This window comes from Pleurodeles waltl, chromosome 8 (genome assembly GCF_031143425.1).
Source record: "Pleurodeles waltl isolate 20211129_DDA chromosome 8, aPleWal1.hap1.20221129, whole genome shotgun sequence".
In the NCBI taxonomy this organism is placed as follows: Eukaryota; Metazoa; Chordata; class Amphibia; order Caudata; family Salamandridae; genus Pleurodeles; species Pleurodeles waltl.
Window position 1 is genome coordinate 107,790,956 of NC_090447.1, and position 72,089 is coordinate 107,863,044.

Genomic DNA, 72,089 nt, shown 5'->3' on the forward strand with positions numbered 1-72,089 from the left:
TCATTGTGTAGGTAGTGGAATAAAGCTGCAGAGAGCTTTAATTTGTCTTCTATGTTTATCTCCCAGTACAGCATTCTATCCTGGTCTTTGACCATGAAGTGTCTTTGTGGCAAGTGTAAGAAAAAGTAGAAATTGTTTTATATTAAATACCATTGTGGATTCATGTTGTATATTTTAAATGTAGAATAAATACAATTTAAAGAAGGCATAACACTATTATCTTAAGTTTTAATTTTATATTTAATTAATTTAAATATATTAAATTAAAAGAAAATATTTGGCTATGTATGGCACTTGATTTACACCATCTCTGACCTGGAGCAATTTACTATTGCTTTGGGCCACCTTTATGGTCTGGCTTGACAGTGCAGCTGTTGCTAGATGATTACGGGATAACAACAAGGAGAGTGGCTTTAACTCCACCCACATCTTAGGAGCCAGGAGTGCATGTTTTGGTTGGGCAAAGGCTGTGTGCTTCCACAAAAAAGTACTTGCCTCCACACAACTGTGATCATTTTGTTTATTTATCCATCTGCCTGTGTTTGAACTATCAGAGGCAAACTAACAACAATACAATGCTATTAAAGTGTCTTAGATAGCTCATTTACTGTGCTTTTCTCTACAAGCAGTACTGCTCGGAGGAGGGCAGTCATTAGCCTACATGGATTTATATGGCAGCTATTATAGACTTGATTGTTGTGCAGGGAAACGTATGCCTGATGCCATAAACCTGGCCTGTTTATTATGTGAAGATATTACACAGGCAGCAGACTTGACCTATTCATTTATTGAGAAAAGCTTGTGGTAAAGCCAGTAGGCTTCTAACGGTCGATTGTTGTCACAATTATTTTACATGCCGTATAAAGGTGTTTGGATACATCTGCAGGTAAGGGTTATGGCGTTGGTTACTCCCTCTAACAAACTCTGAGGGTAGTATTTCACTGTGATAATTCTTGTTAACCCGCATTCAGAACAGATGTATATTGTTTGCCAACATTTTGTTCATATTTATAATTTTAGATATGTATGCTTGATGTTTGCCAGTTTATGTGCATTTCAGTAGTCCTGGGTTGTATGTGGTGTCAAGCCATTGGTAAAGGGTGGAGGTCTAATCAGTTTACTTGAAAACATTGTTAGATTCCTTATGTGTGATCTGTTTATAATGTAAAGTTAAGACAAAGAAAGCTGTATTTTTTTCTTATTGTTAAAATTGTGTGTTAAAGGTAAACATCTTTTAAGGGTAGATTTCTATCACACGGTGCTAACGCCTGTAGGCAGACATTTTGTTATATGGAATCTCGCAGATTATTGTGGTAGACAAGGGGTTTGGTGCTGGTCACCCTCCTGAACAAACCATGGGGAAAGCCGATTTGCACATTGGTAATTCTTATTAGGGACTTTGTACTAGTTTGACAACTGTATATTGTACATACCTGATGCCAAAATCAGCAGCGTCTCGCTTCACCAGTTTTGAAATGCAGAGATGCGCCATATTTACAAGAATACCGCGCACCTCTGCATTTCCCCCTGCGCCAGTGCTAAATTTAGCTGCCAACGCAGGAATCCTTGCACTATAGTGCAGAGGTTCCTGTGTTGAGGGGATTGACTGTTTATGTGCATGAAGGTGTCCCTTCCTGCACATAACCAATCTACAATGGCGATATGGAACTTCTATGTGTGCTGTATGATGCAGCAAAGAAAGAAGTACCAAATGCCATTTTTGAATGTATGTTTATGTGCAGGAAGGAACACCTTCCTGTATATAAACAATCATTCATGACGAATTTGCTCATTCTGCAGCACACATAGAAAAAGCAAAGAAAAGGAGAAATAAAAGCATTTCTCCTTGTTGCGCCATTCTAACGCCACCGTATGGATGTGTTAGTTTTTGGAGCTGCCACAGATTTACAGATTCTTGTAAATCTGGGTCAGCGTTGAAATCCTTGAGTGTTGTGGTGGAATGCCCACAGCAACACCCATTGCATGCCCCTCTGCTGCAGAAAGCTGCTTATGTGGTGGAGTGGGCATATTTACAAGTTGGTGTTTAGCCACAAAAAGGATGCTTGGTGCTGCCATGTAAATATGTGTAATGCACAGTGCCACCAGAGCATCACAAAAAGTGTTGCTCTGGTGATGCTATGGAGCTTGTAAATATGCCCCATAGTATTTTGCTTTGTCAACTGTAATTTTGTATACTGTAATTTTATGACTGTATGCCTGAAGGGTGCCTTGTAGGAACGCTTATGCTCAGAAGAGGAGGCCTCAGTTGCTTATGGTGATAAGCCATTGATAACAGCTACAGGGCACTGGGTCCACTTTGTTCGCCATAATACACAAAAACTCCATCAAAATCTCCACCAACACCAAGGACTCCCTAGACAACGCAGAACACCTACACTTTCAAATACACATAAACACTAAGAAAACAAGTTACTTACCTGTAACTACAGTTATCCAGTATTGGTATCTTTCATAAATTCACATGCTTGAATCATCCCCATCGTCGAAGTGGGAGTCCCACGGTACATAAAATAGCAATAATTAACAAATAAACATTTTTGTTGCCATAGGCTATAATGGAGCCAGCAATTGCTCACATAGCCTATCCATGTCCTTTTGTGAAAGGACCCAAACCTGCCTGCTGTCATATCAGGCAACAGCACCCTCTAGAACCAGAGAAGCTCCCTTCCTCAGATTTTCCAGCACAAGAGTGAAAAATTATAACCTGAGAGGAAATGCGAGCATCAAAGGGGAGGAGGGTGGGTCGCATGTGAATTTATGAAAGATACCAATACTGGATAACTGTAGTCACAGGTAAGTAACTTGTTTTCTTATCCAGTATTGGATCTTTCATAAATTCACATGCTTGAATCTGAATAGACAGCAGTATGGTTGATAAACATTGTATCCAACATGGATGGAGGGTGCGAGCATGAAGACCCTCTATCTCCAATATAAATAGTTAACTCATACATTTCTCATCGTGAGCTTCGAAGGAACATAGATACTTTTAAGTACATGTACACATATACTGAACATTCATGCTGTAAATGCCGATATATATATATATGTCTATATATATATATATATATATATATATATATATAAATACATACATACACATTACATATTCATATGGAAGCATAATAGAAAACATGGTCATTTGCATTTCAAACCATTTGTCTATAACTAAGGAAAGGTCTCACCTTAATGAAAGAGATGGCGTAGAACAGCTTGTCCTACTAGAGAGTCGGTTCTTTGTGATGACTCCAAACAATAGTGCTGCATAAAGGAGTGCGTAGTTTTCCATGTCGCAGCCAGGCATATTTTATCAAGGGCAATACCTTGAAACAAAGCAGCCGATGTGGAGACTGCTCTCGTGGAGTGGGCTCTCGGGCGCCTAGTCAACGGTCTTCCTGCCTTGGTGTGACAAAACTGGATTGTCGAAGAAATCCATCGGGCTATATTGGCCTTGGTTACTCCTGTTCCCTGTCGTCCAAGAGACTAAGATACTAGGAGTTGGTCTGATTTTCTGATGTGTTTGGTACTTTGAAGATAACATTTTAGCCATCGTTTGATGTCCAAGGAGTGTAGAGTTTTCTCTGCGATCGTAGTAGGGTTTAGAAAAAAGGTTCGTAGAATAACGGGTTCATTGAGGTGGAACGAAGATGGAACCTTGGGAATGTATTTGGGATTGGTTCGGAGCATAACAAAGTCTTCAGAGAAAACTAAAAAGGGTTCTTTAGTAGTGAATGCCTGTATATCACTGACTCTCCTGGTAGAGGTGAGAGCGAGCAAGGTTGCCACTTTCCAAGTGATGTACTTGAGCTCCGCCCTATTGTCAGGATACTTCAATTCGATTTTCTCAGAAGCAGAAGATAACTCCTCAGTCCCGACCCGAGCTACTCACAACGAATATTAATCCTTCATGCTGAGTACCCCGGAGGGGGAAAGGGGAATGGGATGGTAGAGAGACTGCCACAGAGATGATGAACGCCAGTACTCAGTCTGCCTCTTCACATCTAAGATTGGATACAGCACCTGCAAGAGTCACAGTCGCAATTACTAGGGACATACAACATCAGTTTTTTCACTTTCTACTCTCAACACTTAATTCTCTTTAATTCTATTATTTCTTCACTCACCCTGAGTTCTCTGTAGCCTTGCTTCTCTCTATAAAAGATAGCTCTTCTTAAAAAAATGCTTATTACTGATTCTGGAAGAACTTCTCAACCTTTGTTAGAGATTGGTTTTATGTTGCTATATATAAATATATATAGTTGGTGATAATGCGTCTTCAAATCAGCTGATGTTATTTAATTTCTCCTGTCTTATTGTGACTTCTGTCAATACTTGTATTTGGAAATGCTTGTTTATTAAAGTTCGTTTCTCCTTTCTTACTTCGACATTTGTTGATAACTTGTATTTGTAAATGCTTGTTTATTACAGTTAGTTTCTCCTTCCTTACTTCGACATCTGTTGATAACTTGTAGTTGTAAATGCTTGTTTATTTAAGTTCGTTTCTCTTTTAAACTCTATTTTGGTTTATTACCATTGAATTTGTAAATGCTTATTTGTTAACAGTTCTTTTCTCCTTTAAACTTGGCCTTCGTTTATCACCTCGACATTTGTAAATACTTGCTCTTTTAACCCCTTCGCTGCCAGGCCTTTTCCCCCTCCTGTGCCGAGCCTTTTTTTGGCTATTTGGAGTAGTTCGCGCTTAGGCCCTTATAACTTTTTGTTCACATAAGCTACCCACGCCAAATTTGCGTCTTTTTTTTCCAACATCCTAGGGATTCTAGAGGTACCCAGACATTGTGGGTTCCCCAGAAGGAGGCCAAGAAATGAGCCAAAAAACAGTGAAAATTTCATTTTTTTTAAAAAAATTGGAAAAATGGGCTGCAGAAGAAGGCTTGTGGTTTTTTCCCTGAAAAGGGCATCAACAAAGGGTTTGCAGTGATAAAATCACCAGCTTCCCAGCTTTCAGGAACAGGCAGACTTGAATCAGAAAACCCAATTTTTCAACACAATTTTGGCATTTTACTGGGACATACCCCATTTTTACGATTTTTTTGTGCTTTCAGCCTCCTTCCAGTCAGTGACAGAAATGGGCATGAAACCAACGCTGGATCCCATAAACCGCAACATTTCTGAAAAGTAGACAAAATTCTGAATTCAGCAAGGGGTAATTTGTGTAGATCCTACAAGGGTTTCCTACAGAAAATAACAACTGAAAAAGAAAAATATTGAAATTGAGGTGAAAAAAACATCAATTTTTCTCTAAGTTTTACTCTGTAACTTTTTCCTGCAATGTCAGATTTTCGAAAGCAATATACCGTTACGTCTGCTGGACTCTTCTGGTTGCGGGGATATATAGGGCTTGTAGGTTCATCAAGAACTCTAGGTACCCAGAGCCAATAAATGACCTGCACCCTGCAGTGGGTTTTCATTCTATGCCGGGTATACAGCAATTCATTTGCTGAAATATAAAGAGTAAAAAATAGCTATCAAGAAAACCTTTGTATTTCCAAAATGGGCACAAGATAAGGTGTTGAGAAGCAGTGGTTATTTGCACATCTCTGAATTCCGGGGTGCCCATACTAGCATGTGAATTACAGGGCATTTCTCAAATAGACGTCTTTTTTACACACTGTCTTACATTTGGAAGGGAAAAATGTAGAGAAAGACAAGGGGCAATAACACTTGTTTTGCTATTCTATGTTCCCCCAAGTCTCCCGATAAAAATGATACCTCACTTGTGTGGGTAGGCCTAGCGCCCGCGACAGGAAACGCCCCAAAGCGCAACGTGGACACATCACAGAAAACAGACCTGTTTTTAGCAAAGTGCCTACCTGTAGATTTTGGCCTCTAGCTCAGACGCCACCTAGGGAAACCTACCAAACCTGTGCATTTCTGAAAACTAGAGACCTAGGGGAATCCAAGATGGGGTGATTTGTGTGGCTCGGACCAGGTTCTGTTACCCAGAATCCTTTGCAAACCTCAAAATTTGGCTAAAAAAACACATGTTCCTCACATTTCTGTGGCAGAAAGTTCTGGAATCTGAGAGGAGCCACAAATTTCCTTCTACCCAGCGTTCCCCCACGTCTCCCGATAAAAATGATACCTCACTTGTGTGGGTAGGCCTAGCGCCCGCGACAGGAAACGCCCCAAAGCGCAATGTGGACACATCACAGAAAACAGACCTGTTTTTAGCAAAGTGCATACCTGTAGATTTTGGCCTCTAGCTCAGCCGCCACCTAGGGAAACCTACCAAACCGGTGCATTTCTGAAAACTAGAGACCTAGGGGAATCCAAGAAGGGGTGATTTGTGTGGCTCGGACCAGGTTCTGTTACCCAGAATCCTTTGCAAACCTCAAAATTTGGCTAAAAAAACACATGTTCCTCACATTTCTGTGGCAGAAAGTTCTGGAATCTGAGAGGAGCCACAAATTTCCTTCCACCCAGCGTTCCCCCACGTCTCCCGATAAAAATGATACCTCACTTGTGTGGGTAGGCCTAGCGCCGGCGACAGGAAACGCCCCAAAGCGCAACGTGGACACATCACAGAAAACAGACCTGTTTTTAGCAAAGTGCCTACCTGTAGATTTTGGCCTCTAGCTCAGCCGCCACCTATGGAAACCTACCAAACCTGTGCATTTCTGAAAACTAGAGACCTAGGGGAATCCAAGAGGGGGTGATTTGTGTGGCTCGGACCAGGTTCTGTTACCCAGAATCCTTTGCAAACCTCAAAATTGGCTAAAAAAACACATGTTCCTCACATTTCTGTGGCAGAAAGTTCTGGAATCTGAGAGGAGCCACAAATTTCCTTCCACCCAGCGTTCCCCCACGTCTCCCGATACAAATGATACCTCACTTGTGTGGGTAGGCCTAGCGCCCGCGACAGGAAACGCCCCAAAGCGCAACGTGGACACATCACAGAAAACAGACCTGTTTTTAGCAAAGTGCCTACCTGTAGATTTTGGCCTCTAGCTCAGCCGCCACCTAGGGAAACCTACCAAACCTGTGCATTTCTGAAAACTAGAGACCTAGGGGAATCCAATATGGGGTGATTTGTGTGGCTCGGACCAGGTTCTGTTACCCAGAATCCTTTGCAAACCTCAAAATTTGGCTAAAAAAACACATGTTCCTCACATTTCTGTGGCAGAAAGTTCTGGAATCTGAGAGGAGCCACAAATTTCCTTCCACCCAGCGTTCCCCCACGTCTCCCGATAAAAATGATACCTCACTTGTGTGGGTAGGCCTAGCGCCCGCGACAGGAAACGCCCCAAAGCGCAACGTGGACACATCACAGAAAACAGACCTGTTTTTAGCAAAGTGCCTACCTGTAGATTTTGGCCTCTAGCTCAGCCGCCACCTAGGGAAACCTACCAAACCTGTGCATTTCTGAAAACTAGAGACCTAGGGGAATCCAAGATGGGGTGATTTGTGTGGCTCGGACCAGGTTCTGTTACCCAGAATCCTTTGCAAACCTCCAAATTTGGCTAAAAAAACACATGTTCCTCACATTTCTGTGGCAGAAAGTTCTGGAATCTGAGAGAAGCCACAAATTTCCTTCCACCCAGCGTTCCCCCACGTCTCCCGATAAAAATGATACCTCGCTTGTGTGGGTAGGCCTAGCGCCCGCGACAGGAAACGCCGCAAAGCGCAACGTGGACACATCACAGAAAACAGACCTGTTTTTAGCAAAGTGCCTACCTGTAGATTTTGGCCTCTAGCTCAGCCGCCACCTAGGGAAACCTACCAAACCTGTGCATTTCTGAAAACTAGAGACCTAGGGGAATCCAAGATGGGGTGATTTGTGTGGCTCGGACCAGGTTCTGTTACCCAGAATCCTTTGCAAACCTCAAAATTTGGCTAAAAAAACACATGTTCCTCACATTTCTGTGGCAGAAAGTTCTGGAATCTGAGAGGAGCCACAAATTTCCTTCCACCCAGCGTTCCCCCACGTCTCCCGATAAAAATGATACCTCACTTGTGTGGGTAGGCCTAGCGCCCGCGACAGGAAACGCCCCAAAGCGCAACGTGGACACATCACAGAAAACAGACCTGTTTTTAGCAAAGTGCCTACCTGTATATTTTGGCCTCTAGCTCAGCCGCCACCTAGGGAAACCTACCAAACCTGTGCATTTCTGAAGACTAGAGACCTAGGGGAATCCAAGATGGGGTGATTTGTGTGGCTCGGACCAGGTTCTGTTACCCAGAATCCTTTGCAAACCTCAAAATTTGGCTAAAAAAACACATGTTCCTCACATTTCTGTGGCAGAAAGTTCTGGAATCTGAGAGGAGCCACAAATTTCCTTCCACCCAGCGTTCCCCCACGTCTCCCGATAAAAATGATACCTCACTTGTGTGGGTAGGCCTAGCGCCCGCGACAGGAAACGCCCCAAAGCGCAACGTGGACACATCACAGAAAACAGACCTGTTTTTAGCAAAGTGCCTACCTGTAGATTTTGGCCTCTAGCTCAGCCGCCACCTAGGGAAACCTACCAAACCTGTGCATTTCTGAAAACTAGAGACCTAGGGGAATCCAAGATGGGGTGATTTGTGTGGCTCGGACCAGGTTCTGTTACCCAGAATCCTTTGCAAACCTCAAAATTTGGCTAAAAAACACATGTTCCTCACATTTCTGTGGCAGAAAGTTCTGGAATCTGAGAGGAGCCACAAATTTCCTTCCACCCAGCGTTCCCCCACGTCTCCCGATAAAAATGATACCTCACTTGCGTGGGTAGGCCTAGCGCCCGCGACAGGAAACGCCCCAAAGCGCAACGTGGACACCTCCAAAATTTTGGAAGAAAACAGAGGTGTTTTTTGCGAAGTGACTACCTGTAGATTTTGGCCTCTAGCTCAGCCGGCACCTAGGGAAACCTACCAAACCTGTACATTTCTGAAAACTAGAGACCTAGGGGAATCCAAGGAGGGGTGACTGGCGGGGCTCGGACCAGGTTCTGTTACCCAGAATCCTTTGCAAAGCTCAAAAATTGGCTAAAAAAAACACATGTTCCTCACATTTCTGTGGCAGAAAGTTCTGGAATCTGGGAGGAGCCACAAATTTCCTTCCACCCAGCGTTCCCCCAAGTCTCCCGATAAAAATGATACCTCACTTGCGTGGGTAGGCCTAGCGCCTGCGACAGGAAACGCCCCAAAGCGCAACATGGACACCACCAAAATTTTGGAAGAAAACAGAGGTGTTTTTTGCGAAGTGACTACCTGTAGATTTTGGCCTCTAGCTCAGCCGGCACCTAGGGAAACCTACCAAACCTGTACATTTCTGAAAACTAGAGACCTAGGGGAATCCAAGGAGGGGTGACTGGCGGGGCTCGGACCAGGTTCTGTTACCCAGAATCCTTTGCAAAGCTCAAAAATTGGCTAAAAAACATGTTCCTCACATTTCTGTGGCAGAAAGTTCTGGAATCTGGGAGGAGCCACAAATTTCCTTCCACCCAGCGTTCCCCCAAGTCTCCCGATAAAAATGATACCTCACTTGCGTGGGTAGGCCTAGCGCCCGCGTCAGGAAACGCCCCAAAGCGCAACGTGGACACCACCAAAAATTTGGAAGAAAACAGAGGTGTTTTTTGCGAAGTGACTACCTGTAGATTTTGGCCTCTAGCTCAGCCGGCACCTAGGGAAACCTACCAAACCTGTACATTTCTGAAAACTAGAGACCTAGGGGAATCCAAGGAGGGGTGACTGGCGGGGCTCGGACCAGGTTCTGTTACCCAGAATCCTTTGCAAAGCTCAAAATTTGGCTAAAAAAACACATGTTCCTCACATTTCTGTGGCAGAAAGTTCTGGAATCTGAGAGGAGCCACAAATTTCCTTCCACCCAGCGTTCCCCCATGTCTCCCGATAAAAATGATACCTCACTTGTGTGGGTAGGCCTAACGCCCGCGACAGGAAACGCCCCAAAGCGCAACGTGGACACATCACAGAAAATAGACCTGTTTTTAGCAAAGTGCCTACCTGTAGATTTTGGCCTCTAGCTCAGCCGCCACCTAGGGAAACCTACCAAACCTGTGCATTTCTGAAAACTAGAGACCTAGGGGAATCCAAGATGGGGTGATTTGTGTGGCTCGGACCAGGTTCTGTTACCCAGAATCCTTTGCAAACCTCAAAATTTGGCTAAAAAAACACATGTTCCTCACATTTCTGTGGCAGAAAGTTCTGGAATCTGAGAGGGGCCACAAATTTCCTTCCACCCAGCGTTCCCCCATGTCTCCCGATAAAAATGATACCTCACTTGTGTGGGTAGGCCTAGCGCCCGCGACAGGAAACGCCCCAAAGCGCAGCGTGGACACATCACATTTTTTCATTGAAAACAGTGCCTACCTGTAGTTTTTGGCCTGTAGCTCAGCCAGCACCTAGGGAAACCTACCAAACCTGTGCATTTCTGAAAACTAGAGACCTAGGGGAATCCAAGATGGGGTGACTTGAGGGGCTCTGACCAGGTTCTGTTACCCAGAATCCTTTCCAAACCTCAAATTTTGGCTAAAAAAAACGCATTTTTCACACATTTCGGTGACAGAAAGTTCTGGAATCTGAGTGGAGCCACAAATTTCCTTCCACCCAGCGTTCCCCCAAGTCTCCCGATAAAAATGATACCTCACTTGTGTGGGTGGGCCAGGTGCCTCCAACAGAATAAGGCCCAAAACTTGTAGAGATACAGGGGATACTACAGCGAGTTTATAAGGACATATTCTTTTATACATCTTTAGACTGACTCTGCTTTGGGGACCCACATACGTGAGGTGTCATTTTATTTGGGAGACTGAGGGGAACACTGGGGAGTAGGAATTTTGTGCTGGAGTGGTGATCGTACGAAGAAAAGTCAGGAAAATATGCTTTTTTTAAGCACATTTTGAGGTTTACAGAGGAGTCTGGGTAAGAAAATGTTGGGGGATCCACGCAAGCCACTCCTCCCTGGACTCCATGGGGTGTCTAGTTTTAAAAAATGTCTGGGTTTGGTAGGTTTCCCTAGATGAAGGCCGCACACAGGACCAAAAACATAGGTGCCCTCTCCCCCCCCAAACACAGGTAGTTTTGTAATATATCGTTTTGATGTGCCCACATACGTCCGTGATGTGCCAAACACTAAAATTTTGAAAAGAAACACACTTAGGTTATGTGAAAAAGACCCCTCACCCACCAACCAAGTTGGTGGCATGCTTCATCATCGGGGTCCCACCTGAGGCACCTAGCGTGTCATAGGTGTGCTGCGACGCCTGATTACAGCGGAGCAGGTTTGGTCATTTTTACCACACATACTGGTTGGATTTGGCACGAGGGTGAGTGATGGTTCAGTGGATCAAATTTTACTAACAAGAGCTTTCACAAAAATGAAAAGCACTGTTAGTAACTGAAAGGCAAAAAACTGAACCAATGACTCACAGCTCGTGAGCTGTAAAGCCGCGACAAGGCACCAACCGCTTTACAGTCCATTCACACAACTTTCATACATGACACACACAAGGCCATTCACACTGCCAGCCACGGGCCCAGCACATTACAACACTCACATCGACAGACAGCGCCACTCAAGGGCCCATCACTTACATACGCCCACATGCCTGATACAACAATCACACCAGCTGATGGGAGTGTGTGGACTGGTGTTTGGCTGGCAGTGTGTTGCAGTAGCCAACATCAAGTCAATATGTACAGTCTCAGCCAAGCCCCACTCCACACACAATGGCATCATATATTTTTTTTTTTTTTAAACAGAGGAACCCCTAACTAAGTAGAAAGAATTACAAAACAACAAACACAAAAGCTCTAACTAAGAACATGACAGAAATGCTAACCATGAAACTAAACACATGAAAATACAAAACAGACATGAGTTTACACTCATGGTTGTTCCCAGAAATTCTTCTGGGTGTGGTAATTCTTAAAACAAGCACCGACACACAGCCCAGGCTTTGAAGGACAATCTGGGCAGTACATTCGAGACTCCCTCCGGATACCTCTTCGAAAACACACTCTACATTTCTTAGCTGGAAAGTCTTTTTTGGGTGTGGGAGGAATGTGCTCAGCAAAGTGGCGATCTTTCAATCTAGCCACATCCTCCACCACTGCTTCTCTAGGAACTCTGGCCTGTTCCACCACAATAAGGCTCTCTATCACTGACTCCTGAAATTTCACAAATGTCATCTTTGAGTCTGGAGACCTATCCCTAAACACAATAAAAGCATTGAAGGTTGCTAAGTGGAAGAGGTGAAGTGCTAACTTCTTATACCAAACATAAGACTTACGAATAGCAGTATAAGGTTCCAACCTCTGGTCAACTCTATCTACACCTCCCATGTGCTTATTATAATCTAAAATGCACACAGGTTTGCGCACTTCAGCAACCTGGCCCCAAACAGTCACAGGGGAAGTACTCTCATCATGGATGGTACTTAGCATGTAGACATCCCTCTTGTCTGAAAATTTCAAAGCTAGCAGCTCCTCGTTCCGCAAGGCACAGCACTGTCCCCTCTCAAGTTTTTTACAGACAAGCTCCCTTGGTTAGCCTTTCCGGTTAGAACGGATTGTGCCACAAGCAACTGTGTCCACTCTAAACAATTCCTTGAACAACTGCACACCAGTGTAGAAGTTATCTACATACAAATGGTGACCTTTGTTGAACAGTCGTCTACCAAGATCCCACACAATTTTCTCAGTAACTCCAAAAGTGGGAGGACAACCAGGGGGGCCAATATTGGAATCCCTACCAGTGTACACACGGAAACTATACACATATCCTGTCCTACTTTCAGACAGCATATACAATTTAATTCCATATCGTGCCCTTTTGCTAGGAATGTACTGCCTAAAAACCAAACGACCCTTGAAGAGGACCAAAGACTCGTCCACACTTATCTCTTTGCCTGGAACATAGACCTCCGAAAACCGATCTACAAAATGATCAAGGACAGGCCTAATCTTAAAAAGACGGTCAGAATCTGGGTGATCTCGTGGCAAGGCTAATGCATTGTCAACAAAATGCAGCATCCTAAGAAGAAGCAAATACCGATTACGACTCATGGTAGCTGGAAATATAGCTGTTGCCATCAAGGGAATAGTAGACCAATAAGAAGCCAGTGACGGCTTCCTTATCAACCCCATCAAAAAAGTCAAACCCAAAAACTTTTTTATCTCCTCCAAATTTGTGGGAATCCACTGGGCAGCTCTAGAGTGTGGCCTAAGTCTAGCAGCGTTGTCCCTCAAATGCTGCTCCGCATACAAATTAGTCTGCTCAACAATCTCTTCCAAAAACACATCATCCATGAATAACTCAAAGAAATTGATAGGCATAAAGTTCTCTGTATTGGCGTTACACCCCGGGAGACCAGTAAAGGCAGGCAACTCTGGCTGCTCCATGTTTGGGGCAACCCAGACATCAGGTCTTCTAACGGGAAACCTTTCAGCCCCAGGTTGCTGCACTATTGGCACATCAATGTCCTCCTCTAAAACAGAACCTTCATCTGCACTGAGTGTGGCTTCATCATCAGAAGATTCCCCTCCAACAGAAACATCACTGCCAGAATCTCTGACTTCCTCCTCTGCCTCAGATGCAGAGTCCGTCTCATAGTCATGATCAGACTGTGACTCAAAAAGCATACCAACCACCTGCTGAGCGGTCATCCTGCGGCTAGCCATGATCTCTCCTGCTAAAATTAACTGGACAAATTCACCACCAACAACCAGCACTGTGTAAGACAAGTAACAAAGTGTAGCTTTGTTAGTAAGAGTTACAAACTCAAAAACTATACCGTTCACTTGCCTGAAAAAGCTTGATTCACCAGCAACTACACAGCAATCACCAATGATATCCCACTAAAAAGAAAGAAAGAAAGGCAAATTAGAAATAAGACAAAACAAATATCATTGTGCACAAACCTAAGGACAATTTCACACACAATCCTGCATTTAGTACACCCCCTACAAACATGTCATTCATGCATGGCAACAATACTCCTTTGGAGTAAATTGTTTTTACTTACCTAAAACATGCAACTGTGCAAACTGCAGGTCAACCACCGCCAAAACCGCAAGGAGCCACAGCAAATAAAGCAAAAGCTTTGAACTAGAACAAAAAGGAGGAAAACATTTTTTATCACAAATGCAAAGACTTCTTCAGTTGACAAACACCCCACCATCAAACATTTTAGAAATTGGTGCCTAAGTGGATTCTGCCATAGGGGCAGATGGGCCTACAAAAAAAATAGGCCTGTCTGCCCCAAGGAAGCCAAAAAATACCTTTAGTACTGTGTCCCCATGGAGAGCGACCCTTGCCAAAGGGGACAGCCCTCAAACAAAAAAAAACAAAAAAAACACACACAACACTATCCCTGGTGCCTAAGTGGCTTCTGCCCCCTTGGGTGCAGGTGGGCCTAAGAAAATAGGCCCATCTGCCCCCAGGGGATGTAGAAATGGCCAACAGGTCAATGCCCCCCTTGGGGGGGCGCCCCGTGACCAAGGGGACGCCCCCCCACAAAAATAAACAAATACAAAAAAATCCCTGGCGTTCTTGTGGTTTCTGCCCCCCTTGGGGGCAGATCAGCCTAAAAATAATAGGATGATCTGTCTCCAAGGGGTGCAGAAATGGGCTGGGTACATGTGCCCCCAAAGTGGGGGGCGACCCTTGCCCAAGTCCCCCCCCATCCACTAACACACACACACACACACACTATCCCTGGTGTCTACGTGGCTTCTGCCCCCCTTGGGGGCAGGTGGGTCTAGAAAAATAGGCCCATCTGCCCCCAGGGGGGGCAGAAATGGCCAACAGGTCAATGCCCCCCTTGGGGGGGTGCCCCGTGCCCAAGGGGACGCCCCCCACAAAAATAAACACATAAAAAAAAATCCCTGGCGTTCTAGTGGTTTCTGCCCCCCTTGGGGGCAGATCAGCCTAAAAATAATAGGCTGATCTGTCTCCAAGGGGTGCAGATATGGCTTGGGTACATGTGCCCCCAAAGTTGGGGGCGACCCTTGCCCAAGCCCCCCCCATCCACTAACACACATACACACACACACTATCCCTGGTGTCTACGTGGCTTCTGCCCCCCTTGGGGGCAGGTGGGTCTAGAAAAATAGGCCCATCTGCCCCCAGGGGGGACAGAAATGGCCAACAGGTCAATGCCCCCCTTGGGAGGGCGCCCCGTGCCCAAGGGGACGCCCCCCCACAAAAATAAACACATAAAAAAAAATCCCTGGCGTCCTAGTGGTTTCTGCCCCCCTTGGGGGCAGATCAGCCTAAAAATAATAGGCTGATCTGTCTCCAAGGGGTGCAGAAATGGCCTGGGTACATGTGCCCCCAAAGTGGGGGGCGACCCTTGCCCAAGCCCCCCCCCATCCACTAACACACACACACACACACACTATCCCTGGTGTCTACGTGGCTTCTGCCCCCCTTGGGGGCAGGTGGGTCTAGAAAAATAGGCCCATCTGCCCCCAGGGGGGGCAGAAATGGCCAACAGGTCAATGCCCCCCTTGGGGGGGCGCCCCGTGCCCAAGGGGACGCCCCCCCACAAAAATAAACACATAAAAAAAAATCCCTGGCGTTCTAGTGGTTTCTGCCCCCCTTGGGGGCAGATCAGCCTAAAAATAATAGGCTGATCTGTCTCCAAGGGGTGCAGAAATGGCCTGGGTACATGTGCCCCCAAAGTTGGGGGCGACCCTTGCCCAAGCCCCCCCCCATCCACTAACACACACACACACACACACTATCCCTGGTGTCTACGTGGCTTCTGCCCCCCTTGGGGGCAGGTGGGTCTAGAAAAATAGGCCCATCTGCCCCCAGGGGGGACAGAAATGGCCAACAGGTCAATGCCCCCCTTGGGAGGGCGCCCCGTGCCCAAGGGGACGCCCCCCCACAAAAATAAACACATAAAAAAAAATCCCTGGCGTTCTAGTGGTTTCTGCCCCCCTTGGGGGCAGACCAGCCCAAAAATAATAGGCTGATCTGTCTCCAAGGGGTGCAGAAATGGCCTGGGTACATGTGCCCCCAAAGTGGGGGGCGACCCTTGCCCAAGCCCCCCCCATCCACTAACACACACACACACACTATCCCTGGTGTCTACGTGGCTTCTGCCCCCCTTGGGGGCAGGTGGGTCTAGAAAAATAGGCCCATCTGCCCCCAGGGGGGGCAGAAATGGCCAACAGGTCAATGTCCCCCTTGGGGGGGCGCCCCGTGCCCAAGGGGACGCCCCCCTACAAAAATAAACACATAAAAAAACATCCCTGGCGTTCTAGTGGTTTCTGCCCCCCTTGGGGACAGATCAGCCTAAAAATAATAGGCTGATCTGCCCTCAAGGGGGGCAGAAATGGCCCTAAAAGACATGCCCCCCAAAGGGGAGCGACCCTTGCCCAAGGGGGCGCCCCCCCCATCCACTACACACACAATCCCTGGTGTCTAAGTGGCTTCTGCCCCCCTTGGGGGCAGATGGACCTAAAAAAAATAGGCCGATTTGCCCCCAAGGGGGGCAGAAAAGGCCAACAGTTCTCTGCCCCCTTGGGGGGGGCGCCCCTTGCCCAAGGGGGCACCCCCCCCACATAAATACACATAAAAATAAAAAACCCTGGTGATCTAGTGTTTTCTGCCCCCCTTGGGGGCAGATCTGGCTAAAAAGTAGCCAATCTGCCCTCAAGGGGGGCAGAAATGGCCCTAAAGGACATGCCCCCCACAGGGGAGCGACCCTTGCCCAAGGGGGCGCCCCCCCATTCACTACACACACAATCCCTGGTGCCTAAGTGGCTTCTGCCCCCCTTGGGGGCAGATGGACCTAAAAAAAATAGGCCGATCTGCCCCCAAGGGGGGCAGAAAAGGCCAACAGTTCTCTGCCCCCTTGGGGGGGGCGCCCCTTGCCCAAGGGGGCACCCCCCCCAACATAAATGCACAGAAAATATACATCCCTGGTGATCCAGTGGTTTCTGCCCCCCAGATCCGCCTAAAAAGTAGGCCAATCTGCCCCCAAGGGGGGCAGAAATGGCCGTAACTAATTGCCCCCACAAGGGGAGCGACCCTTGCCCAAGGGGCCGCTCCCCGCAAACAAGAAACAGTGAAGAACAACAAAAAAAAAAAATCCCTGGTGTCTAGTGGGCATTCCTGCTGCCCGATCGCAATGCGATCGTGCAGCAGGAATGCTCAAAGAGACACCGGGGGAAAGGAAAAGCCTTTCCTTTCTCCCGGTGCCTCTTTAGCCCAAACCCCCCACCCACCGGGAAGAGGAACTCACCTCTTCTCCGTTCGCCGCACAGGAAGCAAATGGCTTCCTGTGCGGCGAAATCCCCATAATGAAGTCAGCGCGCGATCGCGCGCTGACGTCATTATGGGGGGGTGGGGGGGTCGGGGGTGGAAGGGGAAGGGCTTACCCTTCCATCCCTGACTTTGGGGGGGTGGGGGGAAGCACACAGAGGGAGCGAGAGCGCTCCCTCTGGGCTGTGTGCCGAGGACGTAGTGGTTACGTCCTCGGCACAGCAGCACTGTGCCGCAGGACGTAACCACTACGTCTGCGGCACAGAAGGGGTTAAAGTTCGTTTTTTCTTTGACTTTAATATCTTAAACAAGAACCTTGTAAACATAAGGTTAATTCATACATTAACTCTGTAGCCTTGCCGACTCCCACAGGAACGGTCTACTATCAAACTCTTCGAATAAACCTTGACAATATTTATCTGTTTTCTGTAATATAATCTTCAAATGTAATTTTACCTCACAGGAGTTTCTGTTCTGAAGCGCGCTCTCTCTCCACAAAGCTGATTCCTGTCAGACCTCAGTTGAAGTGCAAGGCTTCCAGATGGAGAGCTCGTAACCTAGCAACCAACCGATCGCAAGACTAGAACTGTAACTAACCTTCAGGACTCACAGCGGCCATCTTGGATCTTCTCTTCTTGATTCTTCCTTTGAAATAAGCGCAAGATTACTCTGCAAACCTTCTTCCAGTTTGGGCTTTGCTGTCTCCACTGAGGATATCTCTTTGCTTTTCTCATGCACTTCTTTGATTTGACTTGGCAAGTTTGTGTGGTCATGACACCTATGAATGGGCTCAAAAGGAGCTTTCATGAGCTGGGAAAGGACAATGTTAAGATGCCACTCTGGCGGAGGTAACCGCACCGGGGGAAAAGTGCGAGAAAGCCCTTTCATAAACTGTTTCATGACTCTGGATGAGCTGATAGATGGCATGTCAGCCGATCGCCTGTAAGAGGCTATAGCTGCTAGGTGAATCTTGACTGATGCATGGGAAAGACCAGCTTTGGAGAGAGAGAGCAGGTAAGAAAGAATTTGCTCAGGGTTAATTTGAAATGGGTGAAAATTGTTCTGAGAGCACCAAACACAGAAGCTCTTCCACTTGAGTTTGTACGTCTTGTTCGTGCTCGCTGCTCGAGCCTTAGATAATATAAGTCTACATTCTTGATCAATGTTCATATCGTGAAACTCTCTGTACTCAGGAGCCAAGCATGCAATTGTAGTGAAGTTGGGTCGGGATGTAGGATGAGACCCTGATTCTTCGTTAGAAGATTGTGGTTGCAAGGCAGGCGGACTGGATTGGCTACTGACCGGAGTAGGAGCTCCATGTACCAGTACTGCCTGGGCCACTTGGGGGCTATAAGAATAATTCTGCAGCATTCGGCTTTCATTTTCCTGAGGAGCCTGGGAATCAGTGGAATGGGGGGAAAAGCGTATGCAAAGATCCCGGACCATCTCATCAAAAGAGCATTTCCCCACGACCCCGGGAGTGGGTATCGACTGGCGTAAAACTGGCATTTGGCGTTCAGATTGGTGGCAAACAAGTCTAGGATCGGCGACCCCATTGTTGGAAGATGCCCTCGAGTATGTTCTGGTTGAGTTCCCACTCGTGGCAGTTGTCGTCCGTCCTGCTGAGAGAGTCCGCTAGAGCGTTGTTGACCCCAGCCAGGTGCTCCGCCCTGAGGCGGATGTTGTTCAGTGTGAGCCAGTTCCAAAGAGACTGAGCTTCTCTTGAGAGGGAGAGGGATCTTGTTCCTCCCTGCTTGTTGATGTAAAACATACTTGTTGTGTTGTCCGTTCTGACTAACACTGATGATCCTGCGATGCGTGGCAGAAAAGCTTTGAGCGTGAGATGAATCGCCTTCAGCTCTAACAGGTTTATGTGCATCTCTTTTTGGAGCTTGGACCATCTGCCTTGAATGCGCATGCCCTGTAAGTGGCCTCCCCATCCTTCCAAGGAGGCGTCCGTGGTGATGACAAAGTCTGTTATTGGTGCTAGAAAAGTAAGACCTTGGGAGAGGTGGTTGGTGTGAGACCACCATTCTAACGCAAATGTTTGGTGTGATAGTTATTAAGACGTCGAAGGACCCTTGCGACTGGGTCCATTGAAGTTGCAGTTCTTCTTGCAGCGGCATCATCTTGAGTCTTGCTAGCCGTACTAGGACTATGGCTGAGGAAATCATGCCCGGTAGCAATTTGAACAGTCGTACTGAAACAAACGCTTTTGCGGAGATTCTGACAGCTAAGTGGGTCAGCTTCTGCTGCCTTGCTAGAGTGAGATATGCCTTGTTTTGGATAGTGTCTAATTCTGCTCCCAGGAAAACTCTCCTGCATGAGGGAAGCACGACTGACTTCTGTAGGTTCACTGTTAGACCCAAACTGTGGAATACTTTTAGGCAGGCGTTTGTCGCTTTGGAAGCTAGTAGAGATGACAGAGCTTTTATGAGCCAGTCGTCCAGGTATGGGAACACCTGGAAACCCTTGCTTCTGAGGAAGGCTGCGACCGGGGCAAGGCATTTCGTGAAGATTCTTGGAGCTGATCTGAGACCTAATGGTAGGACTTTGAACTGATAATGGGCACCGGCTACTGTAAAGCGGAGATATTTGCGATGTTTTCGGTGTATTGGCATGTGGAAGTAGGCGTCCTGGAGATCTAGAGTTGTCATAAAATCTCCAGGATTGAGGAGGTGCAAGATATCTGACAGTGTGATCATCCGGAAAGATTGCTTCCGAAGGAACTTGTTGAGTTTCCTGAGGTCTAGTATAGGACGTCACTCCCCTGACTTCTTCCTTATGAGGAAAAACGGGGAGTAGAATCCGAGACCCCGTTGTTGTACAGGAACTGCCTCTATAGCTCCTTTGCCAAGAAGGGTGAATACTTCCCCTTGAAGCAGATGAAGATGGAGAGATCTGCCTGATGTTGGTGGATGATGCGGTGGCTTTTGTGTGAATTCCAGGGTATGACCTCTTGTCACTATATCCAGCACCCATCTGTCTGATGTTATTTTCTTCCACTCTTGGATGAAGTTGGAAATATTTGCTCCTATTTGCTGATGTTGCGGGCATTGGGGGAGCATAGCCGGTGCCTGTAGAAGATCATTGTTTTCTGGGTTGATCCCTGGATTGCGAACCCTGTCTTCGTTTACCTCCTTGTCTTGTATAGGAAGCAGTCGATGATTGCCTTTACTGTTGGTGGTAGGAAGGCCTGTACTGGGATTGCTGGTATTGCCTGTGGAAGGAACCTCGAAATGAGGTGAAACCTCTTCCTCTAGCCCCCCGAAAGGGCTGTTTCCGATACTGCAGGGTACCCAAGGACTTGGCAGTGTCCGTGTAAGTCTTGACGGCTTGGAGCGCGTCATCTACATGTTTGCCAAATAGAGATTCGCCATCGTAAGGCATATCTAGGATTCAGGACTGCACTTCTGGCCTAAAAGATGTGGCTTTGAGCCAACCTTGCCGGCGTAAGACCGCAGCACCCGCTAGTTGACGAAAACCAGTAGAGACTATGTCAAGAGCGCAGTCGATAATTTCTTCCGACGTACGCTCACCCTCTTGGAGGATCTTCTATGCCTCTGCTTGCTTACTTTCAGGGATGAGGTCCAAGAAAGGTTGCATGTCGGACCACATTTGGCGGTCATATCGACCTAGAATTGCCAAAGAATTTACTGCTCTGACAGTGATTGCTGACATGGAGGAGAATCTTTTGCCTATATTGTCCAATGACCGTCCTTCCTTGTCTGGAGGAGTAGAGATAGGCGTCAATGGTTTTTTGAAGCGCCTTTGAGCAGCCTGTGAGATCACTGAGTCAGGCTTTGGATGGCCAGTAAGGCATGTCGGAGAATCTTGCGTTGCCTTGTATTTCTTGTCCAGTTTTTGCGGAACTGGAGGAACCGTAGCCGGGTTTTGCATAATCTTTGTACCTTCGCTCCATATGAAATCAATGATCGGAATGGACCGTACAGACTTCCGTGATTGCTCGTTAAAATCATGTAGGAAACATTCCGACTGGGAGACAGAAGTTGGAAGGTGGAAGCGTACCGCAGCTCTGTCCATAAGATTATGGAAACCACCTATGTCTTCAGGTGGAGAATCAGAGGGGCGAGGAGGTGGTGGAGAAGGAGTGGGGGCTAAGTAATCATCCCATTCCTCAGTAGGATGTTGTGGAGTGGAAATTTCTCCTTCCTCTTCTTCCTCTTCCCCTGAAGTGGCACCTTCGTCTCTAGGGGGTGCAGCTAACACCGAGTAGGATGTCAATCTTGGAGTAGATGGAGGAGGAGGGACATTGACTGGTGTCACCGGAGAAACTGGCGCTTGTGGCTGATCTTCTGCTGCCAGTGGGAACCTTCTCCTATAATCCTGTAGCATAGATTGTAACTCCTGGATTAAGAACGAAGGCATCTGTACAGAATCTCTATGCTGAGGCTCTCTTGGGTGGTTATATTGTTCCTGATGAGAGTAGTATGGTTGGTATTGGTCATACTCATCCTCGTCATCCTCATCTTGGTACTTGACATGGAGCTGCGAGGGGATGTGTGCATCTCCGAATGGACCTTCGTCAGATTCCTCCCAGTCAAGAAGATGACTGGGTACTAAAATCAACACTTTGTTTGGAGATGTGTCTATTGGATAAATGTCCGGTGTGGGTAGAGATGTGATCCTGACCATGGCTCGGAGATCTGGAGACCTGGATGAGGCAGGAGTGGCTTCTATCTGTCTAATAGGCACCAGTGCTGTTGATGGCGTGAAAGTTGATGTAGCCGTGGACGGTACAGATTTTTCCATAGACGATGGTCTCGTCTACGGTGGTCTCGTTGACGGTAGTGTCTTCGTCAACAATGACTTCTTTGACGGTGTCTCCGTCGATGGCGAAACCGCCGATGACATTGGCGTCGCTGACGTTATAGTCGATGGGGCAGTCGTCGACGGTGTTATAAACGACGATGTTTTTGTCGTCGATGGTGTACTCGTCAACGGGGGCTTGAGTGAGGGGATAGGATCCCTTACCGTCGATGTTAAAGTAGTCGACGCTGACGACGGTCTCATTGACAATGTAGTGGAGACTGTAGTTGTTGGTACCGTCGTCATCGTCACGGTCGTCGATGGTGTACTCGTCAACGGGGGCTTGAGTGAGGGGATAGGATCCCTTACCGTCGATGTTAAAGTAGTCGACGCTGACGACGGTCTCATTGACAATGTAGTGGAGACTGTAGTTGTTGGTACCGTCGTCATCGTCACGGTCGTCGACGGTGTTGTTGTCGTTGATCTGATTTTTAGAGTCACTTTTCCAGAAGTAGAAGGCTCTGAAGAAGGAGAGAGACGGTAGGACTCCTTCTTCTGAAGAGGAGAGGAAGGCTCAGAGGAGACTGAAGTCTGTAAGCCCTTCCCATGATGTGATTTCTGCCTCTTCCTGGATTTTTCTGTGTGGCCCAGGTCCTCAGATTTGGACCTTTTGTGTGGCCTCTCTGACCCACTCTCCTCACCTGAAGTACAGGATTTAGCCTGTAACCATGTCAGGAACCTGCCCTCACGGTCTCTGAGGGTCTTTGTGGAGAAGGTGCGACATATCTTGCAGTCCTTAACCTGGTGTTGTGGGTAGAGACAATACAAGCAGTCTTTATGTGGGTCATCCACATGGAGCCTTTTCTTTCCACAGGTCTTGCAAGGGCGGAAAAGGCCTTTTCTAGAAGAATCCGACATATTTTCAACTCTTTTGAGAGAAAAAGTTCTGAAGTAGAAGAAAAACTGAGCAGAGCTCAGGGAGACTCCATTCACACGACGTGCGGTAGAAAATCTGAGGAAGGGAGCTTCTCTGGAGAAGGTTCTACAGGGTGCTGGTGCCTAATTGGACAGCAGGCAGGTTTGGGTCCTTTCACAAAAGGACATGGATAGGCTATGTGAGCAATTGCTGGCTCCATTTTAGCCTATGGCAAAAAAAAATTGTATTTGTTAATTATTGCTATTTTATGTACCGTGGGACTCCCACTTCGACGACGGGGATGATTCAAGCATGTGAATTTATGAAAGATCCAATACTGGATAACACAACCCTTAGAGGAACCCTCATCTACAGACCACCAGGACCCCGCCCCTCATTCTGTGACACCATCGCCGAGACCATCAGCTCCCACGCCCTCCCCTCCACTGACTACATACTCCTTGGTGACCTCAACTTTCACCTGGAAAACACCCATGACTGCAACACCACAGCCCTGCTGGACAACCTCACAAACCTCAGCCTCAAGCAACTGGCCACTTCACCCACCCACTCAGCAGGACACACGCTAGACGCCATTTTCACCTCCAGCAACAACATAACCTTCACTCACACCACCGAACTCCACTGGACTGACCACCACTGCGTCCACTTCTCCTTCATGAAACCCACCACCAACAACTCACCACACCCTACCGCAAGTGGAACAAGATCTCCAAGGAACACCTGATCTCCAACCTCTCACAAACTCTACAGCCCATCACCAACGACCCCAACACCGCCACTTACAACCTCACACGATGGCTAGAAACCTGCACAGATTCCCTTGCTCATTGAAATCAAACAACAACACCCACACCACCAAGACCGCCCCCTGATTCACCACAGAACTTCAATCTACCAAACGAGATTGCAGAAAAACTGAGAAAGTCTGGCGCCAAGAACCCCCAATGAGCAACTTCTCCGCCCTCAAAACAGCCATGCCCAAACACCACCAACTCATCCGAACCACCAAAAGATCATTCTACAAAGAACGCATAGACAACAACACACCCAACAGCAAGGAACACTTTGCCATCATCAAAGAACTCACCAAACCCAAATCCTGCAACATCGACCCCCCACACTTCCAAGACCTCTGCAACTCCCTCCCCAACTACTTTGACCACATTTTCAACAAGGCCAGCCAAATCATCGCTCCCCAGCTCCGACCGTCATCAACAGCTCCTTCGACACCGCAACCTTCACAGATGATTGGAAGCACGCCGAAGTCAATGCTCTTCTCAAAAAATCCAAAGCAGACCCGGAAGACCTCACAAACTACCGTCCCATTTCTCTTCTCCCCTTCCCCGCAAAGGTCGCAGAGAAGATAGTCAACGCACAACTATCTCACTTCCTTGAAGGAAACAACATACTCGACACCTCCCAATCTGGATTCCGCAAGAACCACAGTACTGAGACAGCCCTCATCGCCTGCACAGATGACATCAGGACCAGAGTGGACAAGGGCGAGACCGTCGCCCTCATCCACCTAGACCTCTCTGCAGCTTTTGACACCGTATGCCACCAAACCCTCCGCGCACACCTGTTCGACGCCTGAATTCTCCACAAGGCCCTGGACTGGCTCATCTCATTACTCTCTGAAAGAATCCAAAGAGTTTGCCTCCCTCGCTTCTGGTCTACAGCCACCAAGATTATCTGTGGGGTCCCCCAAGGATCCTCCCTCAGCCCCACCCTCTTCAACATCTACATGGCTCCTCTCACCAACATCCTCCGACCCCACGGCATCACCATCATCTCTTACGCTGACAACACCCAGCTCATCATCTCCCTCACCAAGAACCCACCCACCACCAAGATTAACCTGCACACCGGACTCCTCGACACCGCCAAATGGATGACAACAAGCCACCTCAAATTGAACTCAAACAAAACAGAGATCATCATCTTCGGCCCCAACAAGACAGCATGGAACAACTCCTGGTGGCCCACCGCCCTCGGACCACCCCCAACACCCACCACCCATGCATGCAACCTTGGCATCATACTTGACTCATCCCTCTCCATGACCCAGCAAATCAACGCCATATCATCCTCCTGTTTCAACACCCTTCACATGCTACGTAAGACTTTCAAATGGATACCCTTAAAAACAAGAAGAACAGTCACCCACGCCCTCATTAGCAGCAGACTGGACTATGGCAACGCCCTCTATGCTGGGACCACAGCCAAACTTCAAAGAAAACACCAGCGAATTCAGAACGCAGCCGCCCGACTCAGCCTCAACCTCCCTCGCCACGAACACATATCCACCCACCTCCGATCCCTACACTGGTTGCTCAGCAACAAAAGGATAATTTTCAAACTCCTCGTCCATGCTCACAAGGCCCTCCATGACACAGGACCGGCCTACCTCAACGAACGAGTAAACTTCCACATACCTACTCGCCAGCTCCTCTCCACCGACCTCGCCACAGTACCCTGCATCCAACGCACCACCTCCGGTGGCAGATTCTTCTCCCACCTTGCTGCCAAGACCTGGAACTCCATCTCCACCAACCTACGCAAGACCCAAGACCTACTAACATTCAGAAAGCATCTAAAAACATGGCTTTTCGAGCAGTAACCGGCCACTAGCCCTCCAACCCCTCCACCCGTGCCTTGAAACCCTACTGGGTGAGTAGTGTGCTTAAGAAATTATTTGATTGATTGATTGATTGATTCTACAACTGGTCTTTCTGAGTATCATTTACACTCTCCCTCCACCCATCACATCAAACTGCAAATGGTAAGGTTCTGGTTCAGTCTGCCTCAGTCATCGGCTATTTTGCCCTGTGAATGATGGCTTTTTCTGATCACGTGTGTATATCCACCTGAAAATAAGTGCACTTCAGTACAAGGCTGGTGGGTCAGTCCTTTACTTTTGAATTTCCTCAGTTTGTTGTTCCCATTTCATTTCTTTGCCTCTACAATTTTTAATTTAATGTCACGATGGCTCCCTAAGCAAGCTTACTAGCTTGCTGCTCCTTTAATTTTCAGTGTGCCTCATTCCATGTGGATACTTATTCTATGATAGGAGATCATTATGGAATACTGCTGCAATAGTGTATCATTGTTTTACCATTCCAAGATGGCAACGCATTGGTTCTAAATGTGGTTGCTATGCTTTAACTTTTAAGAATGATAGCCTATTAACAATACATTTACAGATGGGCATCCTCAGATAGGTTTAGTTTCCTATTACAAACATATGCTTACCATGTGTAGAAGGCAGCACATTTTACTGTTTCTATTTATAGTCTTAGAATGTATCTTGCATATGTTGTTGAGTTTGTGTGTATTTTATTGCAGCTGTGATAGAAGGTGAATGGAAGGATGAGTCAGTGGATGGATGAATGGATGCATTAGTGCAAGGATGGGTGACAGAGTGAGTGTATGAAGACTTAGTAAGTGTCTACACTCATCAGAGACACAAGAGGCATCCATTCTTAAGCCAGACCCATTGGCATTGCCAATGTGTGTTAGTTGTTGTAACTTTAGAAGTGCAGTTTGTGAATAGGAATGGGTTTATTTTGCCTGAGACATTAGGCTGCTGCATAATTCTTCAAAGCAACAGGCTATAAGCAATGCCTAAAGCACTGGCCATGGGGTTACTTTCAATGGAGGAAATGTACCACAAAGGGAGGCTTAAAAGAAACAAATGAAGTTCACCCTGCAGCATCATGGGGAGTGACATCACTTGAAGTGAACACTTTTTGTCCTACTCTGCCACATCACCTGTTTGGAAACTTCACAGCTTAACCTTGTTTGATAGCTCTGCAGAAGCCCTGCACATTCAGTAGCACAGATGCAGCAGGACAGTAGCACTCCTGGCTGTGCAAAGCATTCAGGGATGGTTCAGTTGTTGGGGCCTTCTCACATCAATAAAGTAAAAAGAAGTAAGAGGGCAACTCTACAGATATTAAGAGCGCTCAGAGGTAGCTGGGACTCAGTGGAGTGTTATATCGTGGGTTGGCTCTGCTTTTCTCGCCACTAAGGGATCTAAGCTTAAAAGCTGAGTATGTCAAGGAACTATTTTTTCCACTTTTCATTCATTGGGGTGTGTGAGCTCCCGTCCATCTAGAAGACTCTGGCACACTTCACCAGTAGATATTATCTCATAATTTCTAATAAAGCAAAAAGAATACCTACAATGTATAAATTCAGGAAAACTAACAACACAGGGGTTGTATGAACATTGGGTACACCAGGAGTAATATCTGCAATTCATATAATCAAACAGGCATACCTCTTAGTTTTACATGCACAAAAGTGTCTCTCACTCAAAGGGTCACTCATAAGGCACTGAAATGTCACACACAATCATACAGCAGACATGGAAATGTCACACATGTGCGAACTGAAAAACATTGGTCCTGGTTGGACCCAAGTATCTCACCTGTGACTCTTTACCAGTTCTTCTGTGAAGCACACAGTAGTGGCTGTGATTGAGGAATGGAAGTGCTTACCAAGCTCCAGGGAGCTCCTTTCGGACGTGGAGTGATTGTGGCCTGTGTTGGCAGTGCTCTGACTCCTATGCTATAGGTTAATCAGGCACAAGTGTCTTGGTTGTGGCACTTCAGAGGGATATAGAGTGCACATGTAGGTCCAACTTCATCTGTAGCCAATCACTTTAGAAGAAGAAACAGAGGGAAGATTCTCTGTTGCCTAGACTGAGGAGCACTTCCCCTGGCCTATCACTTTGGTGATGGACTTTAAAGGCCCCACGAAATAAGGTCATAGAGAGAACCGCACATGCCTCAGTGTAAAGTAAACGAGGCAATGCTGATAGCTTTGCTTGCATGAAGTTCTTGGGTGCTCAGGGTGATGCAGAAATATGTACAACATGTGTTATACTAACAGGAGATGCATGGCACTTGGCAAGGCTGTAGATGAGTGCATACATAAGGACGATATGTAAGCTCCGCTTCTGTGGGTTTGAGTATTACTAGACCTGATAGCCTTAGGGTGGTCATACCCCTAACATTTTGTGAGTTCCCTCTGGGCAATAGGAGCAGCACCAATTTCATCACTGACATCAAGGACTTTGTCATCCCTCTCATCATCCATGCGAGCACTTTCATCCTCCCCGGAGACCTTAATTTCACCTGGAAGACATGGCTGCGAGCATTGTAATCTTTCTACTTGTATACATACATATAAATATACATATATACATTAAAACATATCAAGCAATAATTGCGTTGGAGTTAGAAACAATTACATATTGAATTAAATATGCACATTCAAGTCAAAATCTCACCTCAATGAAATAGGTGACGCAGGACCGCCTGTCCAACAAGTGAATCAGTTCTTTTAGTTGATTCCAAACAGTAATGCTGCTTGACATATCTTTTCCAATGCGATCCCTTGCAATAGAGCAACTGATGTGGAAAATGCTTTTGTAGAATGTGCCTTTGGACAGCTGGATAGTGGTTTTCCAGCCTTCTTGTGGCAAAACTGAATGGTGGATGCAATCCAACGAGCTATTGTTGCTTTGGTAACTCCTGTACCCTGACGACCCTGGCCATCAGAAACTAGTAGCTGGTCTACCTTCAGGAGTTGTTTAGTACGCTGAAGGTAGAACTTCAAGCATTGTTTGATATTCTGTGTGTGGAGAGTCCTTTCCGCCAAAATTGATGGATTCGGAAAGAAGGTTCTTAATATCACTGCAGGTGAAAAGATGAAAATACCTTAGGGATGTATCTTGCGTTTGCTCTAAGAAGAACAAAATCATCTGAGAAAATAAGGTAGGGTTCCTTAGTGGTAAAGGATGTATATTGCTGACTCTCCTTGTGGACATAAGAGCAAGGAGAGTTGCCACCTTCCATGTGAGATATACCTCTTCCATTTGCGCCTGTAAGTCTTGTTTGTACTGTCAGCTTGTGCTCTGGACAAAATTACTTTGCATTGTTCATCAATATTCATGCCCAGGAATTCATGTAATTCAGGAGCCATGCGTGCAATTGGAGAGATGCTGGATCTGTATGAAACATCTGACCTTGACTCTTCGTTAGAAGGTTGTGCTTGCTGCGAAGTCATAAGGGATTGGACAACGACAGAAGGGGTTTTGTGTACCAATACTGTCTGGGCCATGTGGGTACTGTGAGTATGAGCTTGCAACCCTCTGATTTCACCTTCTTGAGAATCCTGGGGATTAATGGGAAGGGGGAAAAGTGTACGCAAAGATCCTGGACCATCGCATCGAACGAGCATTCCCCCACGACCCTGGGAGTATGTATCGACTGGCATAAAATTGGCATTTGGTGTTCTGATTGGTGGCAAATAGATCCAAGGTTGGCCGTCCCCAGCATAGAAAGATGTTGTCCAGGTCCCTCTGATCGAGTTCCCATTCATGGCAGTTGTCGTCCGTCCTGCTGAGAGAGTCCGCCAGGGCATTGTTGATACCTGGAAGGTGTTCCACTCTCAGACGAATCTTGTGAAGAGTGAGCCATTCCCACAGAGATTGAGCTTCTCTTGAGAGGGAAAGAGATCTTGTTCCTCCTTGCTTGTTGACATAGAACATGCTTGTTCTGTTGTCCGTACGGACCAACACTGAGGATCCTGAAATCTGCAGAAGGAACGCTTTGAGTGTAAGAAATATCTCCTTTAACTCTAGCAGATTTATGTGCAGTCTCTTCTGCGAGCTTTACCATTTTCCTTGAATGCACATGTCTTGCAGATGACCTCCCCACCCCACAAATGAAGCGTCCATTGTGATAATGAAGTTTGTCATTGGGGTTAGAAAGGTCAATCCCTGAGGGAGAGGGTCGGTCTGGGACCACCACTGCAGAGCCGCCACCATCCTTGGTGTAAGATTGATTACATCCTCGAAGGATCCTTGAGATTGGGTCCATTGCAGTTGCAATTCCTCCTGTAATGGCCTCATTTTTAACCTTGCTAGGTGGATTAAGGTGATTGATGAGGAAATCATTTCTAGGCGTGACTTGAACATTCGTACTGAAACTGGCTTTCTTTTTGCGACCCTGATAGCCATCTTGGTCAGCTTCTGTTGCCGTGCCTTTGAAGGATAAGCCTTGCTTTTGACATTGTCGAGTTCTGCACCCAAAAAGACTATCTTGCGTGTCAGAAGAGTGAACGATTTTTGGAAGTTTACTGTTAGGCCTAGGCTGTGAAATAGTGCTAGGCAGGCATTGGTAGCTTTGGATGCCAACTGCGACATAGGAGCCTTTATCAGCCAGTCGTCCAGATACGGGAAGACTTGAAAACCTTTGTTGCGAAGGAAAGCTGCTATCGGAGTGAGACATTTTGTGAAGATTCTTGGTGCTGACTTTAAACCGAATGGGAGAACTTTGAATTGATAATAGGCACCGGCAACAGTAAATCGGAGATATTTGCAATGCTTTGCGTGTATTGGTATGTGGAAATAGGCGTCCTGGAGATCCAACGATGTCATGTAATCTCCAGTGCTGAGAACGTGCAGGATATCCGACAGTGTGATGATACGAAAGTCTGGTTTCCTTAGGAACTTGTTCAATTTTCTGAGTTCTAGGATTGATCTCCATTCCCCTGACTTTTTCCTTATTAGAAAGAACCGGAATAGAGTCCTAGTCCCCTCTGGTGCACAGGGACCTCTTCTATCGCCCCCTTGGAAAGCATTAGGAAAACCTGTAGCTGAAGTAAGTGAAGATGAAGTGGGTGCGATTTTCCCGGCGGGTGGTGGGGTGGTTTTTGTACACATGCCAGCGTATGACCATGAGCCACTATATCCAGCACTCATTTGTCCGATGTTATGTTTTTCCAATTCCGTAAATAGTTTGAGAGTTCGCTCTGACTTGATGGAATTGTGGAGCTTATAGAAGCGTAGACGGTGCCAGACAAGGATCATTGCTTGCAAGGTTGATCCCGGGTTTGTGACCTCTGTTTCCTTCTCCCACATTGTCTGATGTAGGAGGTCGTGGATGGTTGTCTATAAGACTGTTGATAGGCCGGTCTTTATTGTGGCTGTTGGTAAAGCCTATGGTGGGAGCCACGAAACGTAGAGAAACCCCTACCTCTGGCTCCCCGAAAGGGCTGCTTCTTGTACTGCAGGGTACCAAGAGAACAAGCAGTGTCGATGTCAGTCTTGCTGGCCTGTAAGGCATCACCTCTATGTATACTGAAGACAGGCTCTCCATCATAGGGCATGTCTAAAATCCTGGACTGGACCTCTGGCCTGGTTGCTTTCAACCATCCCTGACGACGCAGTACAGCTGCTCCCGCAAGCTGCCGGAAGCCCGTGGAGACTATGGCCCTCATTCTGACCCTGGCGGTCGGTGATAAAGCGGCGGCCAACCCGCCAACAGGCCGGCGGTCCAAAATATGCAATTCTGACCCTGGCGGGAACCGCCAACACAGCCCGCCGCATTAACACTCCGCCCGCCACGGCGGAACAAACAAACAGCGCGGCGGTCCCCGCCAACAGCCAGGCGGCAGACAATGTACCGCCCACCCTATCACGACCCACCAATCCGCCACCTTTTCCGGGGCGGGAGCACCGCCGATAAAAACACGGCGGAAACAAACTACGAACGGGAAAACGCTCACCTCCACATACACCACGCGAGATTCCGGCAGTATGGAACCTGAGTTGCAGGTCATCCCCGCACTCCTATACCTGCTCCTGTACCAGGAGCACGCCCGGCGGCGCGGAAGACATCGGTGAGTACTGCACCTACGACACAGGGGAGGGAAAAGATTACCGGCACACACCCACCCACCCACACCCACTACAACACACACATCAATGCATTCCCACAGATCACTGTCACAACCCACAAACCCCCCCCTTCCGAAATAATGCAAAGACCAAAAGAAGAGATCTCAAACGGGCAGATATATTGAAAAATGGACAGCAGTAATCCAAATAAATAAATAAACTATGTACAAAATATATACAGCTACTAAATGTAGTCCAACCACTGTCCGTGGACCACAGGGGTCCTGAGCAAAGGGGCAAGGCCCAGTCCCACGACAAGAACTCCACGGAGAGAACACTGCAGGGGCATCAGAAAGAAAAAAGGACAGGCACCTCAGGGGGAAGGGAAGGGGGGGCACCTCAGCCACTTGAGTACACGACGCCAGATCCACGAGGGGACTCCATGACCACTGGCCCATCCTGGGGAGAGCAAAGCCACAGTCCAAACAGTCCATACAGTGGGTGGCCTGCCCACTGGGCCATCCTGGGGAGAGCCAAGCCACAGTCCAAACAGTCCATACAGTGGGTGGCCTGCCCACTGGGCCATCCAGGGGAGAGCCAAGCCACAGTCCAAACAGTCCATAAAGTGGGTGGCCTGCCCACTGGGCCATCCTGGGGAGAGCAAAGCCACAGTCCAAACAGTCCATACAGTGGGTGGCCTGCCCACTGGGCCATCCTGGGGAGAGCAAAGCCACAGTCCATACAGTGGGTGGCCTGCCCACTGGGCCATCCTGGGGAGAGCAAAGCCACAGTCCAAACAGTCCATACAGTGGGTGGCCTGCCCACTGGGCCATCCTGGGGAGAGCAAAGCCACAGTCCATACAGTCCATACAGTGGGTGGCCTGCCCACTGGGCCATCCTGGGGAGAGCAAAGCCACAGTCCAAACAGTCCATAACAGACTCCACTGCCACTGGAGGAGGCATGTTGGCCAGAGGACATCCTGCAGCCCTGCCCGAGACAGATCCTGCCCTGCCACGTCTGCCAAAGGGCCAGCGGTTCCTGCCTGGAAGGGCCCAGTTCAGCGGTTCTTGCCTTGAAGGGCCCAGTTCAGCGGTTCTTGAGACGGCGGTCCCCAGCAGAGCGGTGCTGGAGATGGCGGGGCCCAGTTCAGCGGTTCTTGAGACGGCGGGCCCCAGCGGAGCGGTGCTGGAGACGGCGGAGCCCAGTTCAGCGGTTCTTGCCTTGAAGGGCCCAATTCAGCGGTTCTTGAGACGGCGGTCCCCAGCGGAGCGGTGCTGGAGACGGCGGGCCCAGTTCAGCGGTTCTTGAGACGGCGGGCCCCAGCGGAGCGGTGCTGGAGACGGCAGGGCCCAGTTCAGCGGTTCTTGCCTTGAAGGGCCCAGTTCAGCGGTTCTTGAAACGGCGGTCCCCAGCGGAGCGGTGCTGGAGACGGCGGGGCCCAGTTCAGCGGTTCTTGCCTTGAAGGGCCCAGTTCAGCGGTTCTTGAGACGGCGGTCCCCAGCGGAGCGGTGCTGGAGACGGCGGCCATTCTATGGCCAACTGCTCATTGCCTGGTGGTGCCCTCCTGGGCAGCGGGGATGGTGCTCCTTCAATGCCCACCTGGGCTGTGGGTGGTAGGGCCCTCCTGGCCAGCTGGGCTGGGTCCTCCTTGGGCAGCGGCTATGGGGGTGGTGGGCTCTCCCGGGGCAGCTGTGCCGGTTCCTCCCTGGGCAGCGGCTATGGGGGTTGCGGGCTCCTCCTGGGCAGCTGTGACGGGTCCTCCATGGGCAGCAGGCCTGCTGCCTGACTTCTCCGCCTTGCTGCCCTTGCCCTCCTTAGTCGGGAGTCTGTGGCCCTTTCCTCCCTTTGGAGTTGTGGCTGTTGACGGTGGCTGGCTAGTGTCCTGGGGGGATATCGAATCCGGGCTCCGGCGGCGGCCCTTCCGCCTTCTGCTCCTCTTCCCAGGGGGTGGGCTGGCTGTCCCCTTGCTGCTGGGCGAAGATCCAGACCTGCGGGCTGGTGGGCTCCAATACCCCTGCACCCTTGTCAAGGGGGCTGCAGGGCTGGTGGTGGCTGAGGTGCTCTTTTTACCCCGACGAGAAGGAGGGGGGGCTCAGGGTCAGGAAAGAAGGTAGCAGTAGAGAGATAGATTTTCTTGGGACAATGGAGAGTGGTAGGTACAGTGGGTATGGGAGTGGAGGGAGAGGATGTGGTTGTAGGCGAGACAAGTTTGCTGTCTTTGGGTGCAGGTGCAGGAGCGGGAGGCTGTCGTGAGGTGGATGGCTGTTGGGTGGGTGGGTGGCTGCGTTTGTGTGGTGTGGAAGAGGGGGTGACAGACACAGTGGGAGAGGACACAGGGGACGTGTAAATGGCAGTGGGGGTGGTGACTGCACGTGTGCGGACTGGAGTGGAGGGTATGCTGGTGATGGAAACACTGGCTGATGGTGAGGTGAATGAAGGTGTGAGTGTAGACGTCACAGGGAGGGAGGAGGGAGACGAGGAGGTGGGGGTCACAGAGGTGGTAGTGACTGTTGGCATGTCTGCATCGGAATGTTGCTTGTGTGAATGTCTGCGTGATCTGTGGTGCTTATGTTTGGATGAGCTGCTCTTGGGTGTTGAGGTGTGTGCAGGCTGGTCTGATGGTGTGGGTGGGACAGGCAGAGGAACAGGAGACTGGGAGGAGGGAGTTAGTAGAGGGAGGCAGGAGACAGGGACAATGGCTGCCGTCAGTGCTGAGGCCAGAGCCTGGAACGATCGCTGATGGGCAGCCTGACCCGAATGAATGCCCTCCAGGTACGCATTGCTGCGATGAACCTCCCTCTCCACCCCCTGGATGGCATTCAAAAGGGTAGTCTGCCCAACAATGAGCGTTCGGAGGAGGTCAATGACCTCCTCACTGAGGGCAGCGGGGGTAACAGGGGCAGGGCCTGAGGTGCCTGGGGCGAAGGAGATGCCCGGCTTCCTGGCAGAGCGGGCACGGGGCGAACGCTGAGGGGCTGCTGGGAGGGCGGAGATGGTGCGCTGGGTGGCGGCTGTACCTGTAATGGCGGGGGGCACGGATGGTGCCACCCCCGCAAGGGAGCTCCCTTCCGAGGACGTGTCCGTGTCGCTGCAGGGTCCAGTCGTCCCCGTTGTGGAGCTCCCCTCGCCCTCCGTCTCACTGGTCCAGTCAGACTCTGTGGCATGGCCCTCCTGGGCCATGTGAGATGCAGCTCCCTCCTGCCCCGATGCCACTTCTCCTCCGCCTGATGATGCTGATGCACACAAGCACAGAAAGACAAACAAAAAGGGGGGGGGGGAGAGAGAAATAAAGAGATTTTGAGTACATGGATCACCGGTACAGTTAGCGGACATGACAGACACAGATGCCCCCTGCACTAAGTTGCGCACTTGGGGTCCGCTACGCATTCCGTGGAACATGCCCTACACGCCTAGAGTTGACAACTGCACCCATGGATGACACGGCCCAGGGATGGCTGTACTGACACACTACTGAGGGTGGTGGCTGGGGACACAGGGGCTTACGGGGGTGCCCAGCCTACAGATATCGCCCTGGCCTAGGGGGACCCACAGCCCTCCTCCCCCACCCAGACACCTCCACTGGGCGACAACAGAGTAGATGATGCTTGTACTCACCCCCTTGTGTCTGCTGTGCTGCCCTCACGCGCCCATCCAAATCAGGGTAGGCCACCGCCAGGATCCGGAACATCAGGGGGGTCAGTTGACGGCAGGCACCCCGCCTACGTTGGGAGGCCATCCCCAGCAGAGACTCGGCGGTCTTCTTGGTCCCGCGGCGGATGTCCTCCCACCTCTTGCGGCAGTGGGTGCCCCGTCGATGGTGGACCCCCAGGGTCCGGACTTCCTTGGCGATGGCACGCCAAATCCCGATCTTCTCATGGGCGCGGACCTATGTGACACGTACAGGGAGGGAGAAATACCACGTTCAAGTTTGTCTGCATTTTCGTTGCCAGTGGCCCAACGCCCCCCATCCCCGCCAGGCCCCCCGCCAGGCCCAACATGCCCCCCATCCCCGCCAGGCCCCCCGCCAGCCCCAACATGCCCCCCATCCCCGCCAGGCCCCCCGCCAGGCCCAACATGCCCCCCATCCCCGCCAGGCCCCCCGCCAGGCCCCCCTCCAGCCCCAACATGCCCCCCATCCCCGCCAGGCCCCCCGCCAGGCCCAACATGCCCCCCATCCCCGCCAGGCCCCCCGCCAGGCCCAACATGCCCCCCATCCCCGCCAGGCCCCCCGCCAGGCCCCCAAGCCAGCCAGTGGCCCCAAATCCATATTGAATTAAACTCACTTGTTGGTCTGGAGGACCGTAGAGTAGCACATACTGGGGGAGGACCCCATCCACAAGTTTCTCCAACTCCTCTCCAGTGAAGGCAGGGGCCCTTTCCCCAGTCGCAGCAGCCATTGTCCCTTCCAGACCGAGGTCACAGCAACACTTGCAGTATAGGTCCTCTCCTGTGAAAGTTCAAGTCGCAAGTGGATAAGTAGATAGGAAATGGCGGTCACGTCCGCGGCGGTGCGTACCGCGGCGGGGCGTACCGCCACCGCCGGCGCCCTTCGCCATTGGCTCCTGAAACCCATAGGCTTCAATGTTAACCAATGCGGCTTCGCGCCGCGGTCTTCGCCCGCCGACCGCCGCGGTGTGCCACGCCAGCGCATTGACCTCACATCCCATTGTCACACTTCACAGGTCAGGCAGCCGCCATTTCGAGGGTCCACATGGCTCCATTTCAACTGCGTCACACAGGCCTAGGCCTTGCATAGCCACTCAGACACGCCATTCACTGCATAGAGAATCGTTTACTGTGCAAGCTGTGAGTACGTACCTGTGGGTTGTTTGACTCTGTGCTCCATGTTGTCCTTCCTAGGCACCGTCCGCTGGGTTTGGCGAGGAGACGGATGAATCCTCGCGTGTACCGACCGCTGGTGGACCTGTCGACAATGGAAGAACGCCACATTATCCTGACCTACCGGCTTGACCGTGCCACTATACATGAACTGTGTGCCCAGTTGGAGCCCGACCTGATGTCCCCCATCCGCCAACCCACAGGGATTCCCCCTCTGGTGCAGGTCCTGTCAGTACTCCATTTCCTGGCAAGTGGGTCATTTCAGACAACAGTGGGAATTGCTTCTGGGATGTCTCAGCCCATGTTTTCGAAGGTGTTATCCAGAGTGTTGTCTGCCCTGATGAAATACGTGAGGAGCTACATCATTTTCCCTGAGGTGGGCGAATTGGCTACAGTGAAGGGTGATTTCTACGCCCTTGGACATATTCCCAACGTCATTGGTGCCATTGATGGGACCCATGTGGCTTTGGTTCCCCCAAGAGACAGGGAGCAGGTGTACAGGAACAGAAAAAGTTACCATTCCATGAACATCCAGGTGGTGTGTTTGGCTGACCAGTACATCTCGCATGTAAATGCCAAGTTCCCTGGGTCAGTGCATGACGCCTACATCCTGAGGAATAGCAGCATCCCTTACGTGATGGAACAGCTAGAGAGACACCGTGTATGGCTATTGGGGGACTCTGGGTACCCCAACCTGTCGTGGCTACTGACCCCAGTAAGGAATCCCCGGACCAGGGCAGAGGAACGGTACAATGAGGCCCATGGGCGTACTAGGAGGGTGATCGAACGCACCTTTGGCCTCCTAAAGGCCAGGTTTAGGTGCCTGCATATGACAGGTGGATCCCTAATGTACTCACCTAAGAAGGTGTGTCACATCATCGTGGCCTGCTGCATGCTTCACAACCTGGCTTTGCGCCGCCAGGTGCCTTTCCTGCAGGAGGATGGTCGAGACGGTGGTGTAGTGGCAGCTGTGGAACCTGTGGAGAGTGACGAGGAGGAAGACGACGGGGCTGAAACAGACAACAGGGACAGAATCATTGAACAGTACTTCCAATAGGACACAGGTAACAATTCAAACATAATTTAGTGAATGTGAACTACTCTCCTGCATCTCTGCTGCCTGTCTATTTGCCCCAGTGTATGATGACTGAGTTGTGGCTTTTCCCTCCCTATTTCAGATCTGGGGTCCCCACTACGAGTCCTGTGCTTCGTTTCCCCATGGACTACAGCTTTGTGGCAGCTGTTTGTTGACTTCACTATGTTCAAGGACATATTTGCACTGTCATGTCAATTACAATATTTTGAAATCACAGCCAGACTCCAGATGGTTTTGTGCAAAATAGGTGTTTATTTCAGTGCTCAAAATGGGATGGGTGGTTTCAAGTGGGTGGGGGCTATGGTGAAGGAATGTCCATGGCAGAGTCCAGAGTAACAGTCACACAGGTGCATTGTCCAGAGGCCTGTGGAGAGATGGAGCATGGGCAGTTCAAGGATGGACAGGGTGACAATGTGGGACAGTGGGATGACATCAGGTGGTATCCTTTGCTGGCGGGGGTCTTGACATCCTACTCTGTCTTCTTGCGAGATCTCAGGGCCCTCTTGCGGGGTGGTTCTTCTCCTGCAGGAGGTGGGGGTCTGGTGGGCTGCTGTTGTGCGGGGGCCTCCTGACCACTAGCGCCGGCGGAGGTGGTTGGCTGTTCTTGGTCCAGGCTAGTGGCAGGGGCCCTTTGTTGTTGTTGAGTGTCCGTCCTGGTGTTGATGAGGTCCTGCAGCAGCCCGACCATGGTAACCAGGGTGGAGGTGAGGGCTCTGATGTCCTCCCTGTACCCCCGATAGTGTTCCTCCTGCAGTACCTGGATCTCCTGGAACCGGGCCAGTATCGTCGCCATCGTCTCCTGGGAGCGGTTGTATGCTCCCATGATGGTGGTGAGGGCCTCGTGGAGAGTGGGTTCCCTGGGCCCGTCCCCCCCCTGTCGCACAGCTGCCCTCCGAGTTGCCCTGTTTCCCTGGGCCTCTGCCCCCTGGCCGGTGTGCCCACTACCACTGCCCCCAGGTCCCTGTTGTTGTTGGGGTGGTGGGTTATCCTGGGTGCCCTGTAGTGGTAGACACACCGCAGATTGACGCGCCCTGGAGACAGAGGCATGGGCCCGCTGGGTGGGAGCTGTGCTGGTGTTCCCAGAGGGGTTTGGGTCTGTAGTGGCCTGTGGCTGTCTGAGGGGAACCGACTGTCCAGAGGTCCCCGATGGTCCGGGCTGGTCATCGGTGTCCAGGTCGACAGAGCTGCTGTCATCGCTGACGGCCTCTTGGGTGGGGGGTGTGGAGAATTCTGGGCCCTCCGTGGTGGTGTGTTGGCGGTCGGGTCCTGCAGGGGTATAGAGGTATGGTTATAGTTTCAATGTGTGCCATATGGGTGTATCTGTGGGTTCCCGTTTCCCCAAGTGCTGGCATTCGTGTGTGGGGGCTTTGGTGAGGGTGGCTTGTGGGGGGGATGTGTATATGCATTGGGCATGCTTTGGTGATGGGTGTCCATGCTCAGTGGACGCATGCAGGCCTAGGTTTTGGGATGTGTGGGTTGTGATGGTGAGACATTGGCAGGGAATAGGTGTGCTGGGGGTGGGGGTGAGGATGGTGGTGGGGGTGAGGATGGTGGTGGGGGTGAGGGTGAGGGTGGGGGTGAGGGTGGGGGTGGGGGTGAGGGTGGGGTTCGAGGATGGGGGTGAGGGTTGGGGTATGATTTGGCATGCAGGTGGGGGGGAAGCAGTAGTGAAGCTTCAACTTACCAGTGTCCATTCCTCCGCCGACTCCTGCGAGGCCGTCAGGATGAAGGATGTTCAAGACTTCCTCCTCCCATGTTGTAAATTGTGGGGGTTGAGGTGGGGGTCCTCCGCCAGTCTTCTGCACGGCGATGTTGTGCCTGGATACCATGGAACGCACCTTCCCCCGTAGGTCGTTCCATCGCTTCCTGATGTCTTCCCGATTTCTGGGGTGCTGTCCCACAGCGTTGACCCTGTCGACAATCCTCTGCCATAGCTCCGTCCTCCGGGCAATGCTGGTGTATTGGACCTGTGTGCCGAAGAGCTGGGGCTCTACCCGAACGATTTCCTCCACCATGACCCTGAGTTCTTCGTCTGAGAAGCGGGGCTGTCTTTGGGGTGCCATGGAGTGGTGTGTATGATGTGTGGGGTGGAGTATGTGTAGTTAAGTGTGTTGAGTGTGGTGGTGTGTGTTGTTTTGTGTGTGGATATTGTGTGGGTGATGGTGTAGTGTGCCTCTGTGTGATGGTATTCTGTGATCGCTGATGTGTCTCTCAGTGCTTCTTTCTGAATTTTTTGTCGTAGGGGTTTGTGGGTGATGTGGGTGTGTGTTTTATATTGTATTGTGTGTGTGGGAGTGGTGTGTGTATGTGTATCAGGTGTGTGGAATTCAAATCGGCCAATGTGGCTGAGTTTTGTTCGTTTGTGTGTATTCTGACCGCGGCGGTGTGTACCGCCAATGGAAAACCGCGTTTGAATGACCGCCGCGTGGATTCGTGGGTCGTAATGGCATGGGCGTATTTCTGTTGGCGTGACGGTGGAGGTTTGGTCACCTCCACTTTTCCGCCGACCGCTGGTCTGGCGGTCTGTTGTGGCTGTCGGATTTTCGGAGGTTTGGCTGCTGCGGGTCAGAATGACCGTGGCGGGTTACCGCGACCGCGGCGGAATTATGGAGGATTTCTGACCGGCGGTAGGCGCCTTTTACCGCCGAGGTCAGAATGACCACCTATATCTAATGCGCAGTCGATGATCTCTTCTGAAGTACGTTCTCCCTCCTGCAGTATTTTACGTGCCTCAGGTTGTTTGTTCTCAGGAACGAGCTCTATGAAGGCGTTCATGTCTGACCACATCTGTCGATCATAGCGACCCAATATCGCCAGAGAGTTGGCTGCACGGACAGTTGTAGCTGACATGGATGAGAATCTCTTGCCTACGTTGTCCAGGCGTCTGCCTTTCTTATCTGGTGGAGTAGATATAGGCATCGACGAATTCTTGGAATGCCTTTAGGCAGCCTGGGAAATGACAGAATCTGGGTTTGGATGCCCTGTCAAACACACTGGAGAGTCCTGTGCAGCCTTGTACTTTTTATCCAGCTTCTGTGGAACTGGTGGAACTGTAGCTGGATTCTCCATAATTTTAATGCCTTCACTCCAAATAAAGTCTATGATTGGAATTGCCCTCACCGACTTTCTTGCGTCATGGTGGAAGCATCCTGACTGTGAGACAGATGTCGGCAAATGAAACTGTGTGGCCGCTCTATCCATTAAATTATGGAAGCCTCCTATATCCTCTGGTGGAGAATCTGATGGATGAGGAGGTGGTGGTGATGGTGTAGGAGCTGAATATTTGTCCCATTCATCATTAGAATGTTGGGGTGTTGAAATCTCCCCTTCCCTTTCACCCTCTGAAGAGGAAACGTCCTCTCTGGGAGGGGTGGCTATTTCAGATTGAGGTGTAAGCCTAAGAGTTGCTGGAAGTGGAGGTATACTTGTTGGAGTAGCATGAGAGGAAGGAAGAGGCGGCTGTGTTTCAGCTGCCGTTGGAAACGTTCTCCTATAATCCTGCAACAGACTGCAAGTCTTGAATTAAAGAGGCAGGCATTTGCACAGTGTCTCTTGCCTAATGTAAAGGATCATAATAACGTATTTGAACAGTTTAATAAGACTGATACTGTTGTTCGTACTCATCCTCATCATCCTCCTCCTGATATTTGACATGTAAATGGGATGGGTTGTGCTTGTTCTGTTGTCCGTACGGACCAACACTGAGGATCCTGAAATCTGCAGAAGGAATGCTTTGAGTGTAAGAAATATCTCCTTTAACTCTAGCAGATTTATGTGCAGTCTCTTCTGCGAGCTTTACCATTTTCCTTGAATGCACATGTCTTGCAGATGACCTCCCCACCCCACAAATGAAGCGTCCATTGTGATAATGAAGTCTGTTATTGGGGTTAGAAAGGTCAATCCCTGAGGGAGAGGGTTGGTCTGGGATCACCACTGCAGAGCCGCCACCATCCTTGGTGTAAGATTGATTACATCCTCGAAGGATCCTTGAGATTGGGTCCATTGCAGTTGCAATTCCTCCTGTAATGGCCTCATTTTTAACCTTGCTAGGTGGATTAAGGTGATTGATGAGGAAATCATTTCTAGGCGTGACTTGAACATTCGTACTGAAACTGGCTTTCTTTTTGCGACCCTGATAGCCATCTTGGTCAGCTTCTGTTGCCGTGCCTTTGAAGGATAAGCCTTGCTTTTGACAATGTCGAGTTCTGCACCCAAAAAGACTATCTTGCGTGTCAGAAGAGTGAACGATTTTTGGAAGTTTACTGTTAGGCCTAGGCTGTGAAATAGTGCTAGGCAGGCGTTGGTAGCTTTGGATGCCAACTGCGACATAGAAGCCTTTATCAGCCAGTCGTCCAGATACGGGAAGACTTGAAAACCTTTGTTGCGAAGGAAAGCTGCTATCGGAGTGAGACATTTTGTGAAGATTCTTGGTGCTAACTTTAAACCGAATGGGAGAACTTTGAATTGATAATAGGCACCGGCAACAGTAAATCGGAGATATTTGCAATGCTTTGCGTGTATTGGTATGTGGAAATAGGCGTCCTGGAGATCCAACGATGTCATGTAATCTCCAGTGCTGAGAACGTGCAGGATATCCGACAGTGTGATGATACGAAAGGATGGTTTCCTTAGGAACTTGTTCAATTTTTTGAGTTCTAGGATTGATCTCCATTCCCCTGACTTTTTCCTTATTAGAAAGAACCGGAATAGAGTCCTAGTCCCCTCTGGTGCACAGGGACCTCTTCTATCGCCCCCTTGGAAAGCATTAGGAAAACCTGTAGCTGAAGTAAGTGAAGATGAAGTGGGTGCGATTTTCCCGGCGGGTGGTGGGGTGGTTTTTGTACACATGCCAGCGTATGACCATGAGCCACTATATCCAGCACCCATTTGTCCGATGTTATGTTTTTCCAATTCCGTAAATAGTTTGAGAGTTCGCTCTGACTTGATGGAATTGTGGAGCTTATAGAAGCGTAGACGGTGCCAGACAAGGATCATTGCTTGCAAGGTTGATCCCGGGTTTGTGACCTCTGTTTCCTTCTCCCACATTGTCTGATGTAGGAGGTCGTGGATGGTTGTCTATAAGACTGTTGATAGGCCGGTCTTTATTGTGGCTGTTGGTAAAGCCTATGGTGGGAGCCACGAAACGTAGAGAAACCCCTACCTCTGGCTCCCCGAAAGGGCTGCTTCTTGTACTGCAGGGTACCAAGAGAACAAGCAGTGTCGATGTCAGTCTTGATGGCCTGTAAGGCATCACCTATATGTATACTGAAGACAGGCTCTCCATCATAGGGCATGTCTAAAATCCTGGACTGGACCTCTGGCCTGGTTGCTTTCAACCATCCCTGACGACGCAGTACAGCTGCTCCTGCAAGCTGCCGGAAGCCCGTGGAGACTATATCTAATGCGCAGTCGATGATCTCTTCTGAAGTACGTTCTCCCTCCTGCAGTATTTTACGTGCCTCAGGTTGTTTGTTCTCAGGAACGAGCTCTATGAAGGCGTTCATGTCTGACCACATCTGTCGATCATAGCGACCCAATATCGCCAGAGAGTTGGCTGCACGGACAGTTGTAGCTGACATGGATGAGAATCTCTTGCCTACGTTGTCCAGGCGTCTGCCTTTCTTATCTGGTGGAGTAGATATAGGCATCGACGAATTCTTGGAATGCCTTTAGGCAGCCTGGGAAATGACAGAATCTGGGTTTGGATGCCCTGTCAAACACACTGGAGAGTCCTGTGCAGCCTTGTACTTTTTATCCAGCTTCTGTGGAACTGGTGGAACTGTAGCTGGATTCTCCATAATTTTAATGCCTTCACTCCAAATAAAGTCTATGATTGGAATTGCCCTCACCGACTTTCTTGCGTCATGGTGGAAGCATCCTGACTGTGAGACAGATGTCGGCAAATGAAACTGTGTGGCCGCTCTATCCATTAAATTATGGAAGCCTCCTATATCCTCTGGTGGAGAATCTGATGGATGAGGAGGTGGTGGTGATGGTGTAGGAGCTGAATATTTGTCCCATTCATCATTAGAATGTTGGGGTGTTGAAATCTCCCCTTCCCTTTCACCCTCTGAAGAGGAAACGTCCTCTCTGGGAGGGGTGGCTATTTCAGATTGAGGTGTAAGCCTAAGAGTTGCTGGAAGTGGAGGTATACTTGTTGGAGTAGCATGAGAGGAAGGAAGAGGCGGCTGTGTTTCAGCTGCCGTTGGAAACGTTCTCCTATAATCCTGCAACAGACTGCAAGTCTTGAATTAAAGAGGCAGGCATTTGCACAGTGTCTCTTGCCTAATGTAAAGGATCATAATAACGTATTTGAACAGTTTAATAAGACTGATACTGTTGTTCGTACTCATCCTCATCATCCTCCTCCTGATATTTGACATGTAAATGGGATGGGTTGTGCTTGTTCTGTTGTCCGTACGGACCAACACTGAGGATCCTGAAATCTGCAGAAGGAATGCTTTGAGTGTAAGAAATATCTCCTTTAACTCTAGCAGATTTATGTGCAGTCTCTTCTGCGAGCTTTACCATTTTCCTTGAATGCACATGTCTTGCAGATGACCTCCCCACCCCACAAATGAAGCGTCCATTGTGATAATGAAGTCTGTTATTGGGGTTAGAAAGGTCAATCCCTGAGGGAGAGGGTTGGTCTGGGACCACCACTGCAGAGCCGCCACCATCCTTGGTGTAAGATTGATTACATCCTCGAAGGATCCTTGAGATTGGGTCCATTGCAGTTGCAATTCCTCCTGTAATGGCCTCATTTTTAACCTTGCTAGGTGGATTAAGGTGATTGATGAGGAAATCATTTCTAGGCGTGACTTGAACATTCGTACTGAAACTGGCTTTCTTTTTGCGACCCTGATAGCCATCTTGGTCAGCTTCTGTTGCCGTGCCTTTGAAGGATAAGCCTTGCTTTTGACAATGTCGAGTTCTGCACCCAAAAAGACTATCTTGCGTGTCAGAAGAGTGAACGATTTTTGGAAGTTTACTGTTAGGCCTAGGCTGTGAAATAGTGCTAGGCAGGCGTTGGTAGCTTTGGATGCCAACTGCGACATAGAAGCCTTTATCAGCCAGTCGTCCAGATACGGGAAGACTTGAAAACCTTTGTTGCGAAGGAAAGCTGCTATCGGAGTGAGACATTTTGTGAAGATTCTTGGTGCTAACTTTAAACCGAATGGGAGAACTTTGAATTGATAATAGGCACCGGCAACAGTAAATCGGAGATATTTGCAATGCTTTGCGTGTATTGGTATGTGGAAATAGGCGTCCTGGAGATCCAACGATGTCATGTAATCTCCAGTGCTGAGAACGTGCAGGATATCCGACAGTGTGATGATACGAAAGGATGGTTTCCTTAGGAACTTGTTCAATTTTTTGAGTTCTAGGATTGATCTCCATTCCCCTGACTTTTTCCTTATTAGAAAGAACCGGAATAGAGTCCTAGTCCCCTCTGGTGCACAGGGACCTCTTCTATCGCCCCCTTGGAAAGCATTAGGAAAACCTGTAGCTGAAGTAAGTGAAGATGAAGTGGGTGCGATTTTCCCGGCGGGTGGTGGGGTGGTTTTTGTACATATGCCAGCGTATGACCATGAGCCACTATATCCAGCACCCATTTGTCCGATGTTATGTTTTTCCAATTCCGTAAATAGTTTGAGAGTTCGCTCTGACTTGATGGAATTGTGGAGCTTATAGAAGCGTAGACGGTGCCAGACAAGGATCATTGCTTGCAAGGTTGATCCCGGGTTTGTGACCTCTGTTTCCTTCTCCCACATTGTCTGATGTAGGAGGTCGTGGATGGTTGTCTATAAGACTGTTGATAGGCCGGTCTTTATTGTGGCTGTTGGTAAAGCCTATGGTGGGAGCCACGAAACGTAGAGAAACCCCTACCTCTGGCTCCCCGAAAGGGCTGCTTCTTGTACTGCAGGGTACCAAGAGAACAAGCAGTGTCGATGTCAGTCTTGATGGCCTGTAAGGCATCACCTATATGTATACTGAAGACAGGCTCTCCATCATAGGGCATGTCTAAAATCCTGGACTGGACCTCTGGCCTGGTTGCTTTCAACCATCCCTGACGACGCAGTACAGCTGCTCCTGCAAGCTGCCGGAAGCCCGTGGAGACTATATCTAATGCGCAGTCGATGATCTCTTCTGAAGTACGTTCTCCCTCCTGCAGTATTTTACGTGCCTCAGGTTGTTTGTTCTCAGGAACGAGCTCTATGAAGGCGTTCATGTCTGACCACATCTGTCGATCATAGCGACCCAATATCGCCAGAGAGTTGGCTGCACGGACAGTTGTAGCTGACATGGATGAGAATCTCTTGCCTACGTTGTCCAGGCGTCTGCCTTTCTTATCTGGTGGAGTAGATATAGGCATCGACGAATTCTTGGAATGCCTTTAGGCAGCCTGGGAAATGACAGAATCTGGGTTTGGATGCCCTGTCAAACACACTGGAGAGTCCTGTGCAGCCTTGTACTTTTTATCCAGCTTCTGTGGAACTGGTGGAACTGTAGCTGGATTCTCCATAATTTTAATGCCTTCACTCCAAATAAAGTCTATGATTGGAATTGCCCTCACCGACTTTCTTGCGTCATGGTGGAAGCATCCTGACTGTGAGACAGATGTCGGCAAATGAAACTGTGTGGCCGCTCTATCCATTAAATTATGGAAGCCTCCTATATCCTCTGGTGGAGAATCTGATGGATGAGGAGGTGGTGGTGATGGTGTAGGAGCTGAATATTTGTCCCATTCATCATTAGAATGTTGGGGTGTTGAAATCTCCCCTTCCCTTTCACCCTCTGAAGAGGAAACGTCCTCTCTGGGAGGGGTGGCTATTTCAGATTGAGGTGTAAGCCTAAGAGTTGCTGGAAGTGGAGGTATACTTGTTGGAGTAGCATGAGAGGAAGGAACAGGCGGCTGTGTTTCAGCTGCCGTTGGAAACGTTCTCCTATAATCCTGCAACAGACTGCAAGTCTTGAATTAAAGAGGCAGGCATTTGCACAGTGTCTCTTGCCTAATGTAAAGGATCATAATAACGTATTTGAACAGTTTAATAAGACTGATACTGTTGTTCGTACTCATCCTCATCATCCTCCTCCTGATATTTGACATGTAAATGGGATGGGTTGTGCGCATCACCAAACGGCCCTTCATCTGACTCCTCCCAGTCTAGTAGGTGACTAGGAAGTAAGGTTGTTACCGTACTTGGTGATATATCTGCCGGATAAACGGTAGATCTAGACATCGTAGTAATTTTCACTGTGGCTTGAAGATCAGGAGATCCAGCAGAAATGGGGATCACACTGCCTTGATTGACAGGAACTAGTGGCATCATCGATGGAGTCGACAACGATGGTCCTGTCGACGGAGTTGGTGTCATCGACGATTTTTCCGCCAGCTATGGTCTGATTGACGGTGATGTCGACGATGGTACTCTCGTCAACGATGTTGTCAACAACAAAGCTCTCGTCGGTGATGGTGTGGACGACGGTGCCCTTGCCGTTGATGTTCTCATCGACGTATGTAGGAGGCTGGCCTGGTTTGTAGTGGGTACCTTGGGTACTTACACCTCATACCAGGTCCAGTTTTCCCTTATTATTGAAGTAGTAGTGTTCTAGCAGCTTAGGCTGATAGAGATAGCTATAGCAGAGCAGCTAAGGCTGTACTAGGAGACATGCAAAGCTCATGCAATACAACTTATAGTTACACATTACTTATACACAAGTAAAGACAATACTCAGTGTTACCTAAAATAAAGGTATTTATTTGGGTGACACAGTACCAAAAATATCTTAGAGACAATACTCCTTCTGGAAGTAAGTATTATACACAATATATACACAAGAGACCAATATTAGACAAGTAAAGAGTCTTAGAACAATGCAAACAGTAGGAAATCCTATAGATTGCAATGGGAGGAAATGGGCCTAGGGGCAACACTAGGGGCAAAAAATGAAGTCACTGGCCTACACTGACAAATTTAAAAGCAGAGAGAGCATAACTACTGAGGTTCTGATTAGCACTACTGACAACACACACATTAGGCCACAAACTATGAGCACTGGGGTCCTGGCTAGCAGGATCCCAGTGAGACAGGCAAAAAACACTGACATATAGGTTTTTATCTATGAGCCCTGGGGTCCTGGCTAGCAGGATCCCAGTGACACAGTAAAAACACACTGACACACACTCACAAAAAGGCCAAAAGTGGGGGTAACCATGCTAGAAAGAGGCTACTTTCTCACAAAGTACCCTTTAACAACAAGGTCTTTTCTGGAGTAGCTTTCGTCGACGGCTCCAACAATGGATGTGACATAACAGATGTCGACGTAGTCGTAGTCGACAACGGTCTTGTCGACGAGACGGTAGAGACAGTAACTGTGGAAACCGTCATCGTCATCACTGTCGTCGACGGCTGTGTCGTCGTCGACTTGAATTTAAGTGAAAACTTTCTGGAAGTGGAAGGATCTAAAGTTAGAATGTTCTAACATAACTGATGACATTCATGTGCACTGGAAAACATATTTTCAAATTAGACCATGTCATCACTTCTACATGATTTAGATTACAAATATCACAATTGAGAAACTCCTTAGACAATACATGTTGAACTGTGGAAAGCACACACAAGCTATCCTTGAAAAACAGTCCCTTCATTGCATTCAAACATTATCTTCAACAGCTGTTCTTTCCGGGAGGAAGGAGCAAGGAGAGGGGGGAACTGTCTGACTCAAAAAGTGCCTTCTGCATCCTTTCTTTATCCATCATCAGGTTGACTCGCTTCAAAGAATACTGCTGCAATTCACATGCTTCTGGCTCTCAATCAAACTCACTAAAATATAGTAAACACAAAATGGATCCCAGAATACCTGTAGCCGCAGGATTCATACATGCTTCAGAATTATTCGTTACACACAACAGGCATTTATACAAATGCAACATGGATAGGTTAAGGACTCAGTTCAGGGTACTGGCATTAATTTAGGAACATGGGTGAGACCAGTAGGTCATGCTTTCAAGCAGATGACATGTAAAAAGGCTAATTGTGCTGCTGAAATCATTTTGTTGCCACCACTGTCAGCCCTCTACAGCCCGTGGAGTGACACTAGCCACGCTCATCCAAAGGAGGGTGCACTTAGTATGCACCTCTGACCATGGAGCTCGTCTCTGGGCCTCAGTTCTGGACACACAAATTACCTCCAGCACACACTTATGATCATTGTATGTACTGAGGTGGGGGTTAAAAAGCTATACCTTTCCATGTAGAATTCAAGACAGGGGTGCTCACTCTCCACAGCAATGCAGGAGATTTCTTTCCATCCAAATACACATCTTTGCCACAGTCCGCCCTGTCCTTCAACTTGGTGGTAGCTTAACTACAAGCCATTTGGCCTGGGGCCTTTAGGAGAGTTCATGCTTTTCGGATTTGGTAAAAAAAGACCCATTATGATATAGGTACGGAGACTCTCCCTTGCCCTTTTGCTCAGTTACAGTGTGACGTTCGAGTGGGGTTTTAGTCATGTTGGTGGCATAGTCCCTTACAAGAAAAACATGTAAATATGTGCATAATCATTAAAGCAAACCTGCACCTCACAGTTGAGAATTAAAGTGGTTTACTGTCTGACAAAGGTGACAATGTTGGACAAAGGCATTGATCTGTCAGTAAAGTGACAGTGATAAGGGTATGCTGTGTGGTGTTATCTAACTGCTCAAAGACAAAAATAAATAGTTGCATTTCAGCACATCGTTTTGTCACATTTTACAATAACTCATATGTATATGTGGATGCTGTCATCTAAGATTGGTGTTTTCTGATGGGTGGCTGTAGTGCTTAATTTGAGCTGGTGGTTTCTAGTGCTCAACACCAACACTTTATTGTCAACAGAGGCTCTTAGACAGCCCCATGGCGGTGCTGTTTGTCTTATTTTTTGATGAGCACAACAGCTGTGTTAAATATGTATTAGAATTACTGATACCTGCTAATTAAAGCTATAAGCATGTATTAGTCATTTTAATGGGTATTTAACGTCTGTATTGTCACAACTGCATGGGTGTGATGGCTAGTAGTGAAAGTACTGTCATTGGCAGTGCTAGTGGGAGCAATGGGTGGTGCAAGCTGCAGTGTCCTCCAGACAACGCACAGGCACTTAGGCCCATATTTATGGACTGTATGGCCCAGGGCAACACAGCAAGGCTCCTTGCTGCGTCACAGGGAAAGGGTAGTAATGCGTGGTATTTAAAAGAATTCTGAACATTCTCTTTGCCCTGCACCAGCGCCCTTTTAGTAATCTAGCACCAACCATACACCCTTGCACCACAGTGCAATTGTTTCTGCATTGTAAGGAGGACTGTTTTTATTCAGGAAGGAAGACCTTGGGTGGTGAAAGAGCGAAGAAAACCAGATCCTAAATATAGCCTTTCATTTTTTATCAGATTAAGCACTGGATGGCAACCACTGCTGCTGCACCGAGTAGCTGGCTGAACCCGGTAAGGCAATAAAACACATATTTTGCTCTAACACAATGATTGTGTGACTCAAGAGGGTTAAGAACATAGAATGATAATTGCCAACAACTTATGCAGAAATTATAGAAATACCTTGCTGGTGTTTTCACATCTGCTGCTCTTGCCACTGCCTCACAAATTCTTCTCAAGTGGAGCCCCAACACCTTCCCTTGACCCACTCTGGTCTCCACCGTCACCACCACGATAGCCAAAAAAGCATCCATAGCAAAAAAATAATACTATTCACATCAGTTGCATTTAATATTAAGATATTGGAAAGTCACTAAACTATAACGGACAAATGACTCATAAAGTAATGACATACAAAATATCCAACTTATCTGTTTTATAACATGTCTTCAAAGAGCCAGCACCTTTTAAAAGATTATCTACAGTAGATTAACAGTATTAAAGCAACATCTCACATTACCACCCTTGCTTAGTAATCACCCCATTCTTTTTGCCTTTTTTTAATCAAACCTTTTCATTATTTTCTATGTAACCAACAGATAACAAAACATCCCAGCTTTTTGTGTGCCACATCCACAAGCCACCTACACTACTATCATTATCACTTACCAGCAGCGCTTGTCCTGAATCACAAAAATTAAACATCAGCTTGTACATTATGGAGTGAGGCCCATATTTTGTGGCCCTTTTCTCACAACTGTGTGACCCCAGGCTGATTTTTCTGCAGCAGCGCAGTAGTCCATGCCATTTAATCAGTACTTGAGAGGGGGGCTACCACATCCATCCAGTGTCAGGGAATGTCTGCTTTTCCACAGTCAGTCCAGTTGCAACAAGGACCAGGGCCCAGAGGTACCTTCCTGCTTCCCACTAAAACCAAGAAGTGTGTATTTGGGATCTGGCTCTACCCTGATGCTGGGTACTTTATCCAAAATAAATTGTATCAGTCACCAGGAGAGGCTCACACATGGGTGGGATCAGGTCATGTGGAAGTAGACCCCTTTGTCAGCTTGTCAGTGTGGGCATCAGAGAGCACACACAGGGTGCTTGACAGGCTGCCCCACATGGGGCTCTCCCAGGAACGGTAGTGGCAAGACTTGAACTATTGAGATCAAGATCACATTCTACAAACCGCGTGTACAAAGGGCGCCTGGTAAGGGAAGAATAGCCCAGTGAGTATATATATACCCAGGCTATACAGGGGAAGTGCAATCCCAGTGCAGCATGTTTATGGCTGTTAAACACCAACTTTGTCAAATGGGACTACAGCATTTCCTGTTGTTCTCGGCCAATCTGCGAGTCCTGGACTTTGGCGCTACCCATTTCTTGGCATCTCCAGCTGAGGCTTGGGAGTGGTTGGAGATGAACGGGGTATCTCTGCCACCCCAAGATATGGCAAACACTGGTGGAAAGTGGCAACAGCTGTCTCCCCACCGCCGCCGGCATACTGGCCCCCAGAAGCATGCCAGTGAAAGAGCAGGCAGTGAAGGTGCAGCTCTGAAGGTGGCAGAACTGGGAGCCCACTATAGATATGAAACCAGCTGCTCCACTCAATCAATGTCTTCACTAGAAGGACCACAGGAGCGATCCTGTCAGCAGTCACAGGAGAGTAAGGGAACAGAGGACTTACCTGATCTCCCATGTTGGTCAGCTTCCCGATTGGGACATGTAAAACAAAACAAAGAAACAAAGGTTAACAGAGAAGAAGGAATACATTCAGAAGAGGAGACAGAGGAAGGACTCTCTTACATGGAAAAGGAGAGGAGGAAAGAGAAGATGGAAAAGAACAGGAAGAGGAACTATAAAGGGCAGAGACAGAGGATAAAAATAGATAGAGAAAGACGTCAAGAGCAAGATGCAGAATAGAGTTACTGAGCATGAGAACATGTGTCTATATGGAGAAAAGTGAGACACTGGTTACAACAGCCAAAAGGGGGATTGAAGAACACTGCTGAGAAAAACCCTGCCATACAGTGGGGAAACAAAGGCCCCCTAGGCCCCAGCGGTGCAGGGGGCCCCCTCCAGGGACTTTGCATGGGGCCACTCTCAAGTTTTGTTATGCCACTGCCACCAGAGCAGAGTCTCGACCCATCACACTCCAGGAGGATTATGTGGCTAAGCCAGGTCCGTTAGAGAGTATCCGGGTGGTGTGGTTTAGGAAGATGGCTTTCTTCTAGCATGGTTCCCCCCATTTTTGGCCTGTTTGTCAGTGTGTTTTTACTGTCTCAGTGGGATCCTGCTAGTCAGGACCCCAGTGCTCATAGTTTGTGGCCTATATGACAGTATGTTTTACTGTTTTGTCAGTATGCTAGACTGTGTCACTGGAGTTCTGCAAACCATAACTCCGGTGCTTATGCTCTCTCTGATTCCAAATTTGTACTTATATACTGGTAACCAAGTATTGGCGGTGACCGCCGCGCTGTTTGTTTGTACCGCCGTGGCGGTCAGAGTGTTAAAGTGGCTGTCTATGTTGGCGGTTTCCGCCACGGTCATAATTCCCTTTTTTTGTCAGCCGGCCTGTTTGCAGTATTACCGCAGCTTTAACACCGTCCGCCAGGGTTGTAATGACCACCTATATATTAGCTTTAACTACTTCTTCTCTAAATACCCTACCTAGCATGTTCTGTTCTTTTAAATGTTGTAAAGTGAGCTATCACCCAGGAGGCTATCTGGTGCTGAGCAGGTGTTTCCTCACCAAGGCCAGTGGAGATTATACAAAAAGCCAGGTCTTCTTGCTGGAATCAAGAGAGGGGAAATCCCTGATGTGCAGTGTGCATTCGTTCCAAACTTTGGGAGTGATGTAAGAGAAAGCCCAGCCTCCAGATCTTTTTCTTTGTATGCATGAGATGAATGAAAGTAGGAGACCGGCAGAGCTGTGGTCTCTGGATGATTGGTGGAAAAAGATGTGACTGTTGATGTGGGCGAGGCCTGTTTTGTGCAGTGACTTGAAGGTGGGGTTAAGGAATTGGAACTGTGCATGTTTGTGTATTAGGAACCACTGGAGCTCGCTGAGGTATGGTGTGACCTGCGATGGGCGAGGGAGGTTGATGATTAGTCTGGGTGATGCATTCTGCCTTGTTTGATGTCTTCTGGTGAGTAGCTTGGTGATTGCAGCATATAAGGTGTTGTTGTAGTCCAGCTTGCTGGTGACGGGGGCTTTTGTGAAAGTCTTTCTGGCATTGGTAGCAAGCCATTTGAAGATTTTCCTCAGCATCTTCAGTGTGTAGGATGTGGACTGTAGGATGTGGTGAAATTGTTGACTTGTGTGGTCATGTGCAGTGTACTATCGTGTGGTGCCTAGCGTGTATCCTATGGGAGGTAGGCAGCCCTAGGTTGGCTAGCCCTCAGGAGAATTTCCACAGTGAGTTGTTCTTGATGAAGATTACTACTTCTGTCTTATCGGTGTTGAGCGTGAGGTAGTTGAACTTCCTCCAGTTGGCTACTTCAGACATGCAGGCAGTGAGCTTAATCCTTGTGTTGGGGGATCTTGTCCACGAGGCAGTCTTCACTATAGGAGAGGAAGTTGATGTCATGTGTGTTGATAACACTGGGCAAAGGGACCATGTGGACTCGAGAGCTGGGCTGAGGGACGAACATTGAGGTACTCCACAGATGTGTTTAAAGGATTCTTAGGAGTAAGGAGCCAGGCTGACAGATTGTGTTCTATCTATCAAGAAGGGTCACACTCAGTAAAGAGGGAATCCTTGACTACCAATTTTGTGACGGCTAAAAGGAAAGTACTATAGTTTGTGCTGTATACTGCTGTCTGGCACCGTCAATTCAATTTATACAGGAGTATGGTTGCGAGACAGTATGGGCTAAATGTATCATTTTAGACACCCAATTGCTAATACTCTGTGAAGTGAGCTAGAAATCAAATCTGGAATATGATCCGATCTGGTAGAGTGACATGTATGTTCAAGTTTTAGGGAATCTGTATCACCATACATTTATTAAGGTATGTTTCTGCATCACTTCTTTCAGTATATTGGTTGCAGCAAATCTCACTACCTGTCTGTCTGCTAGTCAGTTTAATGTCAGGTTGAAATCCCCTCCCAAGAGCATTCCCTCTGTATCATGGTTGTCAGTGTAGTTGTAAGGAAATCAGAGAATGCTGGTGAATCTGCATTTGTCCCGTAAATATTCGCTAAAATGATGTGACTTCTCAGTAGTTTGCCCTTTATCATGAAATAGTGGGCCTTCTTTGCATCAAATATGGATTCCGTCGAGGGTATTCCTCTCTTAATTAGAATAGCCACTCCTATTACATATGATGCAAAATAACACAGTGAGTGTCCCATGTTTGTGAAAAATGTTGCTTATATTGCCCAGTGAGTTGAACTTTCTTGGATAAAGTAATGTAGATATGATGCCTGGCCAGATATTCAAGCACCGGTCTATGTTCATGAGAGTTGTGCAGCCAAATTACATTTCAGGATATGGCATTAATCCACAATTGCTCCAAGTCTGCAAGTCAAAGTATACAGCTGTAGGAAAGTACCATCTTTCTTGGCATGTTACTCCCATTTTTGCCTGTATGTCAGTATGCTTTTGCCTATCTCACTGGGATCCTGCTAGTCAGGACCCCAGTGCTCATAGTTTATGGCCTAATGTTTGTGTCTGTACAGTGCTTGACTGTGTCACTAAGGCTCTGCTAATCAGAACCTCAGTGCTTATGCTCTCTCTGCTTTTAAATCTGTCACTATAGGCTAATGACTTCATTTACCAATTTCAATTGGCCCACTGGACCCTCCTTATAAGTCCCTAGTAAATGGTACCTAGGTACCCAGGGCATTGGGGTTCCAGGAGATCCTTATGGGCTGCAGCATTTCTTTTGCCACCCATAAGGAGCTTCACTGCAGCCTGCGTGAAATAATGTACATGTTATTTCACAGCCATTTTCACTGCACTTAAGTAACTTATAAGTGACCTATATGTCTAACCTTCACTTGCTGAAGGTTAGGTGCAAAGTTACTAAGTGTGAGGGCACCCTTGCACTAGCAAAGGTGCCACCACAAAGTTCAGGGTCATTTCCTAGGACTTTGTGAGTGTGGGGGCGCCATTACATACTTGCACTATATATAGGTCAATACCTATATGTAGCTTCACAATGGTAACTCCGAATATGGCCATATAAGGTGTCTAAGATCACGGAATTGTCCCCACCCCAAATCTGGTATTGGGTAGCCAATTCCATTCATCCTGGTGGCTCCACTATGGACCCCAGTACTGCCCTTTACATTTGTTTTTATGCCACATGGTCATGTTTTAAATTGTCATGTAGGATGCTTATGTGTCCCTTCAACTTGTCTAAATTTACTTTGCTTTCATATATATCCTAGGTTGGGCTTTTTACCAATAAAATTTCAGCTTTGGCTTTGAACCACTTTCAACCACTTTCAACCGACCAATGTAGCCATTTTAGTTATAGCTCCGTGCACGTTAGTTTAACACACTAGGCCGCTGCGCACTCTAACCTAGATATATTTTATTCAGCTTCGCTTTATTATTATTACAATAACCATTTTTACGGTCTTGTTTATTTTCATCTACCTAACTGTTTTTGCCTAGGCCAGCACTCTGTTCTCAAACAAAACATTCTTGATCACTCTGTGCTCCGTTCAAGGCTGCAGTTCAGTACATTGCCGGTAAACATGGTAGAAGTTTAGTCTCCAATGTTCCTAGATAATACACATCCTTACATAGGGACATTTTCTCAGAACATCAGCTGTGTTATTATATAAACACGTCCTTGTCCCTTACACGTTAGAGGGAGATTCCAGCCAGGGAACCACGACTGTATGCTGATTGCTGAATGCTTCGCTACAGATGCTAACGCAGACCACTGGCCTTTGCTCAGATATGGGGGTTGATGTCTTCCCAGGGGAAAGGCAGAATTAGAGCTTAACATGCTGTGCTCAAATTACAACCTAGATAGTAAATAGTCCCTCGATTATAGTGACAATATGATAGCGTTGTTTTTATGCTTCGCTCTTCTCGTCAAAATTCTAATACTGTCATGTTGTGTTGTCCTGGTTATTGCAGCGCACGCTTTGCTATCTAAGATGCAGTCATTTTATTAAACTCATTATTGAAATATATACTGCCTCTGTTCGTCATTTATATATGAGACTGAATTGTAAATGAGAGAACCAGATGCAACCTGAGTGACCACGACTTCCCTGTGAAGCCCAGTATGTCATGCGTTCGGCTGCCCAATCATCACTATGCTTTGGTAGGGATGAGGCACTGCTAGTTGGCCAGAGCAAAACCCGGATTGGAGCTACAGGTGTCACCCGCAGTGGGTTACACTCAGTCTCCCACAATGCAGGCGATTCTGCCGCTCAAACTCCAGTATTCTCATTAAAATAATGAGAGCCTACACGACAGCCCAAAGGCAGGGCAGTGACCCTGGCCTTCTAACAACTCTCAACCATCTATCAATCAATCAATCACTGCATTTGTAAAGCGCGCTACATACCCGCGAGGGTCTCAAGGCGCTGGGGAAGCGGGGTGCTACTGGTCGAAGAGACAGGTCTTGAGGAGTCTTCTGAAGGCCAGCAGGTCCTGGGTCTGTCGTAGGATGGTGGGGAGAGTGTTCCAGGTCTTGGCAGCGAGGTAGGAGAAGGATCTGCCGCCGGCAGTGGTTTTTCGGATGCGGGGGACTGTGGCGAGGGCGAGGTTGGTTGAGCGGAGGCTTCGGGTTGGGGTGTGGAAGCTGAGTCGGTTGTTGAGGTAGGTGGGTCCGGTGTTGTGCAGTGCTTTGTGTGCGTGGATCAGGAGCTTGAAGGTGATCCTATTGTTGATGGGGAGCCAGTGCAGGCCTCTCAGATGGAGTGTGATGTGGCTGCGGCGGGGGACATGGAGGATGAGTCGGGCCGTGGCGTTCTGGATGCGTTGGAGTCGTCTCAGGAGCTTGTTTGTAATTCCTGAGTAGAGGGCGTTCCCGTAGTCGAGTCTGTTGGTGATGAGGGCCTGGGTAACGTTTTTTCTCGTGTCGAGGGGGATCCATTTGAAGATCCTGCAGAGCATACGGAGGGTGTTGAAGCAGGACGCAGAGACGGCGTTGACTTGCCCGGTCATGGAGAGAGTGGAGTCGAGGATGACCCCCAGGTTGCGTGCGTGGTATGTGGGTTCCGGGGCTGTGCCTAGTGACGTGGGCCACCAAGAGTCGTCCCAGGCTGATGGGGTGGGTCCGAGAATAAGGACCTCCGTCTTGTCTGAGTTCAGCTTCAGTCTGCTGTCCTTCATCCAGTCGGCTACGGCCTTCATTCCTCGGTGGAGGTTAGCTTTGGCGGCGTGGGGATCTTCGGTGAGGGATATGATCAGCTGCGTGTCGTCGGCGTAGGAGATGATGTTGAGGTTGTGTTGTCGTGCGACGTGGGCGAGGGGGGCCATGTAGATATTGAACAGTGTCGGGCTGAGGGAGGATTCCTGTGGGACGCTGCAGATGATCTCTGTGGTTTTGGAGCGGAAGAGTGGGAGGCGGACGCTCTGGGGTCTGCCGGACAGGAAGGATGTGGTCCAGGTCAGGGCCTTCTCTTGGATACCGGCGTCATGGAGGCGTGCTGATAGGGTGCGGTGGCAGACCGTGTCAAAGGCTGCTGATAGGTCCAGGAAGATGAGGGCAGCTGTTTCTCCTTTGTCCATCAGGGTCCGGATGTCATCAGTGGCGGCGATGAGGGCGGTCTTGGTGCTGTGGTTACTGCGAAAACCGGATTGGGAAGGGTCCAGGATGTTGTTGACTTCGAGGTAGCGGGTCAGCTGTTTGTTGACAATCTTCTCGGTCACTTTTGCCGGGAAAGGGAGCAGGGAGATGGGCCGGAAGTTATTGAGGTCCTTGGGGTCCGCCTTGGGCTTCTTCAGAAGGGCGTTGATCTCGGCGTGCTTCCAGCTTTCTGGGAAGGTTGCTGTCTCGAAGGAACATTTGATTGTTTTCCGGAGGTGGGGCGCGATGGCTGCGCTGGCTTTGTTGATGACGTGGTGAGGGCAGAGGTCCGATGGGGATCCGGAGTGGATGGAGTTCATGTTTTTGATGGTGTCTTCGTCGCTGACGCTGGACAAGACTGTCAGGCGACTGGTGCGAGTGGTAGTCGCAGGGGTGGTGGACTCGGTGGTGGGTGCGGGGGGGTCGGGGTTGAAGCTGTCGTGGATGTCGGTGATCTTGCGGTGAAGAAGGTGGCCAGGGAGTCGCACAGGTCTTGAGATGGCGGGGTGTCATTGGTGATGGAGCTGGGGTTGGAGAGTTCTTTCACGATGCTGAAGAGCTCTTTGGTTTTGTGTGCGTTGTTGTCTAGGCGGTCCTTGAAGGCAATCTTCTTGGCGGTCCTGATGAGTTGGTGATGTCTGCGGGTGGCGCTCTTGAGGGCTGTGTGGTTGTCTGGGGTTCGGTCGTGGAGCCATTTCTTCTCCAGCTTCCGACAGGTGTGTTTGGAGATCCGGAGGTCCTCGGTGAACCAGGCGGCTTTCTTGTTGGTGTGGTTGGTTGTAAAGGTCTTGAGAGGGGCGAGCGTGTTGGCGCAGTCGTTGATCCACTGTGTGAGGTTCGTCGCGGCGGTGTCTGGGTCGGTGGGGTCAGTGGGTGGTCTCAGGGCGAGGGCGGTAGTCAGTTGGTCCTCGGTGACCTTGCCCCAGCAGCGGCGTGGTAGCTGTTGGGTGCAGTGGTGTGTGGTGGGCTTTCTGAAGGTGAAGTGGACGCATCTGTGGTCGGTCCAGTGTGGTTCGGTGGTGTGGTTGAAGGAGACGTGGGGGCTTGCGGAGAAGATGGGGTCGAGCGTGTGTCCAGCGGCGTGAGTGGGTGTCGTTACGAGCTGTTTGAGTCCGAGGTTGGCGAGGTTGTCGATCAGGGCAGTGGAGTTGGCGTTGTTGTTGTTCTCGAGGTGGAAGTTCAGGTCCCCGAGGAGGATGTAGTCCGTGGAAGCGAGGGAGAGGGTGCTGATGAGGTCGGCGATGGTGTCACTGAACTGTGGGCGGGGTCCGGGAGGTCTGTAGATGAGAGTTCCTCTGAGGGTGGGGTTGGGGTCGGTGTGGATCTGGAAGTGCATGTGCTCGGCGGTGGTGAGGGTGTCATCGGTGTTCATTGAGATTTTTATGGAGTCTTTGTGGATGATGGCGATTCCTCCTCCCACTCCGTTGGTGCGGTCTCTGCGGGAGATCTTGTGGCCCTGTGGGATGGCTATGGCGATGTCTGGTGCTGAGGTGGCGCTCAGCCAGGTCTCCGCCAGGAAGGCGACGTCGGGGGCAGTGGAGTCTAGGAGGTCCCAAAGTTCGATGGCGTGCTTGCAAGCGGAGTGGGTGTTGAGGAGGATGCAGCGGAGGTGGTTGGGTTCTCTGGCTGGTGGTGTGCAGGGTTGGATGATGGTGAATCTGCAGTTCCGGCAGGTGAAAGGCCCCTGGGTGCGTTTCGGGGTGGCCCGGTAGCAGGGGTGGTCTCGTCTGGTGTTGAGTGCGTGGAGGGTGCTTGCGTCATAGTGCAGTCTGCCATTGCGGGGGGGGTGGGTTCCAGGGGTTCTGGTGCTGGGTGTGGTCCAGGCGCGGACGGGCGCAGAAGGGCTTGCCTTAGGCGCGTCCGCTGCGTGCCCGCTTCGCAGCCTCCATATGAGGGCAGAGGGAGGGCGGAGCAGCTGGGAGGTGGGAGCGGGGCGGCCAATAGGAGTGAAGGGGCGGGGCAGCAGGGGCTCAGCAGCAAGGGAAAAACCCGGGGGAAAACCCGGGGAAAAAACGGCGGGAAAAGACGGCGGGAGAGGGACAACAGAGCACAGGGGTACAGAAAGCAAAACACAGGGGCACCGAATGAAAAAACGAAGTGGCACAGAAGCCAAGCGCAGGGGTACAGAAAAAAGGGAGCGAGTAGTCAGGCGGCAAAAGCGGCAATGGAGGTTCAACCCACAGGGGGCTGTGTGGCAGATGAGGGGAGCGACCTGCCTGGTGACAGGGTCAAAGGTCGCTCTCTACCACCGCTTCGCGGCCTCCATATGAGGGCAGATGGAGGGAGGAGCAGCTAGGAGGTGGGAGCGGGGCGGCCAATGGGAGTGAAGGGGGCGGGGCAACAGGGGCTAAGCAGCAAGGGAAAAACCCGGGGAAAAACCTGGGGAAAAAACGGCGGGAAAAGACGGCAGGAGAGGGACAACAGAGCACAGGGGTACAGAAAGCAAAACACAGGGGCACAGAATGAAAAAACGAAGTGGCACAGAAGCCAAGCGCAGGGGTACAGAAAAAAGGGAGCGAGTAGTCAGGCGGCAAAAGCGGCAACGGAGGTTCAACCCACAGGGGGCTGCGTGGCAGATGGGGGGAGCGACGTGCCTGGTGACATCTATCATCTCCATTATCTCCATTATAGAAAATCTTTTGAAATATTTTGCTATTATGGGGGTCAATCCGACCCTGGCGGTAAAACCCGCCAGGGCCGTGAACGACGGAAAGCACAGCCAACAGGCGAGCGGTGCTTTCCTGCCCATTCTGACCGCGGTGGTAAAGCTGCGGTCAGAAAAGGGGCCCCTGGCTGGGCTGAACCTCCATGGCGGCGCTGCAAGCAGCACCGCCATGGGGATTCCGACCCCCTTCCCGCCAGCCTGTTCCTGGCGGTTTTTACCGCCAGGAACAGGATGGCGGGAACGGGTGTTGTGGGGACCCTGGGGGCCCCTGCACTGCCCATGCCATTAGCATGGGCAGTGCAGGGGCCCCCTAACAGGGCCCCAGCATGATTTTCACTGTCTGCATAGCAGACAGTGAAAATCGCGACAGGTGCAACTGCACCTGTCGCACCCCTGCAACACCGCCGGCTCCATTCGGAGCCGGCCTCTGTGTTGCAGGGCCTTTCCCGCTGGGCGCTCCCTTGGCGGGCGTCCGCCGGCCCAGCGGGAAAGTCAGAATGGCCTCCGCGGTCTTTTGACCGCGGAGCGGCCAAATGGCGGTAAACGCATGGCGGGCGGCTACCGCCGCCTGCCGCAGTTTATCATGACCGCCTATGTCTTAGACAGATGCTCTAACGTATATATAAACACACAGGGAAAATCTGGAGAGCTGAAAGACCACAGAGTACAGCCATCTCAACTTATCAATACAACACATAAAGTGCTTGCGGTGAGTTAACGCAGGAGAGGAAAGTCTGGGTAATGTTTCAGGCATGTATCTGGCAACTGAGAAAGAAAAAGAAGCCACTGGCATCAGGGCCGAGGGTGTCAAAGTTATTGACAAGAAGTACAAGGGAACCGAAATAGAAAGATTCTGAGAAGATAAGACGGAGGAACAAGTGGATGCGAGGCATGCATGCTTATTTTTCTTTAGGTTACCTTCAGACTAAGCCCTTCTGCCATAGTGGTGGCATTAGGTCTTTGACATTAATTAGATGCCTGCTTAATAGTTCATCCTTGCCAAAGGTTATATATCTATTGTGGGTATGTTGCAGACTTAACAGTCTTAGCAAGAGATTTCTCCATATGGCGACTTTTGCTGCGTATAATACCATTGCCATGTATATTTCCATTTTTACTAGCAAAAGTCTTCGGTCCCACAAGGCTATAATTTTATAGCCTAACCAGTAGAAATCTTCCAATGGTTTTTATACCTGCAATTGTGGATAACTATATACCGAACAAGCAAGTTAGGCCGGACCTGAGTTGGGCAGAGCATGAAGGGTTGGCTTCAGCTCATGATGGTGCAACTGATACTGTGTCAGTGTTTTCTGCAAAGATACTGGTGGCCTTATTAGCTGAAAAGTGTAAAAGCCATGTGCAACAATGCAACATCTGACGACACATGAAGCATTCTACTGCTCCCCTCATAAAAACCTTCAGTGCTATGCCACTGATCATGTTCGCACACTGCCAGCAGTCAATCAATAGACATACATATTGGTTGTGGTCAATTCCTTCTCTAGATTCCTCCGGGTATGGCCACAAAAGACTGCATACTTGAGCTGTATACCTAGTGTCTCCCACAGAAGTACATACTTTCAGACAATGGCTATGCTTTTGTTGCTAAGGTGTTTATCAATATTATATCTGCATTCATGCATCCCTTCTGTCCTGAATCAAACGGTGGTGTTGAGCGAGCCAAATGTACAATATAGTAAGACCTAACTACTAGGGTATTGGATTCAGGTTTGTTGTGTTACCCTAATGTGTATAAGGCTCAGCTAGCATTAACTTTCTAGAAGTACAATAAAGTGGCCGAACTTCCTATAACCATTCTTTGACAAACCAGTGCATGTACATGAGCTTGATCTTCATGGACAGATGGGGGAGTCTAAAGGGCAAATTTCAGAGCCCCTTGCGCCACTTCAGAGCCACCTTAGAGTCATTTTTTTTCAATGAGGAGGCGCAAAGGTGGCCTTTTCACCATGCCATATTTACAAAGTGGCGCAATGCATGCATTGCGCCACTTTGTAACCCTTTGCACCGCATTATGCCTGCAACAGGCATAATGTATGTAAGGGGAGCATTTTGGCATAAGGAGGCACGAAAAAATGGTGCAGTGAAATTTAACCGGTTTCACTGCGCCATTTTTCTGTCATTTTTTAACACCTGCTCAAAGCAAGTATTAAAATGACGCACCCATTTAAATCAATGGGCCTCCTTGCAGTTTGCTACACTACCGTGAAACGTTTTGACACTAGTGAAGTAAAGTGCCACAATAGCGTCAAAAAGTTTGACCCTATTGTTCAAACTACTGCCATGGTGCACTATATCTTAAATACAGTGCACACATGATGGCACTAGTGGGGCGCACAGGGGCAAGAAAAGTGGTGCTGCATTGGATGCAGCACCACTGTTCTTAAATCCAGCCCTAAATTTGATTCAACTAACACTGTCTTGCAATTACATTTGTTACAGAATATTCAACAAGTGAGAGAAACACTCTCCAATAAGTAACTCTCCAACTTCTCCACTGCAAAGAAATGTGCTAAGGGATTAATCCCCAAAGCAAAATAACTTGTTCTGGAACATGTCCAGACAAGCAAGCCTTTCCATCATCTTACAGACCATGGTCCTGAATCACAAAGGTAAAATTAGAAGTTTGGTCTAAACAGCAGATGTCCGCCCGAGTGTGGACCTGAAGATACTGCTCATAAATGCCATTTGTGAATTCCCAAAGTTGTAAACTTAGGCATTTGGTCTAAGTTTAGATCAAACTTCTAAGTTCACCTTTATGAATCGGTCCCCTAATGTTACAGTTCTTAAGGTAGAAGGCACTGTAATACTGCCACTTCTTGGTGCAAATGAAAACAGGAAGGTGTTGATCGATCAGATCTAAAAGCACAATGTGGTCAGTTCTGTTCAATGGCTGCTACTGATGCCAAAGTGCCTCCAGATTAGTCCAGTGCAACCCCTACCAGCTATGGAGATACCCTAAGAAGAGTCCAGGCACAATGAAATAATTGGTCCCATTCTGGTCACAGATGAGCCTGCTGTGTCTCCAGCTGGTAGAAGGCTGGCCCTCTATGTAGTGCACAAAACTAAGCGCACTGTGTAGGGGGTCCAGAGAACCACACATTGGTTTCAGAGGCAACAACTAGATCACCTAATGCTTTAATTTTTGAGGTAGCTTGGTCGAGCAGTTAGGCTAATCTTGGAGAAGTGATAAGCATTTGCTGTACTCACAGAATCAATCATGCACCACACACACTCAAGAAATAACTTGAGAACAATTTTATAAAAATACTTCAGATTTTTATATAATTCCTAAGACCAAGATGGTCAAGATACATTAAGAACTTTTTGAGTTATGGTATTTCAACGTTTTAATGAAGTTAGTTTTTCTGTGCATATTTACGCACCATAGGAATCAATAGGCAGTCACTTTTAAAAATGCATTAAAAATCGTACTTTTGGGTTACCGATCTCTTCTTTTGCAGGATGATCGAAGCAGTCAGTGGGCAACTTGTGCCAGCCGGAGAGCCTCGGGTTGCTCCCGGTGCTGTCAGGAGCAGAGCTGGAAAGTCTCTTGTCACAGACACAAGGGCACTTGAAGGGGCCACCTGGAAAAAGAGTTGGTTTGCAAATTTAAAGGTGGTTCCTTTGGGTCCCCTTGGGCTGTCGAGGTCACCAGGGGTTGGGACCCATACAGCAAAGCTGGCTTCTCGTTGGTGGGCATAGGGTGGCCGGGTGCAGGGCGACTTGGTGATCCAGGAGCTATGCGCATCAGAACCCTTTGGAGCTGTAGGAAAGTCTCTTTGAAAACAGCTCACAGGACAATGGTGGCACTCTGGCAAGAGGTCCAGGGTGTTCCTGAAGTTGCTCAACTGGGGCGTGCTCCTGGCCCACTTGCAGGTCTGGGGGAGCTGGTTTTCTTGGAGTTCGATGTGCACTTGCCAATACCTGGGGTATTGGCACGACTCGGCCACTGGAGCGCGCAGTGCCGCCAAAGTTGGCACACTTGTAGGTCTCATCCAGGCTGTTGTCGGGGTGACCTTGGGTCCAACTGTGACTTCTAGGTGCAGAAATATCAGCCGGTCAGTGAAGTGAACCTCACTGGCTTGTTGGTACTTGCTCTGTGGTTGAGTGGTGCTTCCACTCAGAAGGGAGATCTGGGGTGATTTGTGAAGCTTAGAGTCCCCTAGGTTTCTTGGGGCATCCCAGTGTCCACCTCCTCTGCAGTGGCGCTTGTTTTGTCCTGGGTGCAGCAGGCAGGGGCTGGCACCTTTTCTTGAAGCAGCAGGTGCACAGTTCTCTTGCATTGGATCTTCTTTGGAGCTGGTCTTCTTTGTCCTTTCAAATCCGATTTCTTGGTCTTGGGGTTCCCATTAAATACTGAATTTAGTGGGCATTTTAGGGGGAACCTGGTAGTGTCCTCTAGGTGGCTATACCCATTACAGAGACCACTTCCTGTGGGAAGGGTCACTGCCCTAACCCTAATTGGCTATTTTCCTTGATTCCAAGATGGAGGAAACTGAATTTGAGGGTCCACATAGTAGGCAACATCTTAGGGGTGGTGCATGCCAGGTGAGGCCACTCCTCCTACAATTTGTTAGGTTTCCCACCATTGCTCCCACCAAAAGTGGGGGTTTGCAAAGGGGAATGGCAGTTGCAGCTAGCAGCAGACTTGGAGGTCGAGTTTCAAGGGCAGTAAGCCCTTTGAAGTTCTCTGCCAGGACAGTGCATATTCCCTAAGGTGGAGGTGTCAGCTCCTCCACCCACGAAGGGCATTGTCTTATAAACCAGAGGCAGGCCTCTCCCCCAAGGTTTGTATATTGGCTGTCTGGAGGTGGCAGCTGGATATGATCAGTCAGCAACATACCAGGATAATTAGCTTTTGCAGGGGGAACCTCTAAGGTTGCCCCTGGTACATTTAGGGATAAATCCCATACTGGAATCAGTTTGGATTTATTATTCTGAGTTGTTTAATACCAAACAACCCAGGGTTCAGAGTGGCCATCATGTTCCTGAGAAACCTGTGTTTGACCAGTGTCCAGCGCATGCATTAAAATGGCTGCTCTGTTCACTCACTATGTTCCAGATTTGGCGAGGACACAGTGGGGGCATATTGTTCATGCAGCTATGCCCTCACATATAATATGGAGCACCCTGCCCGAGGGCAGTAAGGCCTGCCAGAAGGGTGACTTACCCATAGTAAGTGCAGTGTATGGTGGACAGGGCACACATGCAGTGTGCCATGTTGAGTTTGTATTTTAGGTTTGCACCAGGATACTCAGCCTGCAATGGCAGTGCTGGGTGCATCTGGATGCATGTCCCTAGAGGGTGGCACAAGCAGTGCTGCTGCCCTCAGGGGCCACCCATAGTACCCCATGCCCCAGGCACCTATGTCCCCTTTCCTAGGGACTTATAGTGGTAGCTAAGAGTGTATCCAATTGTGCCAATGCATCACAACAGATTTAGGGAAAGAGCTCTGGCCATTGGAACCTGGTTACAATTTCTAGAACACATCAACATCAGGCAAAAAGTGGGGGGATAACCATGTCTAAAAGAGGCCCTCTCTCCACACAACGTTACACCCATCATCAAGTACTGATACATACGAGGCACAAGCATCATCTCCAACAAGTGAGCCTGCTGTAACTTCAACCACAACTGCTACAACTGCAAATTTATCTGCAGCACCTACAGCATCACAGAATCTGCATCAGTTGAAATGATGCTGATGCAATAAATTCCACTGACTCGAAACAATCCTAATCCAAGCCATGAAGTGGGATCTGTTTTCCTTCTGTCCATCCCAAAAACATCCAGTCCTACCATTAGTCGAATGCTACAGCTGGAATCTTACCTCTTCCGGGTCCCCAACAGGTATATCAATTCACAATAATCTTGCAGTTGGATCTTCACTGCATACCATTTATGTCTCATAATGCTGATGATTGTTTATAAATTAATTGAGTCACCACAATTTATTAATTAATTTCAAGACCAAGTTTATACATATTAGAAGGGAAGTATCAATGAAAAAATTGGTTGGGGAACCAAATATTAGCAAGTTCAGGGAACTGATACCTTCTTTAGAGCAGATTTAGGCCCTCATTACAACCCTGGCGGTCTGTGTTAAAGCAGCTGTAATACCGGCAAGAGGCCGGCGAAAAAAAAAAAAGGGATTACGACCACGGCGGAAACCGCCAACATAGACAGCGACTTTAACACTCCGACCGCCACAGCGGTACAAACAAACAGTGCAGCGGTAACCGCCAACAGACAGGCAGAAGACAATGTACCAACCACCCTATCACAAGATGCCAATCCGCCACCTTTTCCGGGGCGGAACCAATGCGAACAAAAACATGGCGGAAACAGTACACAGAAGGGGAAATCACTCACCTCTCCACACCCCACGAGGAACCAGGACGCCAAGGAGCCAGAACTGCAGATCCTGCCGGCGATGGTCTTCCTGCTCCCCTATCAGGAGGGGACTAAGTCCAGAAGTCGAAGAATAATCCAGGAAGGACAGGAGCCCCTGCCAACCTGGAAGATGGTGCAAAAGTGGATTCTCAAATAAGAAGAAAAGTACAGAAGAGCACCAAAGAAGATGGCTGCGGGTTCCTGCTTGGTGCAGGTGAGGCCGCATGTCGAGTTGTTGGATGCAGGCTCTTTGTGTCGCTGGATTCCACCAACAAGCCTTGGTTCAAGCAAGTGGAGGAGACAGAAGGGGCACTCAGCACTTCAGAGAGCCATCAGAAGACCAGGCAGCACCCACGGGAGTCCCAGAACACGGGGACAAAGAAGATGCAAAATGTTGCAGCACTACACTGGAGTGTCCCACGCCGCCGGAGAACAACTCAGCGAGTTGAGCATCATAGGATAGAGTGCTGGGGACATGGGCTACACTGTGGACGAAGAGTTCTTGGAAGAAGTGCACAGAATCCCAAGAAGCTGCAGAAGAAGCGGTGCACAGGGGTACTGTCACAGCATAGGGAGGCAAGCTCTTACCTCTGCCAAATTTGGACAGCTGGACCTATGGACAGTCTGGATCACTTCAGTCCACCACCTGTGTTCCAGGGAACACGCTGTTTGTCGGAAGAGGAGTCCCAGAGTACTGATCGCCATCGTAGAAGGGTGCCAGCAGAAGCAGGGAAGTGACTTTGTCACTCCACAGGAGATTCGTTTTGTTCTTCTGGTGCAGGGTGAAGACTGGCAGTCCTCAGAGCATGCACACCTTGGAAACTGTTGCAAAAGCTGTCTGGAGCTGAAGTTGCAGGTCACAGGAGTCGTCCTGGATACTTTGTTGCAGTTACAGCGGTTCCTGGAGCAGTCTGCGGTTTATCCGACGGTCGGAAGCTGAAGCAGACGGTGCAGACGATTCCTGGAGGAGTCTTGCAAGCTGAATCTGAGAAAACACCCACTGGAGAGACCCTAAATAGGTCTCAGAGGGGGATTGGCTACCAACCCAGGTAGGCACCTATCAGGAGGGGTCTCTGACGTCACCTTTTGGCACTGGCCACTCAGAGGTCTCCAGAGTGTCCCCACTCCTAGGAATTCAAGATGACTAATGCCAGGGATACTCTGGAGGAGGTCTGGGTACCACCCCTGGGGTGGTGATGGACAGGGGAGTGGTCACTCCCCTTTCTTTTGTCTAGTTTTGCACCAGAGCAGGGACTGGGGGTCCCTGAACTGGTGTAGACTGGCTTATGCAAGGAGAGCACCATCTGTGTGCTTCAAAGCATTTCTAGAAGCTCTGGGAGGCTACCCCTCCCCAGCCTTTGACACCTATTTCCAAAGGGAGAAGTTGTAACACCCTCTCTCAGAGGAAATTCTGTGTTCTGCCTTCCTGGAGCTGGGATGGCCAGACCCCAGGAGGGCAGAACCCTGTCTGTGGGGTGGCAGCAACGGTAGCTGCAGAGAAAACCCCAGAGAGCTAGTTTGGAGTACCCGGGGTCCATAGTGGAGCCCTGGGGATGCATGGCATTGGCTCCCCAATACCAGATTTGGCATGTGGGGACAATTCCATGATCTTAGACATGTTACATGGCCATGTTCGGAGTTACCGTTGTGAAGCTACATATAGGTATTGATCTATATTTAGTGCATGTGTGTAATGGTGTCCCCACACTCACAAAGTCTGGGGAAATGGCTCTGAACTATGTGGGGGCACCTTTGCTAGTGCAAGGGTGCCCTCACACTTAGTAACTTTGCACCTAACCTTCAGCAAGTGAAGGTTAGACATATAGGTGACTTATAAGTTACTTTAGTGCAGTAAAAATGGCTGTGAAAAAACGTGTGCGTTATTTCACTCAGGCTGCAATGGCAGTCTTTTTTTTTATTATTATTTTTTTAACATTGTTTTATTGAAAGCACTGCAAGATGGTACACAATACAAGAGGGACCAAGGTCCCAACATTTATAAACAATAATACATAATAAGTCAAAGTATATAGGCAACAGATGGTGCAATGGTACATTGTCAGTTGTTCTACGAAACCGTTGCCATAATGATCACAGTAGTCATAATGATAACAACCATCAGAAAAAGCAGGAGAGAGAACGGAGAGTAGAGGGGAGAGGAAATATGGGTTGGGGCTGGGGGATAAGCAGTACTTCGTGCTATAGGGCATCATCGTATGGGTGCCAGAAGAAGAGGGGTGGGGAGGGGTAGACCCTTATATAGGGTGGTGGGAGCTAGGTTATAATGTCGTCTAACCCCTCGGGGTGGGGAGTTCGCTCCTCGCTGTGTCGGTATGCGGCTTGTAGGCAAGTCGCAGCGCCTGCCTACAATGTGTTATCAGATTGCGGTCGGGTATCTTCACGGTGGGGGGGAGCGGCCTTTCGGAATGGTAGTGTGCGCCTGGGTAGTGAATTGTCCGGATAACGGGTCAATCTGGATATGATGGTCTGAGTTCCTTGGCTTCTCTCGGCACCGCTCATGCTTGTTACTTCATGTTCTTATGCCGACTCTGATGTGTGGGTCTGTGACCGAAGGTTACTGATAAGAGTATAGGAGGCCTGGGTGTTGCCCCTGGAGGCGCAGAGGAAGAGAGAGGGGGAGAAAGAGAACAGGGAGAGAGAAGAGAAGAGAGAAAAGAAAGAAGAGGCTAATGAGAAGAGAGGGAGAAAGGTAATCTGTCACGGGAAAAAGAGGAGCGGAGGGTGGGATATGGGAAAGGGAGGGGGGGAGAATGAAAGTGAAAATGGAGATAGAGGAGAGAGTGGTGGGTGGTTTCAAGCGACCTACGGACATCCCCCAGTGAGGAAGGGGGCCCACACCTGGCTGAATATTTGGGCTTGGTCTTGCAGGTTATATGTGATTCTTTCATGCGTGACGATGCGGGTCATAGCTATGATCCATTCTTCCGGGGTTGGAGGAGCGGCCGATCGCCAGTGGCGTAGTATGCATATTTTTGCAGTGGCTAACGCTGTGTGAAGCAGCCTCTTGTGCGGTCTGGTTAAGTCTGGGAGAGAGGTCGTGTCGTGCAGAAGTATGAGGGAAGGGGGAAATGGTGCCGGGAGTACCATGGATTCAGCCAGGATAGAGCCCACCGTATCCCACAGTGATCGGACCAATCTATTAAGATATGTTTGAGATCGCAGTATGGCTCTGGGCATCGCCAGCACTTCGCGTGTGGGAGGGGTCCTGTCCTGTGCAGTTTTGCTGGGGACCAGTACCAATCATGTAGGACCTTGAAGAGGCAGAACCTTAAACGTGCCTCTCGGGTACCTCTGTCCAAAGCCTCTAGGATGTCTTCCCAGTCTTCCGGGTCTAATGTCTGTTGTAGTCGGGTTTGCCATTTTAAACGTAGCATGTCTGAGAGGGGTTGGGAGTAGAGCTGTCGGGTGATTAGGTCATAGAGACCCCCCATAACTCCCCTATGTTGCCCCCACTGTTGTAAGTAGGCCACTATGGGTGAAGACCGGGATCCCCACTGGGTAACCTCGGTCCCCCGACATATGCAGTGTTTGAGTTGCAGATATCGCCACTCTTGGCTCGGCTGGAGATTGAATTCCTCCTGTAGCCTGGGGAAAGATTTAAGCGTGTCATTTTCCAGAATCTGGGAAATGGTATAGATACCAGCCCTCCTCCACTGTGGCCAGTCCAGCACTTCACCGCCTATCCGAAGTCCGCTATTGCGCCACAGAGGTGCTTGGGCATGAAGAAGAGGGACCCCGAGCAGGTGGTGGGCCCTACACCAGGCGGCTCATGTCGCCTTCAAGACAGGGTTCACCGAACAGATAGATGGAAGGTCGTCGCGGTAAGGCCCTCCGAGTCCCTCCTTCGCGGATAGCAGTAGTGTCTCCACAGCTATCCATTGGGGCGGGTCCGGCACTCCGGACAGAGTGTGCGACAGCTGAGATAGGTGTAGTGCAAGTGAATAATGCTCTACCGATGGTAGTCCCATGCCCCCGTGGGAGCGTCGGGCTAGGAGTTTAGCGGGTGATAAGCGTGGTCGCATTGAACCCCATACGAATGATCTGATGAGTGTACCTATGTTTCTCAGCGTATGGATAGGCACCTGTAGGGGGAGAAGACCTAGAATATAGGTGAAACGGGGCACTGTGACCATCCTTACCGCTTGTACTCTACCCCACATGGACAGGCCCAGTTGGCTCCATTTTGCAAAATCAAGCTTCGTCCGCGCTATGAGGGGGTCAATATTGTCCGCCACATGTGTGCCAGGCCCGGATTGACTAGCACTCCCAGGTATTTGAGGCGTTTTGGTGTCCAAAGGAACGGGAAGCCTAGAAGAGCTGCTCTTGTAGTCATCCGCGAGGGGGAAGCACCTCGCTCTTATCCCAGTTAATGCTGTAGCCGGAGAGGGTTGCAAATCCATTGATAATCTCCAGCAAGGCTGGTATGGGTCTTTCCTGATCCGTGAGAGTTAGTAGGACATCATCGGCATATAGATAGATTTTAGAATTGCCGACCGGTAGCGTGAGAGCCGTGATGGAGGGTGAGGAGCGAATAGCCGCAGCAAGAGGCTCCATTGCTAACAGGAGTGGTGAGATGGGGCAGCCCTGTCGTGTGCCTCTTCGGACAGGGAAGGGGTCTGAGAGGAAGCCTCTGCAATTGACTCTTGCCGCGGGTTGGTCGTAGAGTAGCCGTACCATTGAGATAAAACTGTCTCCCAGACCAAATCTCTCCAGCGTTGTAAACAGATAAGACCACTCTATGCGATCAAATGCCTTTTTCCGTGTCCAGAGACAGGGCCAGTGCCTCCTCTTGTAGGTCTCTAGAGGCCCATAGGGTATGGCATAGGGTGTGCAAGTGGTTCCTTGAGGTGAGACCTGATAGGAAGTTGGCTCTGTATGCACTATTTCAAAGTAAGGAATAGTATGCACAGAGTCCAAGGGTTCCCCTTACAGGTAAGATAGTGGCAAAAAGAGATAATTCTAATGCTCTATTTTGTGGTAGTGTTGTCGAGCAGTAGGCTTATCAGAGGGCAGTGTTAAGCATTTGTTGTACACACACAGGCAATAAATGAGGAACACACACTCAGAGACAATTCTAGGCCAATAAGTTTTTGTATAGAAAAATATATTTTCTTAGTTTATTTTAAGAACCACAGGTTCAAGATTTACAAACAATACTTTAAATGAAAGGTACTTCACTTAGGAACTTTGAAGTAGCAAAATAGCATATACAGTTGT